At 38.8% G+C, this 72,089-nt stretch overlaps 2 protein-coding genes, 2 long non-coding RNA genes and 2 other non-coding genes across 7 annotated transcripts; 3 read left to right on the top strand and 3 right to left on the bottom strand.

Moving 5' to 3' along the window:
- Nucleotides 1–7,251: 7,251 nt before the first annotated feature.
- LOC127796535 (putative multidrug resistance protein) lies at nt 7,252–12,103 on the top strand. Its single transcript, XM_052328710.1, has 6 exons — nt 7,252–7,446; nt 7,685–7,739; nt 8,304–8,488; nt 8,583–9,040; nt 9,146–9,686; nt 9,773–12,103. The coding sequence occupies exons 1-6, from the start codon at nt 7,252–7,254 to the stop codon at nt 12,101–12,103; spliced, it is 3,765 nt and encodes a 1,254-aa protein (XP_052184670.1).
- A 261-nt stretch (nt 12,104–12,364) lies between these two features.
- Nucleotides 12,365–12,436, bottom strand: TRNAT-UGU (transfer RNA threonine (anticodon UGU)). The gene has a single exon. It is a non-coding gene; the product is annotated as a tRNA-Thr (tRNA).
- A 498-nt stretch (nt 12,437–12,934) lies between these two features.
- LOC127798590 (small nucleolar RNA snoR137) lies at nt 12,935–13,091 on the top strand. Its single transcript, XR_008022452.1, has one exon. It is a non-coding gene; the product is annotated as a small nucleolar RNA snoR137 (small nucleolar RNA).
- Nucleotides 13,092–17,175: 4,084 nt separating this feature from the next.
- LOC127798110 (uncharacterized) lies at nt 17,176–18,774 on the bottom strand. Its single transcript, XR_008022329.1, has 2 exons — nt 18,725–18,774; nt 17,176–17,374 (listed from the first exon to the last, which is right to left on the bottom strand). It is a non-coding gene; the product is annotated as an uncharacterized LOC127798110 (long non-coding RNA).
- Nucleotides 18,775–26,396: 7,622 nt separating this feature from the next.
- LOC127798109 (uncharacterized) lies at nt 26,397–26,687 on the bottom strand. The gene is made up of 2 exons (XR_008022328.1): nt 26,574–26,687; nt 26,397–26,451 (listed from the first exon to the last, which is right to left on the bottom strand). It is a non-coding gene; the product is annotated as an uncharacterized LOC127798109 (long non-coding RNA).
- A 10,975-nt stretch (nt 26,688–37,662) lies between these two features.
- LOC127797646 (proteasome subunit beta type-7-A) lies at nt 37,663–68,491 on the top strand. Of its 2 annotated transcripts, XM_052330729.1 has the most exons (10): nt 37,663–37,821; nt 38,073–38,222; nt 63,907–64,048; nt 64,153–64,249; nt 64,350–64,419; nt 64,503–64,607; nt 64,700–64,798; nt 64,919–65,006; nt 65,675–65,779; nt 68,159–68,491. In XM_052330729.1, exons 2-9 carry the CDS (start codon nt 38,079–38,081, stop codon nt 65,752–65,754), a joined length of 825 nt encoding a protein of 274 aa, XP_052186689.1. In that variant the 5' UTR covers nt 37,663–37,821; nt 38,073–38,078; the 3' UTR covers nt 65,755–65,779; nt 68,159–68,491. The 2 variants fall into 2 exon arrangements, with proteins under 2 accessions (XP_052186689.1, XP_052186688.1); XM_052330728.1 differs by lacking the exon at nt 68,159–68,491 and having other exon boundaries at nt 65,675–65,903.
- Nucleotides 68,492–72,089: the final 3,598 nt, after the last annotated feature.

Below are 72,089 nucleotides of genomic sequence, written 5' to 3'. Positions count from 1 at the left end.
CTTTACATATTTTTCTTGACAATTAATTACTACATTTAAAACAGATCAAATTTTTAAGAAAGCAACAAAAAAAATAAAGTTAAAAAATAAAATTATAATATTTAAGTTATATATAAAATTATAACATTTAAAATTATAAGAAAATGAATTTAAATTAATTAATTATATAAATGATAATAATCAAATTTTCAAAATTAATTATACATACATGACTTTACATATTCCTCTTAGCAATTAATTACCACATTTAAGACATGTCACATTTTTAAGAAAATAATAAATAAAAATAAAGTTAAAAAATAAAATTATAACATTTAAGTTATATATAAAATTATAACATTTAAAATTATAAAAAAATAAATTTAAAATAATTAAACTATATATAAAATAAAGATAATTTAAATAATCAATTAATTATATAAATAATAATAATCAAAATTTTAAAATTGATTATTCATATATGACTTTACATATTTCCTTTAGTAATCAATTATCACATTCAAGCATGTCACATTTTTAAGAAAGTAATAAAAAATAAAATTAAAAAATAAAATTATAATATTTAAAATTATAAAAAAATAAATTTAAATTAATTAAACTATATATAAAATAAAAAATTTACTTGGCAATCGGTATTCGACAGTATTACCTGATATCTCAAGATTTCTCCCGATTTAAAAAAGTCTAATTTTTCTGTAATTTATTTTAATTAAAATTTTATGTTAATATTTAAAAATTAATAATATAGATTAGATCTTGTCTCTTCACATACCAGCATACTTACACATTCTCCAAATATTATTCAACCATAAAAAAATCATTTACGTGTTCCAAAAACTACACATTTTTCATAAATCTAGACTTAATTAATAACCTATAAAAATTCTATTTCGGGTAAGCAAAAAAAATTAAAAAATATAATAAAATATCAAAATAGTAACTGGAAATGGACGGAAAAAATTTTGACGACTATTTAAGTTATATATAAAGTTATAACATTTAAAATTATAAAAAAATAAATTTAAAATAATTAAACTATATATAAAATAAAAATAATTTAAATAATCAATTAATTATATAAATAATAATAATCAAAATTTTAAAATTGATTATTCATATATGGCTTTTCATATTCCCTCTACCAATCAATCATCACATTTAAGACATGTCACATTTTTAAGAAAGTAATAAAAAAAATAAAGTTAAAAAATAAAATTATAACATTTAAACTTATAAAAAAAATAAATTTAAATTAATTAAACTATATATAAAATAAAAATAAAATAAAAAATTTATTTGGCAGTCGGTATTCGGCAGTATTACCTGATATCTCAAGATTTCTCCCGATTTAAAAAAGTCTCATTTTTCTGTAATTTATTTCAATTAAAATTTTAAGTTAATATTTAAAAATTAATAATATAGATTAGATCTTGTCTCTTCATATACCAGCATACTTACACATTCTCTAAATATTATTCAACCATAAAAAAATCATTTACGTGTTCCAAGAACTACACGTTTTTCATAAATCTAGACTTAATTAATAACCTATAAAAATTCTATTTCGGGTAAGCAACAAAATTAAAAAATATAATAAAATATCAAAATAGTAATTGGAAATGGGCGGGAAAAATTTTGACGACTATTTTGTTATAATATATATATAGATAATAATAATAATAATAATAATAATAATAATAATAATAATAAAAGTAGGCTAGTCCAATGCTCCCATAATTACAAAAAAATCCACTAATTTCTCAAAATTAAACGGCGCAGATATCAGGAGAAGAAGAAGAGTACTTGAAAGAGAGGAAATGCTGTGGGAAGAGCGGGAGAGGGGAGAGGAAAAAGACAGAGGCCAAAGAAAGATAGACAGATGGTCGGCGAAGGAACTGTGAAGCTGGAGGAACACAAACAAACAAATCCAATCAATTAGTAATTAAAAATGAACACAAGAAGAAAAATAGATGTTTTAGCAAAGAAATGCACATACATGGACTTAATAGGTGGCGAAGGAACTGCAACAATGACGGATCTACAACTCACGGCAATGAACAGTCGATGACAATGGGTCTACGAAGTTGGAGGAAGAGGAAGGAGGTAACGGGTCGGGAAGAGAGAGAGAAAGAGAGAGAACCAAACCTTGTGATAGCGGCAACAACGACAGGCGACAGATCTCGAGGCGATGATGACGATTGGCGGTAGATCTCGAGGCGACGATAACAATAGAAGGTGGAGGCGAAGGCAGATGGGTCGACAACGGGAGTGAGCTCAGAGAGAGAGGGGAGATGGGGTGAGTTAGGGTTTAGGTGGGGGGGGGGGATTGGAGAATTTTAGTGTAAGGATTTAGTTTTGGGTTTATTATTTGTATTTATAAATAAAATAAAAATAAATAAATTATTAAAATTAAAACGATGTAATTTTATAATTTAAGTATAAAATCATAGATACATGGAAATCTACACATATATAACATTTGTAATTATGTGTGAGTAAGTTTATAAATAATTACCAACACATGCATAACATTTATTAATATGTGTGGACAATATAATTCAAAAAAATGTCACATTAACTAAAATTTTATCGGGAAAAATTTCACCAATTTCTAAAAGTAGAGAGAATTTTTCCGTCAAAATAAGTGTAAATATATCAATTTACTCACATAATAAATGTGAATAATTTAACAAGTTTATCTAATTTAATTACCCACACATATTATGATTATGTGTGAATAAATATCCACATATAATATGTGTAGGGTAAATCTCTCAAATCCTTAGTGTCTGGCCATGACCAAGAAAGCCCTTCTTCACTAAGGAATGTCCGATTTGAACCATAACTATTATTAGGAAGGCGATCCCATGACCTTAGCCCCATTGCAATGCACAAAGTTAGGCCCTGCATCAACAACTTATTTTGCCGTCATGGGTCTTGGTTATCTTTCCCTCGGGCAGGGTGGTTTAAGATTTGAACCCCATATCCAAGGAACACGAGAACTCCCAAACTATTGGGTTACCACCACGGTAGCACATGCCAAGCCTGTGTCCCACTTTGTTTGTCTTACTTGGGAAAAAAAAAAAAAAACTAATGTTCTGTACCCATAACCGACATAAACAAATGATCTTTTAACAATAATCTATTTCTCTTACTCTCATTTTCTAACCCAAACAAGAAAACTACTTGATCTGTTCAACAATTAGGACACAATTCCACAATTGAAGCGGCTCAGGCAAGCACTAGCGCTTGATACAGTACCAGAAGTATAGATCACGTGTCCTAACATAGTCTACAAATCATGTCCTAACATAGATCATGTATCAACATATTTTGTTTGTCTTATTCTCATTTTTCTAACCCAAACCAAAAGGCAACTTCAACCTATTCTACAATTAGAACCGCAACTGACCAATTGAACCAGTGTTAAATTGATCAATTCAAGAATCTAGGTGAAATTCTAAACAATTACTTGAAAACAAATTGTGCACACTAAGAAACCAACCACATAGACCAATAAGCGGGGCTCAATCATAATCCATTCATTTTCATGCCATTTCTTTCTTCTTTTTGGGATGATTGTCCTTACGTGGCCTCCGGTCCTTGTGCCCTCGATTATGCCAGGAAAAATAAATCGCAGATGTGAAGTTTTGACTCACTACGTGAGACAAAATTCGAATTCACAGCCCACTAAAATGACACCAACATTTCTTTTTTCCTTCTTTTCTTTTCTCTCTACATATCCTAGTCCCTAACACAACTTACCCAAAAAGCAGCATTCCAATTACAAAAATCACATATGAGTCCTAACATTCGAACCCCAATTTCACCCAATGAGGCAGCTCAAACAAGTCCAAACACAGTGATTGTTGATCCATTCAGAGATTCATATTAGATTCTAATAATCACTTGTCGCGAAATCTAACAGTCACTCTTTAATTTGAAACCAGATCGTGCACAACAAGAGAAGCAACCAGATAAACTCCCCTATAGATCAAAACCAATCGGGTGAGTTCGAAACCCAAATTCGGACATGTATGAATCAACTTATGTGTATACAAGAGCTCATCCATATATAGTGAGGTGCATGGAAGTAAACCTTTTCGTCTTGGCGAAGAGTGACCCGGACATGGATCTTGTCCATGGATTGCCAAAAGAAGGAAGCGCCAAGTGTCATCGCGAAGTATGTTGCCACTTTCACCATTTTTCATCTTCTTCTTGGGTCAACAAAGCCCAAGTTGTTTGCCCTAAAACCCCGATTGCATAACCGGAGCTAACTTGCTGCTTGACGACGCCATTTTGGATCAACCCCTTACCCCCGCCCTTGTCTTCTTCTTTTTCTTTTTCTTTTTCTTTTTCTTTTTCTCGGTGTGATTGGTTCATTTTGCTACATTATTTTCCGAAAATAGTAGGCCGAACGAAGTCCGAGACAGCGAAATGCCCACCCTACCCCTCTTGTTTTTTTTTTTTGGATAAAAAATTATTATTCTTGCAAAATTTGAAATACATAATCACAATTAATTTTATTTTATTTCATCTAATTAAGTTTAAAAGCCTGTCAGATTGATTAAAAAAATAAAAAAATGTTAAGATTTTATAATGAACAGTTTATTATTTCACTTGCAAATTATTTTGAACCAATTCCGTCAATTTTTTAACTGGGTAGGAGTGTGAAAATACTAAACAAATGGATGGAAATAACTCATTTCCATCATAGTTATAAATATTATACCAAATAAAATATTGAATTTGTCATTAATATAGTACGATATTGGAACATAATATTAGTTATCATTTTGGATTTATAATAAATTAATAATATAAATTATAAAATGATATAAACATAATAAAATCTTAATACAAAATATCATAATTTACCTTAAAATTTAGAAAATCGAAACAACATTTATGACCTCATATAAAAAATATGTACACATAACTTGACTAAATAAATATACCTAAATAACCAATGTGACACAATTAAAATGATAAATCGATAATGCTTTGAATCCATATAATCAATATAAATAAATAACATGTCAAAACCAACTAATAAGTGTCCAGTCATACCTATAGAGTATAGGTCGAGCGATCGGATAAACAATATGTTGGTGTCAGTCTAATAGATTGTGAGTTCGATTCTTATCCTGCATAGTGAGGCAAAACCTCACACCTGTAATTTACTTTTCTTAACGTAATTGAGGGTACGAATATCAAAAATCACGCAAGAACGACCATCCAAGTATCCTGTGATGGATAGCTTGGATTAAGGGTGTGCACGGTGCGATTTGGACGGTTTATAAGGGATTTAATATGCCAAACTGCATGTGCAGTTTGGCATTAAACCGAACCGTGCGGTCTGATTTGGTGTGCACAAACCGCATCAGACTGCACCGCATTTGCGGTGCGGCCTGGTGCGATTTTCGCGGTTTGGTGTTTCTTTTTTATTTTATTTGGTGCTTCCTCTACTAGCTTATAAATTTTTAATTAAAACATAAAAATCAATGCATAAAATCATAGTTTTTAAATTTTTATAGTATCTTGGAGTTTAAAATTAAAATAAGTTACAATCTAATAAAAAATACAAATTTAAAAGTTTAAAATCTACAACATAATCACATGTTCATAATATAAAAATAACACAAAAATCCACAATATAATTTATGGTCAAGATTTTAATTTATTTTTTAAAATTTTAAATTATTAGATATTTTAAATTTTTTTTATTAATATACTACTTGGCAGGTTTGGTTTTAACCGAACCAAAAAAATCACAAATCGCAAACCGCACGGTTCGAGAATTTCTCAAACCGTGTCGAACCGCACCCCTAAAAAATCGTGCAATTTAGTGCGGTACGGTTTGGTGTGAGCGATTTTCGCAATTTGACAATTTTTTTGCAAACCCCTATCCTAGATTAATTGTTGAAACTGCCCATCAAATACGCCAAAACCAACTCAGCCGCCGGGGCAAATAAATCCATTTACATGGGGCGGCTTGTTGGGCGTAGTAGGGTCATTAGCTCCACATTGACATAGAAAAAATGTCAAAGAAAAGCATTGGAATCGCAGAAATTGGTAGATATAAATGGATGATGGCACAGTGAGAGTAATTAATTAATAGTAGACTGGAATTATTTAAGGTTGGATGGCTCCTCCATTCTTACTTAAATCACACGGGAAGGGCTTTACAAGTAATCTAAATTCATATTGGAATAGTAATCTAAATAAATTTCTCAATTAGTATCAGATGATGTGTTCACACATTTATGGGCTATGTATTAGTGGATAATTCCTCAATTAGATTGTCGCCTATGAATAGTTCTGTAAGTCCAAGGCTGTTTTCACAACTCAATTTCAAAAGTGGCATCAACTTGAATGGGTATATTATATGTCAACATCATCGCGCATTTGCACAAAAAAGGCCCCAATAATGAATCCACCGGGCAAATAACCATCAACATCATCATCCCCTAAGACCTTGTCATACATACGCATGTGATGTGGCAGCCTCCCAGATGATCCTCTGAGACTAACCAACATATAATAAAATGGAAAATGAAGAAATGTATCCTATGCATGCTTAGGAAATTCTAATGACTTCCTTAATTTAGTACCATACCAAGAGTTTTGATAACCCACCTCGACAAAGTCTCGTGCTGGAGATTCTTTTGTGGACATATACTTCAGTTGAAGCAGGCAACCGTTTCTCACTTTGTCCCATTCTTCAAACGGCTTCTCCATGGTGTCTCTCTGCTGTATATCTTGACATGAAGAAAGATAAAAATGTCAACTCCATATGCAAAAGAAAACAATTCATTGAACTTTCAAATTCACCAGCAGATGACTTTTCTTAATCAATGGAAATGTTTTAACCATTCAAAGAAAACGAAGGTGATTAACACATGAGCCGGCCTTCATGGCGGTCAAGAGGAAAAAGCCAAGCAAGAGAAACAAGCTGGAATTATAGAGACAGCATCAGAACTTCAACATCCCAAAGAAAAATGGAAAAATTGGAAAATGATTCTTGTCCCTATCGGCTCATTTCACATGAAAATGAATAAAAATGGACAACCACAAGAGCTTGGCCTGAACCATCTCTTGATAATCCCAAGTGGGTATCTGAGTCCACTGTAGTTGAAAATGAATAATGCTTTTTTTCCATGAAAATAAAAAAGGAATTAACGAGTTGGTGAAGTATTTATACCACAAAAGGAGCCTTTGAGGTTGTGATCATTTTACGTAGCCATTCTCATGGCAGCCAGAGGGATGTTCCGGTTTGCTGATAGCATCGACAAGTTGCTGGTGTTGTTCGGAGCTCTGGGGAGTATTGGAGATGGGTTACTGACCCCTCTTATCTTGCTTGTTCTTAGTGGTCTGATCGATGATTATGGCAGTGCCAAATCCGAATCTGCCAACAGATCTTTGGCAAACCATATGGTGGATGAGGTATGCATTAATTGTCCTGAAACTTCAGAGTAATTTATCATGATACCGAAATTCCGAGAAAGAACTATGCATTCTAATACTCTTGCAACAATAAGATGAAAGAACACAAGTCATGAAGCTTCAATGTTTACTGTCAAATTATCACATGTTATCCTTTCCACTTAACAAGTCTTGTCAGAACCCATTAGCAGCATGTATTTCCCATATGGTTATTCTAACTGATTCATACTTTTTACAGTATGCTCTCAAGCTGCTTTATGTTGCCATAGTAGTTGGGGCATCTTCCTTTGTTGGTAAGTACCATTCTAATCCCTGCAATGTTATAGGCATATTACTGCAAGCAGATGTGCTCAATTTGAAAAGCTGTAACATAACACCTAGGACTTCTAATTAATCACCAGTTTATCAGATAAAAAGCTAATCCAATGCTGCCTTTGGTTCCTTCTGTTTTTTTGCTTTTGCTGTTCCAAGTTCTTAATCCGAGTTCAATGTTAGCATAGATTAGGTCAAAAATTTTAACATAACCAATATATGGGCGAAGTTGGATTATGTTCAACTTCCAAACTAAAGGCTCTTGAACCAGACTTCAAATTCACCAATATCAACAGAAGAATGCTTCAGTTCAGTTGCATTTTTCATTTTAGAACCTCTAAGCAACTCCACCTCAAGTTTCTCCATCTGTCAAAAGATAGTAATTCCATGAAGAGTCATGGTAAAATAGAGGAGCAAACTAACTGAAAAAGAGCAAGGAATAAGAGAAGCTCTACATATACTTCCAAACTAAATACATATAAATGCGTTAAAAGTGCCTCTCATTGATATGTTTTCACTTCATCTAATATTTATTAATTTTGCAGAAGGAATATGCTGGACAAGGACTTCAGAGCGGCAGACTTCTCGCATGAGAATGGAGTACTTGAAATCAGCCCTCAGGCAAGAAGTTGGTTTCTTTGATAATGGAGAAGCTTCTTCCACAACTTTCCAAGTCATTTCTGGCATCACCTCTGATGCCCATTCAATCCAAGATGTTATAGCAGACAAGGTTCTTTTTATTTTCATCCACAGTAGATGCATACAAGTTCTTTTTCATTTTCCTCATGTTGTTTAAGAATCTTTGCTATGTGAATCCGTTGCAGATACCCAATTTCCTTGCAAACTTGTCAACTTCCATCTTCTGCATTGCAACTTCCTTTGGACTTTCATGGAAACTAGCACTGGCTGCGCTTCCATTGGCAGTTCTATTTATCATACCGGGGATGTTATTTGGGAAGGTAATGATGAAACAGGGGATGAAGATGAAGGATGCTTATGGTGTGGCAGGTGAGATAGCTGAACAGACAATCTCATCAATCCGCACTGTGTATTCATTTGTGGGGGAGCAACAAACTTTGAATAGGTTCAGCCAAGCACTACAAAAATATGTCGAACAGGGTATAAAACAAGGTTTAACAAAGGGCTTGATGATGGGAAGTATGGGAATGATTTTTGTGTCTTGGGCTTGCGAAGCATGGATTGGGAGCCTACTTGTCACTGAGAAAGGAGAACGAGCTGGCCGTGTTTTCATTGCTTCAATGTGCAATGTCCTGGGAGGAGTGTGAGTCAATTTCATTTTCACTTGCTAGGCATCATATTATTGTTTCACTTAATTACTTTGGCCTTATCCATGTCAAAACTCATAGACATGTTACTGGAACTTCAGGTCTGTAATGACCGCCCTACGGAATATCTCCTTCTTCGCAGAAGCAAAAGCTGCAGCCACTAGAACAACTGAAATGATCGATCGAGTTCCTCGTATCAACCCTGAGGATGAGAAGGGAAGAATTCTAGAACAAGTGAGAGGAGAAATTGAGTTTCAAGATGTCTATTTCAGCTATCCGTCACGACCTGATACCTGGATTCTTCAAGGACTTAATCTCAAGCTGCGAGCTGGCAAAACAGTTGGCCTGGTCGGAGGCAGTGGTTCTGGCAAGTCCACCATCATTTCTTTGCTTGAAAGATTTTATGATCCTGTCAAAGGAAGCATTCGCCTTGATGGGCACAAATTGAAGAGACTTCAGCTTAAATGGTTGAGATCACAAATGGGGATGGTTAATCAGGAGCCTATTCTCTTTGCAACATCCATAATGGAGAATATTCTTTTTGGCAAGGAAGGGGCCTCCATGGAACTTATTACAGCTGCAGCTAAGGCTGCAAATGCACACAACTTCATTTCAAAATTACCCGAAGGATATGACACCCAAGTAAGCCTTAACATGAAGTTTCCTCTTATCTGATTGAAATTAATTTTGCTGACTAAGCCAGATATAAAGTAGTTTCATAACCTCAGGTGGGGCAATTTGGAGTTCAATTGTCTGGAGGCCAAAAGCAAAGGATTGCCATAGCAAGGGCTTTACTTAGGGACCCGAGGATTCTTCTGCTTGATGAAGCTACAAGTGCCCTGGATGCAAAATCTGAGAAAGTAGTACAGGAAGCTTTGGACCAGGCTTCAACAGGACGCACGACAATCATCATTGCTCACCGACTAGCAACAATCCGTAAGGCTGACACCATAGTGGTGCTTCAGTCAGGAAAAGTAGTTGAATCAGGATCTCATGATGAGCTGATGCAACTGAATAATGGGGAAGGTGGAGCCTACTTTAGAATGGTGAAACTGCAACAATCAGTGACACAGAATGAAGCAAGTACTGGCACCTATCATACTCAAGGAGCCAGAAGCCACCATAGAACTAAGAGTTCCCCATCTCTCCGGACCCATGCAGCAAGACCTTCCTTGCAAGGTAGCCCGGCTTACTCTTTCAGCCCAACTATATCCATTAGCGAAACACTTTCCACTGAGATGCCACCTCGTGTTGACGGAGATGAAGAAACTTCGAAAATATCTTCTTCCCCTCCCTCTTCTCAATGGCGCTTGCTGAAGATGAATGCACCTGAGTGGAAGACAACACTGCTGGGCTGTTTAGGCGCAGTTGGTTCTGGTGCAATCCAGCCGGTTAATTCATACTGCATGGGAACGCTCATTTCAGTATATATGCTGCAGGACAACTCAGATATAAAATCAGAGACCAAAATCATTTCCTTCGTCTTCTTAGGCCTAGCTGTCATTAACTTAATCTCCAGCCTCCTGCAACACTATGATTTTGCGGTCATGGGAGAATACTTAACCAAAAGGGTGAGGGAGAAAATGCTAGGAAATATGCTTACCTTTGAGGTTGGATGGTTTGACGAAGATGAGAACACAAGTGCATCAATTTGTGCGCGATTAGCTACTGAAGTCAACATGGTCCGGTCCCTTGTTGCAGATCGTATGTCCTTGCTACTTCAGGCCATCACCACTTCTTCCCTGTCTTTTGCAATTGCACTGGTGCTCACATGGAGAGTGGCCATTGTAATGATAGCCATGCAGCCTTTACTCATAGGTTGCTTCTACTCCAGGTCTGTCTTAATGAAAAGCATGTCTGAGAAAGCCCAGAAGGCACAGAAAGAAGGCAGCCAATTAGCAAGTGAAGCGGCCGTCAATCACAGAACTATAACTGCCTTTTCTTCTCAGGAAAGAATGTTGGCTCTCTTTGCAGCCACCATGAAAGGCCCCCGGAAGGAAAACATAAAACAATCATGGTTTTCAGGTGCTGGGCTGTTCAGCTCCCAGTTTCTGACCACAACTTCTGTAGCCATGACTTACTGGTACGGAGGGAGACTAATGAATCAAGGATTGGTAACTTCCAAGCATCTGTTTCAGGCTTTTTTCATATTAATGTCCACAAGTGCGCACATAGCAGACGCAGGAAGCATGACGTCTGATTTAGCCAAAGGAAGCAATGCACTAATATCCATATTTGCAGACCTGGACCGGAAGACTGAAATCGAGCCTGACGATCCACAAGGGATTAAGATTGAAAGGACTATTAAAGGTGATATAGAGCTGAGGAATGTCGTCTTCTCGTATCCTTCCAGGCCTGATCAATTGATCTTCAGGGGCCTAAACCTAAAAATTGACGCCGGGAAAACAATTGCCCTCGTGGGACAGAGTGGTTCGGGCAAATCCACAATCATTGGCTTGATTGAAAGATTCTATGATGCATTGAACGGATCAATACTTATAGATGGAAAGGACATCAAAACCTATAATTTAAGAAACTTGAGATCACACATTGCATTGGTAAGTCAAGAGCCAACACTCTTTGCAGGAACCATCCGCGAGAACATCCTCTACGGAAAAGAAGACGCCACAGAAACTGAATTAAAAGAGGCCGCAATTCTTTCGAATGCTCATGAATTCATCAGCGCCATGAAAGATGGATACGAAACTTACTGTGGGGAAAGAGGAGTGCAGCTGTCGGGCGGCCAGAAGCAGCGGATTGCTCTGGCTCGAGCGGTGCTGAAGAATCCGGCGATCCTGCTTTTGGACGAGGCGACCAGTGCCCTAGACAGCGTATCGGAGAATCTAGTCCAGGAAGCTCTAGAGAAGATGATGGTTGGGAGAACTTGCGTGATTGTGGCTCACAGGCTGTCTACGATTCAGAAGTCGGACTTCATTGCTGTGATAAAGCAAGGGAAGGTTGTAGAGCAAGGATCGCACTCAGAGCTGCTGGCAGTGGGGCGAGGTGGAGCCTATCACTCCCTGATAAAGCTTCAAACCAATCAGTCCCTCGGCCTGTAACTGTGAAGAAGCCATGAACCAGCAAATAACTAAAAGTTTTGTTTCTAGTTTGTCGTTGATGAAGAAAACCAAGCCTTCACTGGAAGGATGATGATTTGTGTGTACCTGCTTGGAAACATTTAGCAATGTTGATATGAATTTCACGTTCAGGTTGCTGATAATGTGATCAAAATTGAATTGAAGCAATTCAAATAGCGATGACCGAAGAGAGAAGATGTTCTGTGACAGACAGGAAAATACAAAAATAAAGCCAAAAAGTTGTGCCCCCATGCAGGATCGAACTACAGACCTTCAGTTTACAAGACTGACGCTCTACCACTGAGCTATAGGGGCATCTGCGTTTAAATCGCGCCAGAAACTAATTCATAAAAGCAAAAAATCAAATGAAAAAAAAAAAAGAAGAGAAAACCATCGGTTTGACCCCATTGGTTTGGGCCAATCACAAGCATCGCCGCTCTATAAAAGCTGAAGTGCGCAAGCTAGAGCTTGGAGCAAAAAAACCCTAGCGCCGCTCTTCCGATGCAAGCATGTTCCTCGGAATCTATGCCCATCTCTGATTTCAAAGGTGTTTGCCTTTCGATTTCCGGTTTCTCTTTATTCAATTTCTTGAATAGTGTTGATTCTGAAACGCTTTCTGAGGCGTTGCGTTCGCTGGCCGCCGATGCCACGGGCGCGTCAATGAAAGCACAAACTCAACGTCAATGCCGACCTTTTCACTTTGTCAACAATCACAGCTATGATTTTCTAGGGTGTCGTAGTTGGTTCCATCGTCGGCTTGGTATATGGTTTGAAAACCGTTTTTGATTTGCCTCGACCATCCCTCGGGGGTGGGTTGCTTCTTACTGGTGAACTCTCTCTGTGTTGAAAGTGAGGGAAGTTCAATGTTTCCGAAGCATAGATCAATGGCTTTTTATTTAAAGCTTTGCCAGTTTTAAACAGCTCGGTGCATTGCCATTTGCCATCGTGCTACCTGTCTTCTGGTATATTTCTTTTCCTCTTTCTCTTCGTGATTCAGTCCACTCATTTTTCTTCTTCTTCTTATCTGATGTGTTACAATTTATAAAATATATTGTGATTTGTAAGAGCACTTACTTGTAGCTTTCGAAAAGATGAACCCTAATATCTTATACTACAAAAAAAATAAGTGTAATAATTTGTGAAAATAAAGAAGTGCATATATATTTTATTTTATTTATTTGGAAACATTATATTTTGATTGAGTCTAAGCTAATATATATAAATGCATATAATTATATCTATACATTAATTCTTTGACCTATATAATATATGTCACGTCCATTCTTTACTATATACCCTTGTCGTGTTTGTTAGTTCATCTATAAAGTTACTAGAATGGTGAGCAATTGACACTCTTTAATTTATATGTTTGTCACGTGACATTCATGTATATATTTATTTTCAAAAGAAATTAGTATTAATTATAGTCGTGAAAACAAAACCTGCACATGACGTATGCTATTAGAATCCACATGAGACCACTTCGATTAAGGAAAGGAATAAAAGGCATGAGTCACTTGTGTTATAGCATAGTTGTTCTAGAAGGCCAGGCCTATATATGCGATTATTGAGTGGAGGTAAAATGACAATTATTTTCATTTGCAAAGTGGGCCACTGCCCCGGTCTCTCGTCTCTCCTCTCATAGTCGTTGCCTTGCCATTGTTTCGTCTCACCGACTGTCACTGTTGTCGCCTCGCTATTGTCACCTTGTCTCACCTCGTTGATCGTCGTTGCATTTTGAAAATGCACTGACGATCGACAATGCGAGACGACGATTATAGGAAGCGGGAGGAGAGAGCAGGGCGAGGAGAGGATGGGACAATTTTGTCTTTTTGCCCATTTTCTATAAGTCTGTCGATAAGGCTGTTTGGCTCTCAAGCATTTTCCGTTGTAGCAACTTTAATTCCTATTTATGTTCCCTTTTTCTTGTTCTTGTTCCTTCTATCTCCTTCTCTATTAATTCTACAAAATTTAATCATTACCCTACAATGAGTTCCATCAATTTGGCGCTTTTGTTGAGAGACAATGTGAAGCAATGGTTGAAGGTACCTATGCGAAGACGACAGGGCAAAACAAGCAATTGGAAGGGATCATGGAGAAGCTAAATTCTGAATATACTGAAATGTGCGATTCAATTCATAATTGAAGTTCAAGTTAGGCATAAGCATATGAGCACATGATTAACACAACTCCATATGCAAATGTGAGTTTGTTTGGCTCGCTCAAATGCTGTCATGATCAAACCCCACCTCAAGCAGACGAACCTAATTCATACCATACTCCAACTGGGGCAAACAACACAACTCCGGATGGATCGAGCTTAACACCAATTTAGGTCCAACTGTTGAATCCAGGCAAAACTAGATAGATTGTCGTCCTTAGAGAGCCTTGAATATATCATTATTCATAGATTGTAATTTTGTGATCGGTAAGAGTGGAGTGTTTTGATGGGCATGAACCATCTAATTGGGTGTTTAAAAGTCAGAAGTATTTTGAGTTCTATGGCATATTGGAGGGACTTAAGCTCATTCTTGTCTCCTTTCACATGGGCGGACTGTTGCGAGCTAGTACCAATGTATGCAGCTTAGCAATCGAGTTTGAAGAGACAATTCTGATAAGATTTGGGCCCTCTTAAGTATGAAGAAGATCTACAAGGTACATTGGCTAAATTGATTCAAACTAATGTTGTAATAGAATATCAAGATAAATTTCATGCTATATCTACCAAGGTAATTAGACTTGTTAAAAATTTCTTGGAAAGTTGCTTCATAGCAGGTTTAAAACTTGAGATACAAATAGTAGATGATCAACCTATCACTCTAACTCAAGCCTTTGGCTTAGCAAAATTGCATGAAGACAAACTAAGATTCTCCAAGAAATATGTGGAGATATTGGGGAAACAACATTTAGAACTCATTAAGGGTATTATGAATTCTTTGTGAGGCAACTGCTATGTAGGCAACATAGCAATGCCCTTCCTAGTGATGTTCTTTAGGCTCACTGATGTCCCTTTCTACTTTGTCAAGCATTAGTGAATGAAATTTTCATGCCTTTCTTAAGGAAGTATGTGGTAGTTTTTTTTTATGATATTTTGATCTATACTAAAATTCAAGAGCACTTCCAACATTAAACACAACTCTTGAAAATCTTGTGACAACATTAGTTTTATGTCAAGATTAGTAAGTGTTCTTTTTCTCCGTAAAGCCATTAAATACTTAAACCAAGTAGTCTCATAGGAAGGCTAGGGTTGATTCAAAGAATTGAAACCATGGTTCTATTGCCTACACCATCCAATTAGATACAATGAAGGAACTTTTTAAAGCTCACTGGATATTATAAAAGGTTCATCGAGAATTATATTATGGTAATAATCCCTCTCACTAACTTATTTAAGAAAGGAATTTAGAATCAGGGAATATAAATAGAGCAAGCATTTCAGAACTTCATGACTTACATGGTGCATGTTCTAACCCTTCCAAACTTCAACAAGCCCTTAGCACTTGAGACTAATATCGGGATAAGAGTTATGCTAATGCAAGAAAGGCACAGTTTGGCCTATTTTAGCAAAAAGTAGCCACTCAAAACTACACCAACCTTCAAATTATGTAATGGAGTGTGAGTGGCACCCATCCTCCATTATACAAGTAATGTAAAAATGGAGGCAATACCTACTTGGGAGTTCATTCACCATTTCCACAAACCATAGGAATTCTGAAGAATTTATGACACAAGTGATTCTTGATCAATGCTATACTAATAAACTATATGGATTTGACTATACCATACGCATAAACTTGTAAAACTAACTTAACTACTAATGCTCTATTTAGGCAAGAGGTACAAACCCCAAACAAGGAGGGAATCACTACTTTTGAAGCCCTATTGATGGCCCTTTCTCAACCTACCAGTGGCCTTCTACAAAAACTACAAGATGAGAACAAGACTAATGAAAAGCTATTAGGGCTACATGACAAATGGTAGAAAGAAGAGTTGTCAATAGGTCTGTAAAGTCATTAATGGCTTACTATGTTGTAAAGTGAGGATAGTGTTGATCTTCGATTCCTAACTAAAACAGGGCCTAATATAGGAGTTTCATGACTCACGAAGTAGAGGACATGCTAGGATCACCAAGACCTTCAAAAATGTAGCAACTAGCTTTTATTAGCAACATACGAAATAGGATGTCCAAGATTATGTGAGAAGATGCTTGGTTTTCCAGCAAATGAAGTATTTAACTGAGAAAATAGGTGGGCTCCTTGAGCCACTACATGTGCCCCAACAAGTCTTTGAAGAGCTTTCCCTGGATTTTATTATAGGATTTCCAAGGGTTCAAGGTGTTGTGCTATCCTAGTGGTGGTAAATAAATTAACGCTCATTTTAACCCTCTTTCCTAACGTCACAATACTCAAAAGGTGGACCAACCATTTGTTTAGACGATGGTGAAGATTCATGTGTCTCCAAAAAGTATAGTGAGTGATAGAGACCACCCATTCTTCTTCGATAACTTTTGGCAAGCGCTATTCAAAGCAAGTGGAACTACCTTATAATCCAGCTTTTTCTATTAGCCCGATTAAATGGGTAAACTAATAAAGTCTTGGACTTACCCGAGTTATTATGTACATGTAGTTTTGAGTGAATGGGTGCACCTACTATCCTGAGCAGAGTTGTGGTAGAACACTTCCTACCACTTGACTATTAAAATGACCCATACCAAGCTCTATTTGGTGAAAACCTCCCAACATCCCTAACTATGTAATAGATGGTACTCTTCTTGAGGTTGTTGAGCAAACACTAATGCAAAGGTCTAAATTACTGAAGGTATTAAAGGTTAATTGTGGCACCCTCAATCCCACATCCGGGAGTGCTACTGGAACTCACGATAACAATTATTGTCATTAGACAAATTTGAAGGTCAGCTATACTCTACAGGTTAGGATGTCTTAGATAGGATCTAGGTTTTACAGCCTTCGTTTATCCAAAAACTATGGTCCCATAAACAATATAGGCAGCAAAGGGCACCTGCGTCTTGGCCGAGCTATACGCTTTACAAGGCGTTGGGATGGAAGCTCTATTTCTCCAATGAAATACTATAAGTTTATCATATCGTCTGTCTCACACAAATATATTACAAACCAAGAATATAAAATATTCATAAGTCCGCATTACAACAAAGATCTTATCATGGTTGGTCAATCACGTTCATCGGTAAATCGTCCACTACCACTGCTTTCACTCTACTAAGGCCTGAATCATCTGTGGTTATTTATAAATGGTGAGTCCGAGAATTCAGTAAAAACAATATGTAAACATAGCAAATTATAAATCATGATAAATATAGATAAACATGAAATGAATCATGCATGCAGGCCCGTCCACCTCACATCTTTCGGACTCTTGGTGGCTGCTTATGATTTTCTATGGACCCTAACACAAACTTTGTCTCGTCCAAATAAAAATCCATAACCTCATGTCTAGGCACTTTCCTATTATCATATGCAAGTCTAGACAAAAATAATTTGCATATTAAACCCTTACAGATTTTGTTGTCTAACGTAGAGATATCTCATCGAGAAAGATTTATCTACATGTTAAAATCACATATATTATTTCTCAAGATTTCTCTAACAAAAATTAAACATAATTAAATAGAAGAAAATATTATTAAAATAAACATCCATCAAACTTCAAATATTTTGCTCTTACCTCAAAACTCACATAGCCTTTTCCAATCTCTCATTACCTTCTTTCTACTTATATAGATAAATTTTTAAAACGCCTAATTACAACCTATTCCTCAATTTACGAAAATCTTAGCTTGAGTCTATTCCCTTAATTTAAAGAATTCAACTCATTTGTAATTGATATATTAATAAAGAAACAAAGTATGGCTTGCTAGCAGAGGCATAATGTGCGTGAGTCCCTTCAATTGCAATTGGAAAGAAAAACAAGGATGGAGATTAAAATTAGAAGTCTTATATGAATATAATATATATAAAAGTAATTGATGTAACTTTTTGTCATAACACTTTTCTTCAATTCTTGAAACTTCTCTTTTATAAAGATTTCTTTAAAAAAAATTAAAAATTACAAGAAGTGACAGCAACAATAACGTGGAACAAAGCTGTTGCCTCTCCTGAAGTCTTAAATTTGTACTTACCCTCATAATTTATTATTTTAATTCTTATTTTACATCAATTTTTAATTTGCAGGTTCTATACATTCCTTAATTCTTGCAACATTCTTTTATAAAACATTCCTTATGCACAATTAACTACTAGGTTATAAGACTCTCTTGTTAACATTCTTGCAACCATTGATTTTTTTTTTTGTACTTATAATTACAATAAATTTCAAAATTCCAAACTTATACTTAAATTCTCGAAAAAAAAAATTAGAACCTTTCAATCACTTTCCTACTAAAAAATAAATAAATTTAATTTCCTCCATAAAATTTCACAAAATCACAAATTTTTAATCAATTATCTCAAATATAAAAATTAATTATTTTTATTTTCTAAAATACTACATTAATCTCCACAAAGCTCACAACAAATGAAAGCATAATATGATAAGCACAAAAGAGAAGTTGAGTTTGCTACGTACAAGTGATTGGGTTTAGGTGAAGTTGCATCCTTGTCAACAATATCCCCTGGCCCATGGAGGACATTACAAATTGAGTTTTAGTATTATGGATTATATCATATTGTTAAAAGAATTAACAAGGCTGCTTATAAGTTGGCATTTTCCCTCAGTTCAAAAATCCATCCGGTCTTTTATTTATTCCTATTGAAATCATTCAAGAGATCATAATTGTAATATCCAAAAAAACTTTTAGGTAAGAAATAAGGAGTCTCAAAGAAAATCGGTACCAGAATAACTCAAAAAAATGATCAAATCGACTAGAGGGAATGCTCGAGACATCAGATACCTAAGGAAATGGGCATATACCTATTGAGCATCTCCAGAAATAATTTTTAGCATCGAGAGAAATCGGATTAAAGACAATTTTTGGTATAGTTTCGGATCAGGCTGAAAAATCGAATTGTCCTAAGAGACTTCCAAAATGTCAACAAAACCCTTAAAAGAGTAAAATTCAGCTTATTAAGCAACTCTTCAGTAGTCTCAGGATGAGGTTTCGCAAGCAAAGTATAGGTTCGAGCTAAAGTGTAATTTTTGAATTCCCGAGAGAGGTTGAAACGACAGTATTTCTGAAACTTCGGGGGGTCAAATGAGAAGTGTTGAATGTGAGGGTTTGAACAGAGGTATTGGAAAACTCAGGGGCTTTATGGAAAGAGCCAAAATTACATTTTAGAAGTTAAGGAGGTGGAAACGCAATTTCAAAAAAAGCTCCCAAGTAGCCATGGCCGACCAGCCCATCCCGTCACCAAATTCGGCCATGGGAGGCGCAAGAAAGTGGCAAGGAATTTCGAGGCAAGGCCCTAGGATTGATCTTGGCCGACAAACGGCCTTGGCTTGGACGGAAACGGCCAAACTTTCGGCCGAAAGAAACCAAAATTTACCTACTATAAATTGATTTTTAAGGCAATTTTCGGTGTGTTTTGGACCGATCTAGAACACAAGAGAACTCTAATGGCCTTGGGTTGCTCGAATTTAGTCATTTTATGGCTTAAAATCGGGTATAAATGGAGGTTTAAAGATGGTCGATTTTCTTCAAAAATTACACCTCAAATTACACACGTTTGAGAACAAATCAAAGGTTATAGATAAGGGGCTTTTACTCTTGAAGGTGTGAGGATTGTTTTTGGAGAGTTTGGGAGATTTTCGAAGTGATTTGAGGGGGTTTGAGTGTTGGCCGAAAAATCTAGCGGGCGACAGAGGTGGATTGAAACTCTGCTAAATCGGCCATTTTCGGCTGGTGGTTCGGCCATCGGAGGGTACCCCCATGATCGACTCAACAATGGCTTCAAAGGGGTGGAGTCTGATTGACCATCGGAGGTGGAACCTGGCGGCGGCGACGGCGGCAGTGGAGCAGTTCATCGGGGAAGACGAACTAGAAGGCGATGCGTGAGCACACGCGCCAGGTGAATGGCTACAGACTCGTGATCGCGTGTGAGAGGTAAGAAAAATAGAGAAAAAAAAAAGAAAAATAAGAAAACAGAAAGAAAATAGAAGAAAAATCGGATAAAAATTTCAAAAATTTCCAAAAAATCAAGGGTTTCATTTTATGAATTATTGTGGGAAAAATTTCTAGGAAATGCTAAAGGAAATATTCTTTTTTGAGGAAAAATGAATTGTGGAAATTAGAAAAAAATAAAAATAAATTAAGAAAAAATAAGGTTTAATATTTATTTGATTGAATATGATGAATAGGGCATTTTGTGGCTAAAAGTGAGAGATTTTGTGACTTTCGAGGCTTAGCATGTAAGTGAAGCAATACACGTTTTTCGAGAAAGTTTGAATCCTAAGTTAACGGTGAGTGATTTTTTTCCGAAAAGTTATACATGTTATGTATTGTCTATATTGAGCATGATAGCCACGATAGTGGCTAAGTTATATGTATTACAAGAGCATCCTGTCATATTTATACATGTATTGTTGCACCAATGAATTACGATTTTTGCATGACACGATATTATTGACATATAGATACTCGTGCATGGGATTGTGATGTTGCCTTGATAATGTAGCCGTAATTCCCTAAGGGCAAATGATAGAATAACGTTAGAATTATCTTGAAAGCAGGTCGAGATTCTGCCTAGGGTTTCGTGTCAGGCCGGTGGGCCAGGGAAGTTATACTAGGATATGAGCTCATTTACATTACTGCATCATGCATTCATACAACTGTCATTTTTAACCCTTACTTAGAAGATTTATCTTCTAATGTTGGATGTATATTCTTGGAATATTCCATATTCCAAGCTAGTCGAGCAGCCGAAAGGGCAATGGTGTGGTTGAAGCGTGATCGTGATGAAAGTTATTGTGGGCCTTATGCAAGGCTAAGTTCCAGTCGTTTCGTTTAATTATGTTATATGGTTTTAAATGGTCATTGTAATAATGTGATTGGCAGATAATATGTATGTAATCATGTGTGTTATGTTTTGTTTAGGTTTCGATCTTATTCTGGTGGTAATTATGAATTTTATTTCTTTAGTATTAATTTTGGGAATTGTTATTATCATGTGAATATGTTGAAGATTTTAGTTTGATTCATGTATAAAAAAAAAATAAAAAATCTTAGCATATGATATAACACCCTGAAGAGGCTGGGATGTTACAATAATCTCCTAATCAAGTTACTCCATTATCTAAAACAACTTTAATAATTGTTGTTGCCAAAATACAACAATCTATTTTTAATTGAGGAGAGACACAAGAGTCTTGGGAGTCATGCCTTTACTGATGAGAATCTTGACGAGTAACTGGATCTGGTAGAGGTCTAGATCTGGTGATCTTACAGAGTTGAGAGTTTGATAGATCTGATGGTCTGATGGATCTGGTAAATCTGGTGGGCTGATGATCAGATGGCCCAAGATGAACGAGTGACCTGAGGATGACGAGTGGTCTCGGATGAACGGGTGACCTGAGGATGACGAGTGGTCTCGGATGAACGAGTGACCTGAGGGTGACGAGTGGCCGTGACCAAGTGACTTGAGGGTGACGAGTGACCTTGATGACCGAGTGACCTGAGGATGACGAGTGGTCTTGGATGAACGGGTGGCCTGAGGAGACCGAGTGACCTGAGGGCAACGAGTGGCCGTGACCGAGTGACCTGAGGGCGGCGAGTGGTCGTGACCGAGTGACCTGAGGGCAACGAGTGGCCGTGACCGAGTGACCTGAGGGCGACGAATGACCTTGGTGACCGAGTAGCCTACAAAACGAGAGCACCGTTAGGACACGGGTGGGGGTCCCCGCGCAAACCCTCCGATGCTTAAGTCAGAATCTCGAGAGAAAATGAGAAGAGTATACTTTGATTACTCAAAATTGCGTACCTTGGAATGAAGGTGGGTTTCGTATTTATAGTGGAGGAGAGAGAGAGGCCTCGCGGTTTTCTCGGCGGAAATCTCGCGGCCAATTACGGAAATTTCGCAATGCTGATCGTCTGGCGCGAGGGGGGGTTCGGCTGGATCGACAATCTTGAAGGTCACTCGGTCATGTCGAGTGACCACCACTCGGTTAAGTCGAGTTTGGGGAGGGATCACTCGGTATGACCGAGTGACCCTCCCCACTCGGTTGGGCCGAGTGTTGGGGAAAACCACTCGGCAACTGAGTGGTCATGGCCACTCCACTCGGCAACCGAGTGGTCATGGCCACTCGGTTCTGCTGAGTGGCCTCAGTCACTCGGCCCGACCGAGTGGCCTCAGCCACTCGGTTGTGCCGAGTGGGATCCCACCCGGCTCGGCCGAGCGGGTCTTCCTTGGCCCTTGACTTTGATTTGTCTTCTATTTGGGGCCCACATTCGATCATAGATCCATTTTTGTTCTCCCGAGTATATCAATTGCTCCCTGCTTTTTTAGCCGAGGAGTCGGGTAAAAGAGCATACGATCCTAGGAAAAATGGGCGCCGTTTTTGTCGCATTTTGTTTATCTCTCGGGAGATCAATTTTGCGCATTTGCTCTTCATTTTCTATATTTGCTCCACAGCTTTCGACTTTTTTGCCTTTTGAGCCTCTATAAATAGGGCTTCAAGTCTTCATTTAATTCTCACAAGGATCAGCCAAGGTGCTTCAAAACTCAAATTCTCTCAGGTCTCGGCGCATTTCTGGGTCACGTCTTCTTTTTCCGCATTTGGGGGAGCTTCCATTGGGCCACTCGGTTATGACCGAGTGGCCATGATGTGCGACTGAGGGCTACTCAGTCATGACCGAGTGGCCATGTTTTTGGCCGAGGCCACTCGGTCATGACCAAGTGGCCTCCCACTCGGTCATGGCCGTGAGGTCCTGGAGCCGCAATGCCCTTAAACGGCTTGAAATGTTTATCTCGGCCTTCGGTTGCTTCCTTTTTTGCCCTGTACTGATTCTCGTTGCGTTTATGTGCAGGTACTTTGTCGTTGTGATCGTTCACTTTTTCTAACGTATCAAGGTAATGGCTTTGAACCTTTTAATATGTCGAGGAGAAGACCGGCATCACCCCCCGGCCCCGCGCACATTCCTACCATTTCGAGCTCCCGGCTTCGATACGGGGATTTTGAGCAAGTTTATGATGCCACGCCTTCTGGATTTATGGTTAGGTACCCTCGCCTCGATGAGCTGGACCCCTCTCCGGTAGATGAGGGCTCCATTGGTCTTCATTTTGCTTCATTTGAGGTGGGACTCCGCTTTTCCCTTCTGCTCTTTGCAATGGCGTGGTTGCATCACTACAAGATCGTTCCCGCTCAACTTCATCCTAACGGTTGGGCTCAGATGGTCGGCTTCTCTATACTTTGTCGTCTCAGGGATGTCGTCCCCTCCTTGAGACTCTTCAGTTGTTTCTATCGATTGCGAAAAGCCAACAAGGATCGGGCCCTTTACACGCTCCAGAAGGTGTCGGGTTTGGAACTGTTCCTTGCTCTTCCAAACAAGATTAATCGGTTTGAAGAATGGTGGGTAGTGATAGAACCTCCACCTACTTGGGATGCTCCTTTATATTGGAATCATCAAGACGCCAGCCAAGGGTTTCCTCCCTGCAAGGAAGTTTGGGGCGTGTATCGTTATCTAGTAGAAATGTTAACGGCGCAGGGCCCCGTCAAGTTGAGGAGCCTTTTGACTTTGGAGAATCTCAGAATTGCGGGTTGGGGGGTCGTGACACCAACTGTTCCTCCTCGCTCTTCCACGCTATCCAATGAAGAAAAATGGAAGGAGTCGAGGAGGAAGAGATGGAAATGTCTGGATCATCTTCCCTTCCTCCTTTTCATCCTCAGGAGGAAAACACTCCTGGGGGTAGAATATCTTTCGCCATTATCTTTCTTTTTCCATTGTCGCATTATTTCTCCATGCTAAATGCTTTGTATTGATTTTTGTAGAAATGGCTGGATTGGGTAGACTGATGGAGTTGCGTAGACGCCACCACGAGGAGGAGGCGCGTGCTGCGACAGCGGCCAGGGTTTCTACACATGGAGCTGAGGGATCTACGAGCTCCCGCCCTCCTCGGTCGCGTATACCTGCCGGCGTTTCTCCCACTGGGGTGGAAAGGCGACGGCGTCCAAGAAGCGATCACTCTAGTGCTGAAGCTCCTACTCATACGGAAAGTCCATCAATTCCTCTTTCTCATGAAGAGGCTGTAGACATCCCCTCTCCTGCTCCCAATTCTCAAGGGAGGCGAAGCTCGTCTTCTCGATTTGTTGGTGACATGGCACGGGTGGAAGAAGAATGCCGCCATCCTGTAGTCCCAAATAGGAAAGATCATCGCCGTCTTGAAGGCGAGAAAGCATTGAGGCCCCCTCCTATACTTCCCATTCCAGGTAATGTGAGACATACCATGATTCTTGGAGACGGTATGAAACTTAGTGGTCGAGACTTTGAAGTTTCCCCAGGGGTATTAGAGACAGACTCTGTAACGGCCCGCCTCCCGGAGCCCCTACCGCGGATAGAGGATCCGTGAGAGGGTCATTATAAAAATGATATCGAACAATGACGCACCTACAACACACACATAACCCTTTTTGAAATCATAATTTTTCTTTATTATAACATCTCGTCATAATCTTTACAAACCATTCGTCACTTGGGCCCCACCTAGGCTTACATAACATGCGACAAACTCTGAAAACATAAACATTAACCTTATTAAGACACGATGACACCCAGGATCTAGTTTTGGGAGAGCTCTGCACTTGCTAACACGACTTGACGGTCTGGACCCAAACCCCGATGAACGCATCTGCGATCTCAGGATATTCTGACCTGGAATAATGTAAAACAAATATGAGTCGCGAGACTCAGCAAGCTCTAGAAAGAAAGGCTGAGGGTTTAGGGTAGGACTCTTCCCATAACACTCCATGCAATTCATGCCAATGCAATCACGCCATTTCATGATCCATACGTATCTTATTTCTACATGCATAGCATAAAATTTAACTGCACATAAGGAACCAGGGGCCCACATAAGTCACACATTGGCACCCGGGTCCCACATACAAACCTGTTGTAGCCTAACATAGGCTACCATATCATCATTCTCTTAGACCAGCCTTTTCCTGACATGGTCGGCTTTTCCTGACATTCAACTTTTGTCTTTTCCTGATACTTGTTACATACTTTTCCTGATTCTTATCATATTCTCATGTGTTCATCATGTCAAACATCACATAATCATATACTTCCGCGATCTTGGTCTTCCCTCAGGCCAACCCCGAGCTAATATCTAAGCCGAGCCGAAGCTCACATGAGTCGGTACTCCCGACACCTGGCACGGTACTCCCATCCAGAATAACAGTAACATTAGAACCATGCAATGCAACACATAAGAAATGCAAGGGCTTCTGTAGCATAAACGTGATGACAAGGCCCCCATAAACCAAGCATCAGGCCCTGCTATGCCCACACATAAGAATTCACACATACGACATGCTCTAAATGCATATGCTCATCTAGGATACCCAAATTGGCTCTTGGACTAACCGGTCCATGCAAATGCTCATACATCCCATCACACACAAAGCATGTCCCCACGTGAATGCAACTCAGCCCCTTGTAGCACACACATCATGAAATGCACAAACCAAGGCGGGAATCTAGAGTACCAGCTCTTCTGGCCGTCTAGCGCTTATCGTAACAATCGATGACTGGTGCCCATACATCCAGCCATCAACTGCCACGACCCACGGTCAACAGTCAGTGGCTTTGTACCCATACCCTTAGACAAACTTACTGACATTATTGACTTTATATCTTCCCAGCTTAACTTTACATAACATTTCTCCATAACTCATAACTCTTCATGTACATAACCACATAACATCGTAATACCATTCTCATTACTTTTCATTCACATAAAACCATCTCAATATACATAATAGACTCTTTAACACATTCTCCTAATTCTAACCATAACCAATTTCTCTAAGAACCTAACCCCAACGGGTTCGGCATCATTCCCAAGGAAAACGGAGCGATACGAAGCTCCGTGACGGTCGAAATAAAAGACGCCATGACATTCTTACTTAGCTTATCACATTAACAATAAACTCATTAATAAAATAAAAGTCATAAAATGGTTACTACGCGGATTATTATTATTTGTGCGTAGAACCGAGTCATGGTGAGGGAGAATTTAGAGTACAAGAAACCTCAAAGACTTTCACGGGAAATAAATAACGTGAGAAGAGGGTTAAGAGCTTGCCTGTAAATAGCCGATCCTAGTTTCTCTCGCACTCCCGCTGCGAAGTAAAACGTTCTATATGAAATAATAACATGGTAGCTCAATTTAATTAAATCTAATCACATAAAATTCATAATTTAACCATATAAAAGCTGTAGTTTGAACATATAATACTAATATTAATTTTACCCACTTACCTGAAAATTTTAAACACCAAATAACTTCAAAAACCCTTTAATTCCCTCACTTTCCTTCCATTTTCTCGCTGCCGAGCACCTCCTTTCTTCCTCCTCATAGCATCTTCCAATTAAGCCTTTAATGGCCGCTGCTTGCTGCCCAAGACAACCAATTTATAACCCAATTAAGTGGCATTAAGGCCACAAAAAAAGTAGGGCCGAGAAGCGGCCACGTTGCAGCCAAGGCTGCCATCTCTCTTGCGTGAAACGACGCCCCAAGTGGCGCCTCCTTACTGGAAAATTCCAGCAGCCTCTTGTTATATATATATATATATATCTATATAATATATACACACACGCACATTTGCAATTCGGCAGCTTCTCATTTTAATTTTGTTCCCTTTTAACTTCTACTTGCTAATATACTCATTTATATGGACCACATATACTATTAATATATTCTCATGCATGCTTATCCTCGGCTACCACCTCCAATTTCCCAATTGCTATGTTATTATTTTATTTAGTTTTAACATATAATACATACTTCACATAGTAAAGTTTAATAATTATTAATTATAATTATTAATTATTAATTAATTACCCTTAATTTCCTATTTCCTCAAACAATATTATTATTATTATTTTAAATCTCCAAATGCCCCATAATCATTTATCTCCAAAATTCGGAATATAATGACAACCATGCGTACACAAGCATTTTTACGTGGTTCGGCTAAATATGCCTACGTCCACGGTCCCATTTAGGACTTATGTTATTGCAGATATTTTCTCAGATACATTGTTCGTATACAACTTTAGATAGTTCAAATTCCATGTTTTCCCCATAGTGTCTCCTGAAAGAGTCTGTAAAATGCAAGTGTTTGGGCCAATCAGTTTTAGAATGCGGTACGGCCCTTCCCAATTTGCTCGTAACTTTCCATCATCCCTTAGCGCATTGGTTACAACAGATCTTCGAAATATTAAATCTCCTTCTTTCATGGGTCTGTTCTTCACCCGAGAGTTGAAATAACTGGCTACTCTTCTTTGATATGCAGCTATCTTCATGGCAGTGTTATCCCTCTGCTCTTCAATCAGATCCAAATTTTCTCGCAACGCTTCAGAATTCCTTGCGCTGTCCTCTTCCTCATATGCCATCAGTCTTGGGGACTTAGCCGAAATTTCAATAGGAATTAAAGCTTATGTTCCATATACTAGATTGAACGGAGTTTCTCCTGTAGCGACCCGACTAGTTGTTCGATAAGCCCACAAAATGGTAGGTAGCTCGTCGGCCCATGTGCCTCTGGCTCCTTCAAGTCGGGTTTTTAGACCATGTAATATGGTTCGGTTATTGACCTCAGCTTGTCCATTAGCTTGGGGATATGCCACTGAAGCGAATCTTAGTTGAATTCCTAGGTCATCACAGAATTTCCTAAAGGAGTCACAGTCAAATTGCTTCCCATGATCAGTGACGATAATTCTTGGTATCCCAAACCGGCACACAATGTCTTTCCATACCATTGCCTCCACTTTTCGTGCCGTAATAGTAGCCAATGCCTCAGCTTCAATCCATTTGGTGAAATAGTCAGTGGCCACTATTAAAAATTTTCTTTGCCCGGACGCTTGAGGAAAAGGTCCCAGAATATCCAAACCCCACTGAGCAAATGGTATAGGCTGGAACGCAGGTTGCAACTGAGATATCGGGGCAGATTGGACTAGAGCGTGTCGTTGACATTTGTCACATGATTTGACTTTCTTTAACGCGTCTGACCTTAATGTTGGCTAAAAGAAACCGGCGCTCAAGATTTTGGTTGCTAGGGCTCTTGCTCCCAAGTGCTCTCCACATACTCCACTATGAGCTTCTGCCAAAACATATTCGGCCTCTTGAGGGCCTAAACATTTGAGAAGAGGTGTAGTGTAAGCTCTCTTATATAATATCCCGTCTATGATGATAAACCTTGAAGCTCGCATCTTAAGTCTTCTCGCCTCTTGTGGATCATCTGGTAATTCATTGTTAGTGAGATAACGATAGAAGGACGATCTCCAATCCACCCCTGTCTCCACACACGATACCTCTTTTTCTTCGATGCTCAACTGATGAAGCATTTCAACAAATACTGCTTTTCCGGTTGTTTCTTTAGTGGACGCTAGTTTAGATAAAGCATCAGCATGTCCATTGAGTGATCTGTTTATTTGTGTTAAATGGAAGCTCTGAAATGTCTGTGCTAGGTCTTTTACTTTGCGCAAGTATTGGGCCATTATCTGCTCTCTAGTTTCATATTGTCCTTGAAACTGCTACACAATTAACTGAGAATCACTATGAGCAATCAATCGTGCTACTTCCATTTTTCTTGCTATCCTCATTCCGGCGACTAATACTTCATATTCAGCTACGTTGTTGGTACTCGAAAAAGCAAATAGTAGTGAATACTCAAACGTTTCTCCCTCAGGGGACACGAGTACTATCCCAGCGCCACTCCCCTGTGAACCCGATGCTCCATCAACAAACAACAACCATTCTGCCTGCCTATTTTCTGTTGCCTTCCCGGAGTGTGTACATTCCACAATAAAGTCAGCTAGCGCTTGTCCTTTTATAGCTTGTCGAGGTTGATATTGGATATCATATTCACTTAACTCGATGGACCATTTGGTAAGGCGATCGGAACATTCGGGCTTTTGTAGAATACTTCGCAAGGGCTGATTTGTAAGTACGATGATCGAATGAGCTTGGAAGTATGGCCTCAACTTTCTGGATGCGTTTACCAATGCTAATGCCATTTTTTCTGCCACTGGATAACGTGTCTTGGGGCCCTATAATACCTTACTGACATAATATATTGGTCGATCCACCTGTCCTTCTTTTCTGATTAATACTGCACTTATGGCTTCATCACTTATCCCCAAATATAAGTACAATGTCTCTCTAGTTTCTGGTCGTGTTAATAGGGGAACTTCTTTCAAATACTCATTTAACGCTTCAAATCACTTTTGGTATTGCTTTGTCCACTCAAACTTTTTTCCCGCTCTTAATGTTCGTAAGAAAGGTAACTCTCTTTCGGCTGACTTGGAGAGAAAACGTCCAAGAGCTGCCATTCGCCATGTCAATCGCTGGACTTCCTTTGTTGATGCTGGTGGTTCCATGTCCAATATTGCCTGTATTTTCTCAGGGTTTGCCTCGATTCCTCTTTGCGTGATCATGTATCCCAAGAATTTTCCGGACTGTACGCCAAAGGCACACTTTGTTGGATTTAACCGCATCTTGTATTGTCTAAAGACTCCCAGCACTTGCGCTAGTTTTTCTACATGGGATTCGTCCTTTCGACTTTTCACAATCATGTCGTCAACATATGCTTCCATCGTGTCACCCAGTAGTTTTTTAAAGACTTTGTTCACCATGCGTTGATAAGTGGCTCCGGCGTTCTTGAGTCCAAAAGGCATGACTTGGTAGCAATATGTGCCCTTTTTAGTGATGAATGACGTCTTCTCTTGGTCCGGGGGGTACATCATTATTTGGTGGTACCTTGAGAAGGCATCCAGAAAGCTCAGAAACTGGTATCCAGACGTTTCGTCCACAAGACGGTCGATCCGTGGTAGCGGGTATGAGTCTTTGGGGAATGCCTTATTGAGATTGGTGAAATCCACACAAACACGCCATTTTCCATTAGGTTTCGGGACCATAACAACATTGGCCAACTAGTCTGGATATAATACCTCTCGAATGAAGCCCGCTTTTAACAATTTGTCAACTTCTTCTTCTAATGCGTGTAGTCTATCAGGGGCAATGTTTCGCTTCTTTTGTTGGACCGGCTTGAATTGGGGGTCCACATTCAAGTGGTGACATATTACTTTTGGACTGATTCCTGGCATATCTTCCGGTTTCCAAGCAAATACGTCTGAATTTTCCCGCAGGCATCTTGCAATTTCTTCTTTCGTATGCTTCGGAAGCTGGGATCCCACATACGCTATTTTCTCTTAATCTGATTCACTTAGATGTACTGTTTCCAATTCCTCAACAGGTTGAGGTTTACGTGCGGCTCCTTCCTCCAAGGATTTATGTATGGCTTTCTCAGCTATGGATAAGGTTTCTTCAGCTTTTTTCCCTTTTGTGGACGACACATAGCAAGTTCGGGCTTTCTTTTGATCTCCTCGAACTTGTCCTACTCTGGCGGGTGTGGGGAATTTCATCAATAAATAGCAGGAGGACACCACAGCCCTTAGATCATTGAGTAACGGGCGTCCTAAGATCATATTATATGCTGCCGATGAGGTTTTAACCACCATGAAATTTGCTTGTCGAGTTACGAGTTGGGGGTCCACACCTAATGTGATAGGCAGCTGAATTGATCCTGCAACTGGAACTGCTTCTCCAGTGAAACTATATAGAGGTGAGGATACTTTCTTCAGCCGGTCGTGAGATAAATGCATTTGTTCAAAACAGTTCCAATAGATCAGGTTGACAGAACTGCCACTATCTACCAGAATTCTACTGATAGGGTGCTTGGCTACGACTGCTGAAATAACCATGGGATCATCATGTGGGAGTATTACATCACCCCGATCGGTTGGGGCGAAGGTGATTGGCTCTTCATCATCTCTTACTTCCATTACTGAGTTAACTTGGTAGGCTTGACGGGCGTATGCTTTTCGGGAGGCTGATGTGTCCCCACCTAGGGTTTCCCCACCTGAAATAACGTGAATGGCCTGCTGAGTCGGTTCATTGTCTACATGAGTATCTTGTCGACGATCTCCTCTTCTCTCTTATTGTCTCGGATTTGGCCTTTCATGCCTATCACGCCTATCTCCCCTTTGCTAGGGTTCCCTGTTTTCTTCTTCTTCGCATCTCACATATCTTTGCAAGTGTCCCTCACAAATGAGCATCTCAATCTGATTCTTCAATTCTCTACAGTGGTCAGTGGAATGCCCTCTGGTTCAATGGTATCTGTAATACTCTCCTTGATTTTTTCCCATGGGGCGGTCAACTCTGTGGGGTAGTTTAAGAAGTCCTTCTCCCTCTACTGCAGCTAATATAGTTGATCGGGGTTGTAAGAGCCGAGTAAAATGATTAAAATGAGGTTTTGGTACATCCGGTCTTCTATTTCTTTCCTGTCGTCGAATAAACTCTTCTTCCCCTTCACGTTCTTTTCTTTTCCTTTCTTTATCCTCTTTCCTCGCCACGTTCCTCATAATCTCAGTGTGAAGGATATATCGGTTTGCTCTGACAAATAGATCGGCCAAGGATGCTGGAGGATCTAAAGAAAGTGATTCTTGAAGAGAGACGAGACATGTCCTTTGGAGCATAGCGGATACCGCCACTTGAGCCGGCAAGTCTGGAACTTCAAGAGTAGCATTACGAAATCTGTCCACAAATTGACGTAAGGATTCCTTATTTCTTAGTCGTATGCTGAGCAAATATGTGGCATCCTTCTTTCTTCGACTGTTTATCACAAAAGCTTTGGTAAATTTTGTTCTAAGCTGCCCAAATGATGAAATAGAGGCTTCTGGAAGGCTGTTGAACCATGTTCGTGCATGTCCTGATAATGTTAAGGAAAATGCTCGGCACATCACGTCGTCATCCCATCCGTGCAATATCATCAGCGACTCGTAATTCTGAACATGATCATATGGGTCATCCTTGCCGGAATAGGGGGTGATTTGAGGCATCTTGAATTTTCGAGGCAGAGGTCTTTCTAATATATCTGCAGTAAAAGGACATTTTCTATGCTGGTGCTCTTCTGTTGCCGGGATTAGTTTTTTCTTCTCAAGCACCTCTTCTACTACTCTTTTCATGTCATCACGCACACTAGCTGTCGTCTGGTTGTCATGTCTTGTTGGTGTACTGGCCACTGTTTCGTGATACCTCCGTCTTTGAGGGCTTCTGGTCCTATTTTCCATTCTTGGGTTTTCATTTTTCCGAGGCACGGAATGAGGGATCCTTCTTGGTGGTGGAGATTTGGGTCTACCCTCGCGTGGGGGCGTAGATCGTGAATGTGAATCGGGAGTAGCCTCTTGATAGGAATCAGCTCCTGCCTCGGGTTGAGGTTCAACAGGTGGCATAAACTTTTTTAGAGTATCCGGCAGCGTCCCTCCGGGTATCATATTTTGGAGTACACCAGCCATGTCTCGTAGTGCTTGCATGCCTTCAACGTGTTGTTGTCTCAATACTTCATACTCTTCCCATGGGACCGTACGTGGTGGCTGTCGTGAGGTCCCAGCTTGATCAGTAGGGAGTGATCCTGAGCCCATGTTAAGTGGAGGTGGGATTGATTGACCCCCTATCTGTCGGTTTGGAGAAATGGAACGATCACCTCCTTGTGTTTGAGCGTTATGAGGGGGAGGATGTTGCTGAGAATTGTGAATAGTGGGAGGCGCTCCCTGTTGCTGAGAGTTTCGTGGTGGCAGGCGTGTCTCTACGCCTCAAGAGAGAGTTCGTCAGTGTCCCCGAGTGTTTGCCATTCTTAATTGAACTTTTTGTCTTGCGTTTCCCACAGACGACGCCAATTGTTGTTGCCAAAATACAACAATCTATTTTTAATTGAGGAGAGACACAAGAGTCTTGGGAGTCGTGCCTTCACTGATGAGAATCTTGACGAGTAACTGGATCTGGTAGAGGTCCAGATCTGGTGATCTTACAGAGTTGAGAGTCTGATAGATCTAATGGTCTGATGGATCTGGTAAATCTGGTGGGCTGATGATCAGATGGCCCAAGATGAACGAGTGACCTGAGGATGACGAGTGGTCTCGGATGAACGGGTGACCTGAGGATGATGAGTGGTCTCGGATGAACGAGTGACCTGAGGGTGACGAGTGGCCGTGACCGAGTGACCTGAGGGTGACGAGTGACCTTGAGGACCGAGTGACTTGAGGATGACGAGTGGTCTCAGATGAACGGGTGGCCTGAGGAGACCGAGTGACTTGAGGGCGACGAGTAGCCGTGACCGAGTGACTTGAGGGCGGCGAGTGGCTGTGACCGAGTGACTTGAGGGCAACGAGTGGCCGTGACTGAGTGACCTGAGGGCGACGAATGACCTTGGTAACCGAGTGGCCTACAAAACGAGAGCACCGTTAGGACGCGGGTGAGGGTCCCCGCGCAAACCCTCCGATGCTTAAGTCAGAATCTCGAGAGAAAATGAGAAGAGTATACTTTGATTACTCAAAATTGCGTACCTTGGAATGAATGTGGGTTTCGTATTTATAGTGGAGGAGAGAGAGAGAGGCCTCGCGGTTTTCTCGGCGGAAATCTCGTGGCCAATTACGGAAATTTCGCAATGCTGATCGTCTGGCGCGAGGGGGGGTTCGGCTGGATCGACAATCTTGAAGGGTCACTCGGTCATGTCGAGTGACCACCACTCGGTTAAGCCGAGTTCGGGGAGGGATCACTCGGTATGACCGAGTGACCCTCCCCACTCGGTTGGGCCGAGTGGTGGGGAAAACCACTCGGCAACCGAGTGGTCATGGCCACTCGGTTCTGCCGAGTGGCCTCAGTCACTTGGCCCCACTCGGTTGTGCCGAGTGGGATCCCACCCGACCCGGCCGAGCGGGTCTTCCTTGGCCCTTGACTTTGATTTATCTTCTATTTGGGGCCCATATTCGATCATAGATCCATTTTTGTTCTCCCGAATTTTAAAGCAAATGAGGGTAAATGAGGGTTTGCTTAGCACAATATATGAAATAAAGAGTAAAAGTAATAAAGGAACAAACAATTTATAGTGGTTCAACCAAATAGCCTAATCCACTCCCTTATCTCCTCACTAAGGTTTTTAAATACTTCACTATAGCCTGCTACTCGATCACAACTAGACCCTCTAATTCACAAGACTAGGAAATACAATCATTCTACTATCAATGTAGGCCTTCTAGTATACTTGATAAGAAATTATAATAAGATAACAGAATAAGAGGATTTAAGAGATAAACCCTTTAGTTAGAAGTTCTCTCAAAATGATACAAAGCTTGGAAATAAATAGATACAATGAAGCAACAAAGCCTTAAAAGAGAAAATTTAAAGAACAATTGAGCACTTGAAAATTTTGAACACTTTGTAATAAATTCTCTAACCTCATAAATGCACTATCAAGTCTGAACTTATAGAGGAAGATAAGTGCTTCAAAAAATATGGCCGTTGGTAGTAGTTGGGGCTTATTAAATGAATTGGCGAACTAGTAATTGAAAGCTTCTGCAACAAAAATGGTTGACAGTTTTAAAGAATCAGTTGACAAGTTAGTTTAAGAATTTGAAAATCGATCAACATTAAGAACAAAAACGATCGACCAATTTACTTATAATGGCTGTCAACGGTTCACGACTGAGAGCCTAAAAATGATCGGTTGATAAGCTTTTTGAAGCCAATCGACAGCAAGGAGCAAAGCGGTTGACAGTCCCTTAGAACTAATTGATAGCTTGTTCTTTGTTTTTTAAAACATTTTGCTTCATATTCTCCAACATTTTAAAATTGATTTTGAAATACATGTTTGGAGATTCTTTTGAGATATAAGACTTTGTTTTTCTAATTTTCATCAAGATATATTGAGCGAAATGATTTACATTTTAGCAAAGTGTTTGAAATTGATTTTCATTTAAAATCAAAAGACATTTTAGAATTGAATTAGGGCATAGATGCAAAACCAATGCTTTTTATCATTAAAACTAAAAATAAGAGTAAAATATCATGATAACTAACCATTGGTTTTACAATTGTTAGTGCTTAATTATCAGTTAGTGATGCATAATGACTAAGAAATAGACAAATCCTATTGCAATGGGTGGGGCTACCCTTGGAAAAAGCCACCAGGGAGGATTACCAACACCTTATGGACTTATGCCCTAACTTGAAACTTGAGGGCAAGTTTGGTCTTGCAAGGGAAAGCAAAGATAACAACTCAATTAAGCAACCATGCATGAGTTACAATGGAGCAAGGAAGAAACCAACAAAGTTACTAGAATAAAGGCCCTTGTAGAAATGTAGGGGAAAGTACAACAATTTACACAAACTAGTTTAGTGAAAAAATTGAAAATAGGTGCATTAACACATGACATACGATGTTAGAATGTATTTGAGACTAATTTAGTTAGATGAGACAAAAAAAATGCTTAAATCACTTGTATTGCAACAACTTGATATTAAACTCTCTCTTTCTCTCTATTTTCTTCGTCTCCCTTCTTTGTTGGTTTTAGAAAGGGTGATCATTGCCCTATAATGAGTTCTTTGTTAGTTTTAGAAAGGGTAATCATTGCCCTGTAATGAGTTCTATCACCACGTTGAACATGGGTAGAGTGATAATTTCACCGATTAAACTTTTGATTTTAACTCAAGATTTTGGAAAAAAATATTAGGCTTTCATAAGAGTTAGGTAATAATTGTTTTTGTACAAAATTTCAACCTTACCTATATTTAGCAAATATAATTAATACACATCTAAAGTCACTTAACTTTTTAGTTATAAATGAACAACCTTATCATTATTGTTAAAATCTCCTTCCCCCAATTTTACATAATAGTAGTCTGGTGGAAAAATATTACTTATGCATGTTTGGTATATGTAATTAATGAATAATGACAAGGTAAAGTTACGAATGAAATAAAATAGTCATGAGACTAAATAGTATTGACCCATATTTGGGAATGGAGACATAACCTAGAGTTATAGTACCAGTCTCACATCTGGTATGTTAAAGTATGAATGAGGTATTACTGTGAATTAATTGTTAAAAGAACAATTTGTCTGTTTATATATTTAAATATATTACAATTATAAAAATATATGCTCAAATATATTTTTATTGGAAATAATATATAAAAATTTTAAATTTAAAAATAAAACAAATCATGTGATGAACCCAACGGTAATTGGGTTCAACATCAGATGAACCTAGTATCTATTTATTTATTTATTAATGGATTAATTTGATTGGTGAACAATGCAAATTTAAAAAAAAAAAAATCAAAGGAAAAAGCTAAAGAAAAATAAGAGGAATATGAGAGATGGTGGCAGTATCCAGAGGTAGAAGAATAAAAATAAGAAGAGAAAAAGGAATGAAGGTGGTGGCAAGTGTATGTGGTGACTCCAACCAAATACGAGAGGTAAAGAGGTTTTAAGAAATGATAATTTTATCAAAACATATATAAGAGGTAAGAACCTTTAAAAATATAATTATATATAAGATGGGTAATTTGGTCATTTATCATTTAGTATCATGTAATACCTTTCCATATATTCACATACTGAACATGTAATAGTTGTAATTTTAGATAGTACTTTATTTATCAAATGTAGGATAATTTTATTTAGTCTTATTATTATTATTTCATTCTACCACTATTTAATTATGATATAAAGGGGGATAAGGATATCAATGATAAAAAAAGTAAAAGGGTTAATTATCAAATACATACTCACATTTTATTGATTTTTTAATTTTAAAATAATATTTTATTTCTATCAAAATCCATCACCACATTTATAAGTTGACTTAAATCTATAACACCATTAGTGTTTGTTGCTTTGGATCGTTTAATATTAATCTATATAATCTCATGCAGAGTCAGCTCAAGGAATTGTGGGTCTTAAGTCATTATTAATTTAAGTGTCTTTTAAAATATAATATTTTTTTATTTTTAATTTTTTTATATCGAACATGACTGACTTTTGAAAATATTTTGACTCCCTAAATATAAGCCTTAGTGGTCTTGCCCTTCAACTGACCTTAATCTCATGTGTATGGATAAAAATTGTGTCGACTAGTTGATTTGAGCTAGTAAACTAAAGTTAGTTAGAAACTAAGTTAAGATTGATTAAAACTATGAGTTAAAGATGAACTTAATTTATAACTTACTTTAATCAATTAATTTAGATTAATTAATCAATTACAATTGTTATCTATACATATAAGATTTATAAATCAATATTTAACGACTCAGGGTGACAGATACATAGTTTTATAGATTTGAAGCAACTTACAAAGATGGAAGTGAATTTTGATAAAAATAAAAGGTTATTCTAAAATTAAAAGAAAAACAATTAAAAGTGAATATTTAAGTAAAATAAGGCATTGTTATGGTAATAGTTTTTGAGAAGTGCGCGGTTATGCAAATACTTATATTTATGGGGGCAAATGGGTAACAACCCAACGCCTGCAACTTCAAAACAGTTCTTTTCTTAAGCCCCAAGCCTTTTTCTATTTTCCTATTTTTGAGCTCCAGAAGACCCATCACTTTGTCGCTTTTGCCGCCGGTTATCGCCTCCTCTTCACATCGATCTTTCATCACTCTCTTGTAAGTTTCAGTACGTTTCAATTTTTTATATATATGTATGTATAATCTTAATGTCAAAATGAAGTTTCAATTTGATAGATCGTAACGGATCTAAGATTCAAAAAACCCTAAATCGGCATTTCAGCATCTAGTTTTGCTGCGAATTGCTATTCGGGCCGAGTTAATTTAAGAACGTACAGATTTTATATCTTGTGATCATGAGTGTTAAGAGTTCTGATCGGATGATTAATGTACATGTGTTGTATGAGTAGGTTCAAATGTCTAAGGCAGGGGTGGATGTTCCACGTAAGGGTGGGTTCAGCTTTGACCTGTGTAGAAGGAATGATATGCTATCGAAGAAAGGCGTTCAGGCTCCGTCTTTCCTCAAGACTGGTACTACTATTGTTGGCTTAATTTTCCAGGTTCGTGTGTCTGTAGGTTTAATTGTTCATTTAACTTTATTCAATATGACGGCATGGCATATAGTCTGAGAGCTGAAGATTGTTGGTGTTGATCGTTTAGATCAATTGCAAGCTTGTGTAGGTTACTTGACTGGTTGTTCATTTCCTATCATGGTAATCTAATAATTCTCTGTTTGACTGCTTGATGGATGATATTATCATTGCTTGTTTGTAATGAACTATACATTTGTTGAAGCACTGGGAAAATGCCATCTTTAGTAATTGTACCTAGAAAAAGTATCTGCACAACAAATTTGATAGTCAACAACAACATAATACCAAGCCTTTATCCCACCATGTGGGGAGTTACATTTATTCTAGATTTTTATTCATATCACTCTGACTGTGAAAGTGGTATTAGAGTCAACAAACCAATTGTCAATTCTTTGGCTAACCCTTTTGAACAAGTTATAATATTTATTATTATGGTATTAGTCATTCTGTCTATGAGTTCCCACAATGTGCTCATCTAGCTTTAGCATACTTGTCTGAAGAAACATCTCCAGTTGCTATTGTTAGGATTAGGAGCGCTTTAGACAACTCAATCAATGCTTACAAAATGCCATCTCTCACACTCCTCACCTGAAATCAAACCAACCAACAGAAATATGAAAACTGAAATGTAAGAACAGAATTAAAAGGAATGAAAACCAGAGAACAAACAAGAGGCGCGCGATATATCCTGGTTCGGATTGCATGAAAAGCATCTCTACATCCAGCCTTAGTCCAAGAGCAACTCCACTAGAAATCCAAATGTTGAACAGTACCCAAATTTCCTCACTCTTATCCCACCCGAGTACAATCTTTCTTGGAAATTACAAAGAGCTTTCTTGACACAAGGTTTTCCTCTCAACACACTGCACTTGCACAATATCAGAATGAATGATTGGTTCTGCCTCAAATGACTGCCTTAGCCCTATATTTATAGACAAATTAGGGCAAACACTTCTAGGGATAAAACAGATATTGCAATACCCAAAACACCCCTAGGTTACATATTACTGTTAGAATAAAACAATCTAACTAACTGTCGCTTGAAACCGATCAGGACTTTACTGCTCACTTCTAGATCTTCTACTCGATGCAAAACAACTCAACAAATCTCCACCATTTTGCACGAGAGACTTCTAGAATCCGGCTCCACCAATGGCTCTCCTTTAGGACTGCTACACAAACCTGATCACTCGAACACAACACTCATTAAGAATATTTAAAACAATGCTGCAAATTTTATCAATGAAACAACCTTGGATAACATTTCAGCTGCATTGTCCATACCTGCAACCTTTTATTTAGGATTAATTCCTCCTTCTCAAGGATTTCCCTAATGAATAAATTCCTAACATCAATATAATTGATTCTTTCCATGGTGGGATTGAATCTTAGTCAAGTGGACTGCACTTTGGCTATTCCATCTCAACTCAACCTTAGCATTCCTCCTAGGAGTTCTGCTGTATAATCAGCAGCCAATAGACCCTAAATGCATGATTCTTCTTCCAGACTTGCTCCATCATAAACCAAATCCATATCAATGTTAATTTTTCATACCAGAGTCCAATTTCATAGCATCCCAGTGGACCTTACCCGGATTGACCATAAATTTGCTAGCCACTTGTTGAAATATATTCACTGGCAATTAACAGTCGCAGCAACAAGTTAACTCCCTTCTATTCCCGAGTACAACACAACCCTCGTTCTCAAGATTACAAAGCTACCTTTTCTCTAGCCTTTCTCTCTGAACGCTCACAGCACTCGATACAATAGAATTGAGAACTCATAACATGTCAATTCCGGCCTTTAGGCTTTACCACTGCATTTGAGTAAGAACCTTACTCATTTCTCTTATGTTTGCTTCATTATTAGGGATTGCTCTTTTAAACTTCTTTACCATCTTACAAAAGCATGAGTATTTTTTTTTTGGGGATAAACTAGGCTGCCTAAGCTGTTCATTTCTCTTTTACTTCTATGCCTAATATTTTCCCAGCTTCTCCTAGATCCTACACTTCAACTGCTGACCTAAATCTCAGCTTTTAACTTGAGGATCTTTATGGTTGATTATCAGAGATGATACATTTACATCTCATTAGGCATATCTTTGAAATAATTCACAGCTACCAACTGCACTCATTTTAAAACCTTGGACTATCATAAGAGAATCACATTTCTTATACCAATGCTTTGGGGATTGACTTAATTCATAGGGAGACCTTCTAAGCAACCATACTTGCTTACCTTTCTCTCTAAACTCAAATCCCTTGGGCTATTCTATAAGATCATTTCCTCTTAAAACTTCATGAAAAGGCTGTTAGTGACACCATTTAAACAAGAATTAAGTCTTAATGTTCTGTCATAGCTTAATAGTCACTAGCCTAGTCTTTTACCTGGGCTTTTCTCATTTCCAGCACCTACCTTTGTTGTAATCACTTGTATTAGATAATTTAGATTAGCTTTGGGTTTTCTCGGGAGGATGTTTTTTGCTGTTAGCATTTGTATATCACTTGTGTTATTCTAGAAGGTTTGTTTCTAGAAGGGTTAGTTAGCGTTTTAAGTCTGGTTAGTTGGTTGTAACTATTGGTTTAGTTAGCTTTCTACTTACTGCCTCTATGGTATATAAATAGAGGTCAGGTGAGAGGCATTCGATTATGCTGTCTTGTAGCGAGAGGGTGAGAGGAGTATGCGCAATGTTACTGTTTTGCCCAAAGTAATAGAATGCTGGAATTATAGGAGGAATCAGAAAGAAATAAGAGTTGATTTGGCGGCAGTTAGTTAATAGGATTTAAATGTAACTAATTGTAATTTGTAAGGGTAGTTTTGACTTTTATAAGTTAGTTATTTTTCCCTTAGGTATTTCCGCCCCTCTAGTCTATAAATAGAAGGGTGCAGAGGTCAGTCCTATCATTCAATCAATTGTATCTTTCATTCCTTGTGTTCGGATACAGTGAGAGGCGAGAGAAAGATCTGTAAGATAGTAGTTCTTGTTGTCTTCAGTTAGAGTATTGTATTCGAGAGGCAAGGTGAGGTGAAAGAGGGGTATTCTTGTACTGGTTTCTCATCCGTTTCTAGTGGATTGGTTGCTTCTTGGATTGCTGGATGTAGTGCCATGTAAATGGCATGAACTGGGGTATCTCATGTGTGCTGCAATCTGGTTTGGTTTTCTTTACTTTTCAATTCTGTTTGTATTGTTTACTTTCTGTCTTGAATGTTGTTTGAATTCGGCGAGATTTTGAGTAATTCTTGAGAGATTAGAGTTCTCAGTTTAACACGCAAGGTTTTACTTGAGATCAGAGAGGGTATATCTTTGTATTCTTGGGTAGGGAAACTCTTAACAGTTCTGGGTATAAAACTGTTGAAGAGATATAGTGCATGTAATCCTTGATTTGTTCATTCAAGATAGTGGAGATAATGTGCCTAAGGCAGTTTGGATGTAGGTCTTCTTTAGAAGACTGGGATAAATTGGTGTTGTTCTTTGTTAAACCGAGAGCTCAAATAATCCAAGAATCACTCAATAACCTCACCGAATTCAATCACCATTCAAAACAGAAAGTAAACAATAAGAACAGAATTGAAATGGAGAAGAAAACCAAACCAGATTGCAGCACACACGATATACCCTAGTTCATGCCATTTACATGGCACTACATCCAACAATCCAAGAAGCGACCAATCCACTAAGAATCGTATGAAAAACCAGTACAAGAATATCCCTCTCTCGCCTCCACTTGCCTCTCGAATACAATACTCTAATCGAAGACAACAAGAACTATAATCTCATAGCTCTTTTTCTTGCCTCTCACTGTATCCGAACACAAGGGAATGAAAGATACAAATGATTGATGATGGGACTGACCTCCACACCCTTCTATTTATAAACTAGAGGGGTGGAACTTCCTAAGGGAAAAATAACTAACTTATAAAAGTCAAAACTACCTTTAGAAATTACAATTAGTTACATTTAAGACCTGCTAACTAACTGCTGCCAATCATCTCTAATTTCTTCCTGATTTCTCCTAGAAATTCCAGGATTCTATTACTTTGAGTAAAACAATAACATTCTTGTTTTGGTTTTCATGTTCTTTATTTCTGTGTTCCATTAATTCTTGTTGCTGAAAGGGTTTGAGAGATTCTGTGGGTAGGTCTATTGTAAGTGCGAGTGTCTTAAGAGGGAGCTGTGTGATTATTCTATAACAACCTTAATCTCAAATAGTCACTCACAGCTCACCACCGCTTTATCCTAAGGGTTCATCCACTAAAGTCCAAAGCAACTCCACTTCTCATTTCATGGCACCCTACCATTTGATGGAGTCTTTGAGTGCATTTCCTCTTCATAGAAAAAGAGGTTCCTTACCAGCCTCTTCTATAGCACTTAACAGTGCATTGGAGTCTAAAACCGAAAATTCCATACCTCATTGGTGGTCTTATGTTCCTTCTTTTACCTATCCTAGGCAACATTATAACTTCCATTCCCTTGCTCACTGCCTATACTAGATGATCCTCCTTTCCTTTCCCGTTTCTAACCTGGATTTTGATCAATGGAGCTGTCTACATTATTTTCCAGATTATCCACTTCTAAGTCCTGGTTCATGGGGCTATTTAAGACACTTTCAAGGAGTTCTACTTGCTGTTTATATTACACAGCCTTCTAGATTACCTTCCTTGACATTAGTTTTATCTAATTTTAGGTATTTCATGGTGGAATTTCTATCATAGGTAAGTTCCTTGGCTGTAAAAGACCTAGGCGCACCTAACTCCAAACTCCACTACTCATAACCTTTCAGCAAGCTCATGTTTTCTTGGGATTTCTTAGGGAAACTTCATCTCTAATAGGCACGAATAACCTAGCTCCACCATGAGACAAGGTTTTTATAGGGCCCCATAGATCCTAATGAATGAACTCTAACGGGGCTATAGACGAATTCAAGGCCTTTTTGGAGAATTTAACTTTGGTAGCTTTACCAAATCTGCATGATTCACTCTTTTCCACATCTGCAACTTTTCCCTCTCTTAATATCCCTTTCTTAGATACCTCCTTTTGTCCTTGCTCACTATTGTGAGCCATCCTCAAATGCCATGGCCTGCACTCATCATAGGCTTTTTCTTTAGTGGCTGCAGCTTCTCCACAGAGTGCAAGCTTGCATCACATAAATACCATTGTTGAGGACTGCTTTCATCACTATTAGTGATCATTTAGCAACTTGTAAGGATTAGGAGCTCTTAGAAACTCAATCAATACTTTTAGTTTGCCAATTCTCTTAACACTCCTCACCCGAAATCAACCCACAACATAAAATATAAACTGGAAATGAAAGAACAGAATTCAACAAAGAAAGAATGAAAGAGATACAACCAAACCAAACAATAGGCGCAAGATATATCCTAGTTCGAACTGATCAAAGATCAGTCCTACATCTAGCCGCAAATTCCAAGAGCAATCCACTAGAAACCAGAGAAAATAGTTTACAAGATCCCTCCACTCTCTATCACACAAGTACACTGCTCTCTCATAGAGATTACAAAGACTCTCCCACTCTCAAAGCCTTTTCTCTCTTCTCAACAATTTCACTCGTATACTGACGCAGCGTGTAGCGCGAGTGTGAAGAAAACACACCAAAATAAACACTTGAAAGAGCAAATTTCAATGGCCGAAACTTGGCTTTCAAGAAGACGCAAAAACAAGACTGTTTTGCTAAGAAAATCTAAATAGGTTGCTGAAATTTGATTGATTAAAACTTGATTACAAACTCTAGATCCTAGGTATATTTATAGTGTTTGGCTAATCCAAATCCATCTAATATTTGGAAAACAAAATTCAATTAGAATTCTAATAGAAATAAATCCTAAATAAAATTCAACTAGAATCCTAATAGAAATAAAACTCTAATCAAACATGAAGTAGAATCCTAAATCAAGTAGAAACATGAAATAGATTCCTAAATCAAGTAGAAATATAAAGTAGAATCCTAAATCAAGTAGAATTCTAAAACTTAAGAAGTATTAAAATAACATTATGGTACTACTATTTTGGTGATACTGTTCTGGTTTAGTTGGGTCGGCCTTGGGCCGAGTCTTGATTGGTGACCGCATCATTCACCTTCACTTGGGAAAAAATTCGACCTCGAATTTTGATCATGTTTGGACAAATCCACATCCGATAAGTACGAAGAGAGATTAGTCACTTTGAATGTTTAGAAATACCCATATGATTAGGCAAATCCACAACATAAGCATTGTCATTGGTCTTTTTTGGAATCTTGTAAGGACCATACTTCTTTGGCTTGAACTTGTTCTGGTTTCCTGCTGGAATTTGTTCCTTCTTCAAAAAGATCATAACTTCATCTCCAATCTCAAATACCTTGTGCTTCCTATGCTTGTCAGTTGTCGCCTTATATTTTTTATTTGTGCAACTTTTGCTTGACATCTTCCTAAACCGCTTGAACTTTTCTGCTAAGGGAACATGAGCAAAGACATTCCTCCCCTTCTTAGCCATATCAGCATTGGCATGGGTCCAATCATCGCCATGTTTGTTGCCTTCTGCCTCCATTGCATTATTATTGTTAGATTGAGGACGTTGAACCTTCCATCTTGAGCGCTTCTCTAATCTAGTAGATCTTATTGCCTTCGATTCAACCATGCCAGATCTTGAATAAATTGTAGAAGGATTTGCTACCATGACCTCCATCTCCTTTACAGTCGCAAGTCGATCAGAGGAAACACCACCATCCTTGGGTTGCGAAGCAATGCTTGAGCCATCGGGACTGGAAAATACCCCAGTATGAGTCAATAACCTTGGAGTTTCTGTCATGTTAGCAGCATAAATCAGACCTGAGTTTGCAAACGTTGAGGTTGCTGGGACAACATAACCTTCGAAATCAAGCTCCACTTTAGAAACTTTGGTTTGATTCTTTTCCACCATGGGTAATAAAGTATAACGCACACCTTCTTTCTCAAGCTGATATGTGTTCTTCCTACCCGAGTGCTTAGCATCCACATCAAATTGCCAAGGCCTCCCAAATAAAATATGGCAAGCATCCATATCAACAATATCACAATAGACTTCGTCGGAGTACTTACCAATAGAGAAAGACACCCTGCAACGTTCATCCACATGTATGCCACCAACTTCTTTGATCCATCCAATCATGTTAGGGTTTGGATGTTTTTCAGGAGTTAACTGCATCTTTGCCACCACGTCTCTTCCTATGATGTTCTCCTGACTTCCACTATCAATAATTAACTCAAAGATTTTTCCTTTCACTGTACACTTCGTGCGAAAAAGCTTATGCCGTTGAGTAGTATCTTCATTCTTTTGAGATAGCATTAACTTCCTCACTACACAGGTATATTGCCCGTGTCCATAATCTTCTTTGTCATCCTCCCCATCAGGCCCGCAATATACTTCCTCTTCAGCAACATCTTCCTCTTCGTTTTCTACAATGTTAACTATTTTCCTCCTTGGACAATCACTTGATCGATGCCTAACCTCATTGCACTTGAAACATTTTAAAAGAATAGGCTTTGCATAAGGATTAGGGGATTTTGGAAGATTAGAAGTAGTACCTCGAATGTTTCCCCCCGTTGTAGCCTTATTAGGGTTGACTGTATGGGGTGGATTGGAGGGTTGCGCGCTCCTTGAACTGACTTGCCTTCATCAAAAGTTGGTTGTTTATTTTCATTCCCACTATACTGACGATAGTTGTCATTACGAGATCTCTCACTCAACATTAACTCAGCCTTTAAAGCTAAGTTCTTTACTTCTTGCACACTCAGAACCATCTGAACCCCAATTTTATCACGAATAGCAGGCTTCAATCTATTCAAGTAACAAGCTGCATGTTGATTGTCACTTTCTAACAATTGGTTTCTCTCCGCCAATCGCAGAAAGTCAGAGGTATATTCATTCACACTCTTCATTCCCTGTGCACATCTTTGATAAGCTTCAAACATATATTGTTCATAGTCAGGGGGCAAAAACCTACCTCTTAACAGTTACTTCATTCGTCTCCATGTCTGAACCGACTGTCGACCTTCCCTCAATCTCGTTTCTCTTAATCGTTCCCACCAAAGAGATGCACCGCCCTTCAACCTGTAAGCCACTAACTTTACTTGTCGTTCATCTGGGATCTCATGTATTCGAAAAAACGGTCAACCTCAGTGATCCAATCCAGGAACCCCTCAATATCAAGATCTCCACTAAAGGTAGGAATATCAACTTTTAGTTTATACTCATCGTTGCCCCAGTGGTTGTGCTGATGCGCATTCCTCCTAACCTCTCTACCACCAGGGTTAGCTATTGCTCGACCAAAATCATCCTCTTCATCGGTATCTTCAATCACTGGTCTTCTAAGATTAACAAGGACATGATTAATAGGTGGTTTTCCCGCTCCGGCTTGATTCACCCCATTATTCAGGTTCCTGTCATCATCAACTCGTAGTAAGGTGCCCAATTGGTTGCTATGTTGCTCCAATTGCTGCTGGATAGTACGAGTTACTTCCCGCTGTTCTTCGATTGCTCTCCAAACTGCGGACAACCCCTGATCACCGTCACGAGGTTGGTTGCTATCGTTACCTTCAAGATTGGCCATCTGATTGGTTGATTAACCACTCTGATACCACCTGACGCAGCGTGTAGCGCGAGTGTGAAGAAAACACACCAAAATAAACACTTGAAAGAGCAAACTTCAATGGCCGAAGCTTGGCTTTCAAGAAAACACAAAAACAAGACTGTTTTGCTAAGAAAACCCAAATAAGTTGCTGAAATTTGATTGATTAAAACTTGATTACAAACTCTAGATCCTAGGTATATTTATAGTGTTTGGCTAATCCAAATCCATCTAATATTTGGAAAACAAAATCCAACTAGAATTCTAATAGAAATAAATTCTAAATAAAATTCAACTAGAATCCTAATAGAAATAAAACTCTAATCAAACATGAAGTAGAATCCTAAATCAAGTAAAAACATAAAATAGAATCCTAAATCAAGTAGAAATATAAAGTAGAATCCTAAATCAAGTAGAATTCTAAAACTTAAGAAGTATTAAAATAACATTATGGCACTACTATTTTGGTGATACTGTTCTGGTTTAGTTGGGTCGGCCTTGGGCCGAGTCTTGATTGGTGACCGCATCATATACAGAGACAAAAATGAATGAATGATTTGTTTCTCATCTGATTGACTAGCAATCAGCATGTCATCCATATAAAGGAAGAGATAGATAGAGATTTTAGATGAAATATGCTTAACATAGACACAACAATCAAATGCACTTCTCTTGAAGCCTTGGTTGATTATAAATGTATCAAATTTTCGATACCGCTATCTAGAGGATTGCTTAAGTCCATATAAGGACTTCTTTAGCAAGCATACTTGCTCCTTCTTACCCCTAACCTCAAATCCCTTAGGTTGATCCATTAGAATATCCTCTTCTAACTCACCATGAAGGAATGTAGTGGTCACATCTATTTGTTCTAGACTTAAGTCCAAATGGGCAGTCATAGCAAGCAAGATTCTAATTGAGGTATGCCTTACTACCAGTGAGAAAACCTCATTAAAATCCACCCCAACAACTTGGGTGAATCCCCTTGCTATCAACCTAGCTTTATACCTAGGTTTTTGCTCCTTACTTGCCCCCTCTTTAATTTTAAAGAGCCATTTGCAGCCTACCACCCTTTTACCTAAGGGTCTATCAACCAAAACCCAAGTCTTATTCTTATTTAGTGATTCCATTTCTGATTTCATGGCATCCAACCATAACTTGGAATCCTTTGATCTCATAGCCTCTTCATATGAAATAGGTTCATCTCCAGCTGTCTCCTCTGCACTTAACAGTGCATATGAGACTAAATCAGAATACCCATACCTTATAGGAGGTCTAACCTCCCTCCTTTGCCTATCCCTTGCCACATCGTACCTACCTACACTAGGGGAACTATCCGAACCTGAAGGTCCAGCACTACCAGAAGGCTGGAACCTCTCAGAACTTAGGGATCATCACTGCCACTTTGCTGAAAGCTCTCTAAGGTAGGGGAATTAGGATCAGCATCATGCTGGTCCACTGACATAGGATAATCAGCACTGTCTGTGTGCTGATCTGCTGCCAAATCCATGGGATTATCCATGGCAGCATCCTGGACCTGCTGTTCCATCTCAACAACCTTCTTTTTTTCTTTCATATCCTTTTGAAAACCTACCTTATCATTCTTTAAGAAAGAATCCTCACCGAATGTTAACCTAGATCTCACCCTTAGCTATGATCTCTCAATCACTCAAGCACACCCAACGATCTTTCTAATCCGTAACATAGCAGTAAACCAGAATCAATCAAGAATCAATCAGCATCGTGCTGGTCCACAAGAAGATTATCTTGGTTCGGTTTCAATTAAGACCTACATCCAGATTGGCTTTGCCTTTAGCTTTCTCCACTGTCTTGAATACCAATACACGATTACTTGTGCCACAAAACCCAACTCTCACCTATCCCATAAACCTGAAAGCTATATAGAGTTGTAAAGCAGAAAGATATACCCTCCTTCTCAATTCACATACTCGCATGAGATAGTTTGTAAATCCACAATTGAAAAGCTCTCTTAAAGCCTACCTCTCGGCCCCTATTTATAAGCTATAGGGGCAGGAGATAACCTCTTGACCGACTGCCCAAATGGCAATTAAAACAATCTCGGTCAGCCTTCTAAAAACATCCATTTCTAGAAGAACAAATACAGAAAATACAACATGACACTTCCCTTACATTACAAGCCCTAATCTAGTACAAATGTATTTCAACAAATTCTCCACCCATTCGACTTGATTAGGCTTCTCCCAATTCCTGCAATCTTCAGATATTTGCTTGTCCCAACTGTAAAATCTTCAAACAATGTTGAAGCTTTGCTGATGGAACTGCTTTTGTAAATATGTCTGCTACATTATTTTCACCTACCACTTTAGATAAGAAAATAGATTTATTTTCAATCATTTCCCTTATAAAATGAAATCTTACATCTATGTGTTTTGTCCTCTCATGGTGTGCCTGATTTTTTTGATAAATGTATGGCACTTTGACTATCACATAACAAGGTTGCCTTAACTTCTAAACCTAGGAGTTCACTTACTAATCCCTTAAGTCACATAGTCTCTTTAAGAGCTTCTGAAAGAGCTATGTATTCTGTCTCGGTTGTGTTTAATGCTACTACATGTTGGAGGCTTGATTTCCAACTAATTGTAGAGTTCCATAATCTGAATACCCAACTAGATGTGGACCTCATTTTGTCTATATCAGCAGCATAGTCTGCGTCCGAATACCCTAGAATATTAGGTTGAACTCCTATCTTGGCACCACCATATGTTAGGACATGACTTAGGGTTCCAGCTAAATATTTGAACATCCATTTAATTGCATTTCAGTGATCTTTCCCTAAATTGGCCATAAAATGGCTTACAACACTCAAGATGAGCTAGATTTGGCCGAGTGCATACCATACTATACATTAGGCTTCCTACCGCACTAGAGTATGGGATATGACTCATTTCCTTTCTTTCTTCTTCATTCTTAGGGGATTGGACATAAGACAACTTAAAGTGTGGTGCAAAAGGCACACCAACTGCCTTTGCATTTTGCATTCTAAACTTAGATAGAACCTTGGCTAAGTAGGACCTTTGGGATAGGTATATCTTCCTATGTTGAGTGTCTCTAGAAATTTCTATTCCTAGAATTTTCCTAGCTTCACCTAACTCTTTCATTTCAAATTCAGCTTTCAACCTTTGTTTGAGAAGCTGGATTTCTTGATAGGATTGACTTGCAATGAGCATGTCATCCATATATAATAGGAAATACACTGAATGCTAGGTGTAACATGCTTATAGTACACACAACTATCATAGGAACTTCTAGAATACCCTTGGCTTACCAGTACCCTATCAAATTTACGATACCATTGCCTTGGGGACTGATTAAGTCCATATAGGGACTTTGGTTGGTCCATTAACTTCAAAACCCTTTGGTTGGTCCATTAGAATTTTCTCCTCTAAGTCCCCATGGAGGAAAGTAGTGGTAACATCCATATGCTCTAATTTGAGATCTAAGTGGGCAGTTATGGCTAAAAGAAGCCTTATAGATGTATGTCTCACTATTGGGGAGAATATTTCATTAAAATCAATGCCTTGAATTTGGGTAAACCCCCTAGCAACCAGCGTAGCCTTATACCTAGACTTAGGGTTAATTCCTACCCCTTCCTTGATCTTAAATAGCCATTTGCAGCCTACTATGCACTGCCCCTTTGGCCTTTCAACCAATTCCCAAGTCTGATTCTTCTTTAAAGAATCTATTTTAGACTTCATGGCTTCTTGTCATTTTCCAGCATCCTTAAAAGACATTGCCTCTTCATAGGTAAGAGGTTCTTCCCCTCCTATTTCAATTGCACTGGTAAACGCATAGGCTACCAGATCAGAATACCTGAATCTCTTAGGAGGTTTTCGGACCCTAGGTTGTCTATCCCTTGCAACACTATATCTGTCCGGATTTGGTTTGTCACCTAGACTGGAGTCTACATCACTATATACCTCATCTTCTTCATGATGAGAAGATTCTTGGGCTTGGTCAAGGGCCTGATCATTTTCATGATTACTATCTTGAAACTCATATGTAGTTTCAGATTGGTCTGGGGTATTAGATGGGTCAAATCTTGAGATTTCTACTTGGACAACGTCTTTTTCCTCTCCTAGACTATGTTGGGTTTGAAGGTTGTCTAATTTTATGGTAGATGACTCATCAAATGTCACATCTCTTGTGACTATAGTCCTATGACCATCTAATTCCAAGTTCCAAAGTTTATAACCTTTAACACCTGAGGGGTGGCCTATAAATAGGCATTTCTTGGCTCTAGGTTCTAGTTTTCCTTGCTTCACATGGGCATAGGCTAGACATCCAAATATTCTAAGGTGTGATAGGCTCGGTTTGTGCCCTGTCCATCTTTCATATGGAGTCTGGAAATTAATTGCTACAGAGGGTGATCTATTTAAAATATGAGCTGCCGTGGACACAACCTCTCCCCAAAAGGATTTGGGCAAATTTGCATGAAAGAGCTACTCTCTCTAACAGAGTGCGGTTCATCTTCTCAGCTAGCCTGTTTTGCTTAGGGTTTTCGGAGGCTGTTAAGTGTTTAATTATGCCTCCCTCCTTGCACATTTGATTAAAATTCCTATTGCAAAACTCTAATCCACTATCAATCCTAATAACCTTCACTGTTCTACCTATTTGATTTTCTACCATTTTCTTCCAAGTTCTAAAAGTTTCAAAGGTGTTATCCTTAGACTTTAGAACATATACCCAAAGCATTCTTGAGAAATCATCTATTATGGATAGAAAGTACCGAGAGCTCCCATGAGTCATGGATTGAGTTGGGCCCCACAAATCTGAATTGATGTAGTCTAGGGGTGCTTTTGTTGAATGGATAGTTGTTTTGTTAAATTTAATCTTAGCTGCCTTCCCATAAATGCAAGATTCACACTTGCTTTTTTTCTAAGGACCGACCTAACTCCAATATCCCTTGTTTAGCAAGTTTCACGAGCCCTTGCTCACTAATGTGTGACATTCTTAGATGCCACAATCTTGCCTTATCATGAGAATTCGAGCTTACGCTTGTAGCTTCTCCACAAAAGGTGGTTGCTTGCAGGAAATAGATTCCATTTCTTAACACAACTTTCATGCATACTAGGGATCCTTTATTTATCTTTATCACTCCACCCTCACATTTGAATTTATATCTGCACCTATCTAATTCCCCAAGAGAAACCAAGTTTCTCTTAAGCTTAGGGACATATCTCATGGCTGTGAGGGTCCTAAAGGTTCCATCATGCATTTTTAATCTGACATTTCCCACCCCTTGGACCTTACATTCATAATCGTTTCCTAATAGGACCTTTCCCCTGTTTATTTCCTTAAAGTTTTGGATCCATTGCTTCCTAGGAGTCATGTGGAAAGAGCAGCCTAAGTCCATGACCCATTCTTGGCTGTCAGATTTGTCACTTACAGTTAGTGCATCTGCACTATCATACCCGGTATCATATACATTAACCCCCCCCCCCCCCCCCCAAAAAAAAAATCAGATTTCTCTTTATCAGCATAGTCCTTCTTTCTCTTAGGACAGTGCCGCTTAATGTGACCCTCTTGTTGACAATAATAGCATTTAATTGGCCCTTTTCCATTCCTAGATTTAGATCTTGATTTACCTTTGTTCTTAAAATCTTTCTTAGGATTTCTAGACCTTGCTATTAATGCATCTGCTGGTGAGGATTTACTATCCATTTTAATTCTCAAATCTTTAGAGTTTAATGCTCCTATTACATCTTCTAAAGAGAGTTTATCCCTACCATGCTAGAGAATATCTAAAAAATTCTCATAGGTCTTAGGTAATGAATATAGGAGAACTAGGGCTTTGTCTTCTTCTTCATATTTAACGTCTATGTTTTCTAGGTCTAAACAGAGTTTGTTAAAATCATCTAAATGATCCTGGAGCTTCTGATCATGCATCTTAAAATTAAAAAACCTGGCCTTGAGAAATAATCGACTGGAGAGAGTCTTCTTGAGATACAAATCTTCCAACTTCTTCTAGATTTCTGCCACAGAGTTCAGCCTTGACACCTCCCTGAGCACTTTGTCTCCAAGGCTCAGAATAAGAAGGCTATAAGCCTTCTTCTTGATCTGTACCCGTGCCTCATTATGTTCTGCGGTTAGAACTTGAAGTTTTTTCCCAGTTGATTCTCTCTTGGTTGTTTCTTCTTGTTCCAGCGCCTCTTCTAGACCAAGATTGCAGAGGAGTGCTTCCATCTTGATCCTCCATAGGTCGAAATCGTTGCTCCCATCGAACTTGTCGATAACTGATTGAGAAGCAATTGGCGCCATTCTTGATTCCCTGAGATCGCCTTCTTCTTCTTGAGATTCTTGAGTCTTTGATCAATTCCATAGGTGGCCGGCTCTGATACCAAGTTGTTAACCTAGATCTCACCCTTAGCTATGATCTCTCAATCACTCAAGCACACCCAATGATCTCTCTAATCCGTAACATAGCAGTAAACCATAATCAATCAAGAAAACAAGCAAGAACGATAAACAACACAAGAAGATTATCCTGGTTCGGTCTCAATTAAGACCTACATCCAGATTGGCTTTACCCTTAGCTTTCTCCACTATCTTGAATACCAATACACAATTACATATGCCACAAAACCCAACTCTCACCTAGCCCATGAACCTGAAAGCTATATAGAGTTTTGAAGCAAAAAGATATACCCTCCTTCTCACTGCACATACTCGCACAAGACAGTTTGTAAATTCACAACTGAAAAGCTCTCTCAAAGCCTACCTCTCTGCCCCTGTTTATGAGCTGTAGGGGTGGGAGATAACCTCCTGACCGACTGCCCAAATGGCAATTAAAACAATCTAGGTCAACTTTCTAAAAACATCCCTTTCTAGAAGAACAAATACAGAAAATACAATATGATACTTCCCTTACATTACAAGCCCTAATCTAGTACAAATGTATTTCAACACTGAAAGTCACATCCCTACTCACCAAAGTCCTTGGCCATCCTTCTTCTAGGGCCCATAACTTATATCCCTTAACCCCATTTGGATAACCTATAAATAGACACCTCTTGGCTCTAGGCTCCAATTTTCCTTTCTTTTAACATGTGTATAAGCAATGCAACCAAATATCCTTAGATGCTCTAAGCTGGGCTTATGGCCATTCCATATTTCATAGGGTGTTTTAAATCCTATTGCAGTCGAAAGTGACCTATTAATTACATAGGCAGTTGTTGTAACAGCTTCTCCCCAAAATAATTTGGATAACCGAGTATGGATTAACATGCATTTCACCCTTTCTAAAAGGGTCCTATTCATTCTCTCAGCTAGGCTTAGGGTTTCGTGGGACCGTTAAATGCCTAAGGATGCCACTTTCTTTACACATTTGGGCAAATTCTTTGTTGCAAAAGTCAAGTCCATTATCTGTTCTAATAATCTTGATCTTCATACCTTTTTAATTCTCTATTAAAGTTTTCTAGGCTTTAAATACTTCAAAAGTTCCATCTTTTGATCTTAGTACATATACCCAAACCATACTAGAGAAGTCATCTATGATTGATAAAAAATGCCTTGCCCCACCATGTGTTAAAGCTTGACTAGGGCCCCATAAATCTGAATGAATATATTTAAGAGGGGCTTTAGATATGTGGTTTTCTTACTTACGGAATTTTACCTTTAAAGACTTACCAAAAAATACATGTTTCACTTAGTCCAAATCTGTTAAATTTCCAGTCCCTAGGATACCTTGTTTGGATAGTTCTCTAAGACCTTGCTCACTTATGTGAGCGATCCTATAGTGCCACAACTTTGTTTGATCATAGGTTTTATTTTCACCTATAGCTGCCTCACCACTTAAAGTGGTTGCTTGCAGCACGTATATTCCATTTTGGAGGGCAGCTTTCGTGCATATAAGGGCTCCCTTAGATACCCTTAAAACTCCACCATGCCCCTTATAGGAATGACCACTCTTATCCAACTCTCCTAGGGATATTAAGTTCCTTTTTAAATCTGGAACATACCTAACAGATTTTAAAGTCTTTACCAATCCATCATGCATTCTCAATTTTATGTCTCCTATCCCTTTTATAATACACTCATGGTTGTCCCCTAACATCACCTTTCCATCACCTATATCTTTATAGTTTAAAAATCATTCTCTATGGGATGTCATGTGAAAAGAACAACCTGAGTCTAAAACCCACAAATCCTTATCTTGTAGGCAAGATGCAACCAATGCATCTGCACTATCATAATCATACTCACATAGGGAGGATGAAATTTCAGAATTTGATTTTTCTTTAAGTTCTTTCTTTCTCTTAGGGCAGAATTTCTTAATATGTCCCTCTTCATGGCTGTGATAACATTTAAACTGTTTCTTACCATTCTTAGACTTGGACCTAGACTTCCCCCTAGATTTTAAACTCTCTCTTTTCAGTCCTACTTCTTGCAGTTAGGACATCTCCAGGAGTCTTTCCTTCTACTTTCTGTTGCAACTCCTTAGAATTCAATGCTCCTATTACATCTTCTAAGGTTAATGTATCCTTACCATGTTTAAGGATATCCACAAAAGTTTCATATGACTTAGGTAAGGAATGTAATGACACAAGGGCTTTATCTTCGTCATCATAGTTTACTTCAATGTTTTCGAAGTCAAGACACAACTTATTAAAATCATCTATGTGACTTTGCAATTTCTGCCCTTGCATCTTAAAGGTAAAAAATTTTGCCTTCAAGAACAGCCTACTAGATAGGGATTTTGTCATATACTAACTCTCTAACCTAAGCCATAATTCTGCAGAAGCTTCCATCTTTAAAACTTCTCCAAGTACTTTGCCTCCTAAACTTAGGATTAGGGTATTGTATGCCTTCTTAATAATTTCTTTCTTCTTTTCTTTAGAATAGACTTCCGGCATCTTTGACTCTCCATCGAGAGCCTCTTCTAATCCTAGATTACCCAACAAAGCTCTCATTTTCATTCTCCAAAGTCTGAAATCATTAGACGACCCATTGAACTTCTCTATGTCATACCGGGTAGCAGAGGCCGCAAAAGCTATGGCAGGGAAGAATCTGTCACGAACCTAGGGTTCGTGATAGGATAGAAGAGGAATTGGGGAAGAAACTGAGAAGAAATGAAGGGGGAGATTGCAAAGAATTTGGGAGAGAAGGAATGGATTAGAGCTGAACGAGAGAGAGAGAGGGGAAAGAGAGAGAAAATAGAGATTCAATATCAATATCAATTTCAGCATATCAATCTTCTCTTACAATGGCCTTTTTATAGGCATAGGTAGCCCTTTAACTAATTTCTAACAGCACCCATGTGCTCTTAACAAACAACCAAATATTTCCTAACAAACTAATATGAGCCTATTACAATATTACCCCTTTTATTATATCTCTATCCAATATTATCCTTCTAATCCTCCTAGGGACATGACAATTTCCCCGCCTTGAAACATGTCTTGGGTCCCCAAGACATGCCAAACCTTCACAGCTTCCAATATGCTCCCTTTTTCCTTTTCTTCCACAGCTTTACTGGAGAAATTTTAAAGATATCTTTCACTGCCAATGGAAGGATCTTAGGTGACTTTTGCTCTCCATGCATGGTATGAGTCTTCCCACTGCTAGTAACACCATAGCAAACATTGTACCATTAATTCCTTGCATGGCACCACTTACAACCTGCTGGGCTGTAACATCAATTCCGGTCTTCAATCCTCCCTTCAACAAGGGTGACAAAAATTCTAATCAGCCAGTTGTAGTAACAATGAACATAATGGAATGAGACTTGTTCTTTCCAGCCAAACTCTCGACATTTTTCTCCTCCCAATCAGCAACATCTTTTCCCTTTTGTTGGCTGCAATTCCCCTCTATTTGGACTTCTTTTTCAGCAATATCAAATGATCCCTCTGCATTGGCTGCCCTATCAATTTGTTCATTACAAGTTCCCTTCAAAGGATGTAATCCATCACCAATATCATCTCTGATGCTGCCAACATCCTTCTTGATATTGCTGCCTAATTCAAAATACCCAAGCGCATACTCGGAAGTCAATGATGAATCAGTTTCCCACCTTCTTGTCTTCTCCTTCAGCTTCTCCATTTTAAGGAACTCCTCCTTATTAAAACTTCCATGATAGTCATCAAAGTATTCGGCGGAAAAACTGTAATAATACTCCTTAGATAGTATCATTGCAAACTCTTGCAACTTCTCGCGAAACATTCGACCCAATTCCTTGCATTCTTCATCAAACCCACTGCTGGTTCCTTTGTCCCTTCGGCTAGCCTCATTCTCAAACTCCTTTCCCCATGTTTGATGCTGCTGGTCAACTGAAAATGCAGCCTTCTTTGGTTGCCATTGAGGCTCCATTCCAGCTGAAAAGGAGGCTTTCTTCTGCTGCAATTGAAGGCTCATCTGCACCATGTATGCATTGCCTCCCCTAGTTTCATGAGTAGGACACCCCATTGAAAATACAGCCTTCTTTGGCTGCCATTGATGCTTCATTCCTACTGAAAAGGAAGAATTCTCCTGCTGCAACTGAGACTTCAATGGTCTCAGATATGCACTGCTACCCATGGCCGATTTTTCAGCTACAACATACTTCGACGGCCAAGGAATGGGAGTTATATACATGCTTCTGTTTTGCATGTTGTAGCAGTTCCTAGTCTCACCTCAATTGCAACTCAAGAGTTGGGCACCCACTCCTCTTTGCCTTTCCACTTTGACCCAAAAATTTACGGCCAAAATCTACCTTAATGGAGTCGGATCGTAATTACCGCAAAGGAGAGCCGCAGGTCACAGCCCAGATTCCAGAGTCACCCATCCAAATTCGCCTTCAAAAATCCACTCCCAGCAGCTCCGAACTTTGCTCAGCTTCTCCACTTGCAGCTAATTCTTAATCAACAACCTTCCTTGCTCACCGAAGGCACTGTCGGAAAAAATTAGCCTAGTCGCCCCTACAGAAATTAATGGCGGTTCTTCTCAACCCAATCACCCTCCAAGGCTCCCAGCCCAATTGCGATCGCCTCCTAGAGTCTCCTAAAGCATCTGGCTCTCAGCAGAAAATCACAATAGGAATCACAGCAATTGAGGATCGCCAGATCTGTTGGGTAATCAACTGCCTCAAGGCCAATTAGCCAAGAATTCCCCCGTCGGAATCAAGGAGGTTTAATGCGCTTGCAAGTTCCGATCAACTGAAACTGCTCTAGGGTCTCCGAAAGCACCGTCAAACACCACCGTCTCTAACTCTCTGCTGCCGCTGCTCGCAATTGCTACAGATTCAACAATCGCTTGGCCTCGAATTCGCTTCAGCTTATGGCCAATGATGCATCCAGCTTACTTCCCTTGGTTATGCTCTGAGTTGGTTTTCTAGAATGGTCGGAATCTCCTTCCGATCAAGGAGGAAAGCACGGTTCACCAACATGATTCAAAAGGCAACCCCAAACCGAGCACACACAGTGCCTTCCGATCAAAGCGGCAACACCCGCAAAACTCCAGTCGGAATTCCAATTAAAACCGCAACACCCAGCCGCGCCTACAAGAAGCTTATCGGTTTGGTCGGACTGGACTTCCGGTTTGGTCGCAACTCTCTGGGCCGTCTGCTTCACCTGTGACGGACTTCGCTCGCTTTGGACAGTCGTAACCCTCACTGACCACAAGCTCCAATTGCGAATCCTCATGGCTTGCTCCCCTTCAATTCTGGACAAGATTGGAGTCTTAGCTGCGAGCCGTCGCCTCTTGTAGTGATCGCTCTCCACACAAGATTACAATGGATTCAAGATTACCCAAGCTCTGTGTGCGTTTGCTGAGATTTAACGACTACCCCCACTTGCTTCCACTTCGCGCCTTCCTTTCTTGCCAGAATTAGCGCCTTTGTCTCACCCAACCGTCTTCGATGAACTTTCTCACCAACAGCGAGCGTTGTCTGTTCACGACGCTTAAAGTATGCTCGCCTATCAACCCACTCCAATCGCAAACGCTCTTCTGTACTGATCGATGATGGGCTCCGCTATGAATCGACGACGGAAATTACAGCCGACCAAATCGACCAACTCTCTTACAAGAGCGATTAAATTTACAACCGAAGAACGATTGGCTTTGATCGGAATCACCTTCCGATCCAAATGAGCAGCACACTCCCGAGCCCCAATTGGATTCGCCTTCAAATCAGGGCTGCAACAGAATCACAGCCGAGGATGGTAAGGCTCTGCTCGTCTGGGCGTTTCAATCAACTGGAATCAAATTCACAGCCAAGGATTGACTGCTTTGATACCATTTGTCACGAACCTAGGGTTCGTGATAGGATAGAAGAGGAATTGGGGAAGAAACTGAGAAGAAATGAAGGGGGAGATTGCAGAGAATTTGGGAGAGAAGGAATGGATTAGTGCTGAGAGAGAGAGAGAGAGAGAGAGAGAGAGAGAATAGAGATTCAATATCAATATCAATTTTAGCATATCAATCTTCTCTTACATTGGCCTTTTTATAGGCATAGGTAACCCCTTAGCTAATTTCTAACAGCACCCATGTGCTCCTAACAAATAACCAAATATCTCCTAACAAACTAATATGAGCCTATTACAATATTACCCTTTTTATTATATCTCTATCCAATATTATCCTTCTAATTCTCCTAGGGACATGATAGAATCCCATCGATTTCTAGGGTTCTAGGCAATTCCTGAAAGAGTTCTTAGCTTTGATACCAATCTGTAAGGATTAGGAGCTCTTAGAAACTCAATCAATACTTTTAGTTTGCCAATACTCTCAACACTCCTCACCTGAAATCAACCCACAACAGAAAATATAAACTGGAAATGAAAGAGTAGAATTCAACAAAGAAAAAATGAAAGAGAGACAACCAAACAAAACAATAGGCGCAAGATATATCCTGGTTCGAACTGATCAAAGATCAGCCCTACATTCAGCCGCAAATCCTAAGAGCAATCCACTAGAAACCGGAGAAAACAGTTTACAAGAACCCTCAACTCTCTATCACACAAGTACACTGCCCTCTCACAGAGATTACACTCCCACTCTCAAAGCCTTTTCTCTCTTCTTGGCAATTTTACTCATATACAGAGACATAAATGAATGAATGATTTGTTCAATCCGACTGCCTAGCCAACGTCTTCTATTTATAGACCATAGGAGGCTTTAGTTACAAAGCTTGTTATTTTACCTACACAAAGACTAAAATAACCCTTATAATATAACATCTAAGTTATCTCCTTTCTAACTTAGAATTCTAGTCACATTCACTCGCCAAATGAGTTCTACTGTCTTCTTCATCTTCTAGACAGAATCCTCAATGCAAAAACCCAACACAACTTTTAGGACTCCATTATCTCCTTTATAGGAGAAACCAATTCTATCTAACTCACCTAGGAAAATTAGATTTCTTTTCAAACTTGGAACATATCTTACATATTTTAAGATTTTAACCGATCCATCATGCAACTTTAATCTTACATCTCCAATATCCTTGATCCTATACTCTTGGTTGTTGCCTAACAACACCTTACCACCTACCAAATCTCTATAGTTCACAAACCATTTCCTATGTGGGGACATATGGAAAGAACACCCCAAATCTAGTATCCATGCCTCTCCATCAGCATTTTCAGATACTACTAGAACATCGGCATTGTCATAGTTGTACTCGCATAGAGATGAGGTGATTTTAGAATTATTTTTCTCTAGGTACCCTTTCATTCTCTTAGGGAAATTCTTCTTGATATGCCCTTCCTCATGGTAGTAATAGCACTTTGTTATTCTCTTGCCATTTCTTGATTTTGACCTAGACCTACCCCTTTGCCTAGGATCATTCCTATCCAGTCTAGTTCCAACCGAAAGTACATCACCAGCAGCACTCTTTCCCTCTACCTTATGCTGCAACTCTTTTGAGTTCAATGCACCTATTACATCCTCTAAAGTCAATGTTATCCCTACCATGTTTAAGAATATCCACAAAGGTTTCATATGACTTAGGCAAGGAATGCAATAATACAAGAGCCTTATCTTCATCATCATATTTTATATCTATGTTTTCCAAATCAAGACATAGTTTATTAAAATCATCAATATGACACTGAAGTTTCTGCCCTTCTTGCATTTTGAATGTAAAAACTTAGCTTTCAAGTACAGCCTACTTGAAAGTGATTTTGTCATATAAAGATTTTCTAATTTTGACCATAATGCCTCTGCTGATTCTATTTTAGACACTTCCCTTAGGACTTTGTTCTCCTAAACTCAAGATTAGGGTATTATAAGCTTTATTGTTGATTTCTTTCCTACGATCATTGATTTCCTTTTTCTGTTCATCAGTGATGGTTTCGGGCAACTTCTTTTCAGTTTCTAAGGCTTCATCTAACCCTAAATTACCCAACAAAGCTTTCATTTTAATTCTCCAAAGCCCAAAGTCATTAGTTCCATCGAACTTCTCAGTGTCGTATCTAGCGGCAGAAGGCGTGGAAGCCATGGCAGGAGTAAAACCTATTGATTTCTGGGGTTCTTGGAAGTTCTTGAATGAATTATTGGCTCTGATACTAATCTGTTAGGATTAGGAGTGCTTTGGACAACTCAATCAATGCTTACAAAATGCCAATCTCTCACACTCCTCACCCGAAATCAAACCAACCAATAGAAATATGAAAACTGAAATATAAGAACAGAATTAGAAGGAATGAAAACTAGAGAAAGAAACAACCAAACCACAAACAAGAGGCACACGATATGTCCTGGTTTGGATTGCGTGAAAAGCAAGCCTACATCCAACCTCACCTCAGTCCAAGAGCAATTCCACTAGAAATCCAAACGTTGAACAGTACAAAAAGTCCCTCACTCTTATCCTACCCAAGTACAATCTTTCTTGGAGATTACAAAGAGCTTTCTTGACACAAGCCTTTCCTCTCACACACTGCACTCGCACAATATCATAATGAATAATTGGTTCTGCTTCAAACGACTGCCTTTGCCCTATATTTATAGACAAATTAGGGCGAACATTTCTAGGGATAAAACAGATATTGCAATACCCAAAACACCCCTAGGTTGCATATTACCATTTGAATAAAACAATCTAACTAACTGTCGCTTGAAACTGATCAGGACTTTACTGCTTACTTCTAGATCTTCTATTCAATGCAAAACAACTCAACAGCTATTGTGCTAACATAAGATGAGTGTAGAAATTGCCTACACGGTCCTGCAGTGCACAATTGATGGCTTTGATACCATAATTGACTGTCACAACATAGCACCCAATACGATCATAGCATGTGTCTTGTTATTTACTAGTTTAAGTAGCTTGGTTGATTGGTCAAGTGATGGTATTCTACATTTTGAATTATGGATGAATATTTAATAAATCTTTCTGACATATTTTTTGTGGATATTACTTAGATAATTAGGATTGATGATGTTAATCACAGAATCAAGTCAAAATTGTTGAAGTAGGAAAGATTTTTCAATATTTTATGCGATTGTAAAATTATTTTAAGGCAAAAGAAGTTTTGTTAGATGGCCATAAAACTAATTTTGTTTTATGGTACAAAATATGTGGATGTTATAGTAAATCTGCAGCTATATATATAAAAAATATATATAATTGCTATTATTGGGGATAAAATGTGTAAGATGTGATTCAGATGATTTGAACATGTGATAAGAAGCAAAATAGCACCTGTTAGTGGGAGGAGTAAACGAAATTTGTAGAAAAGAGGTAGTTGCATTTTGCAAACAGAAAACAATAGTAAAAGCCTCCCAGACATGACTTGGGATGTAGGTAGTGTCTTTACAGAAGATATGGTCATGAAATGAATCAAAATAACTGGAGAGTTAGCATTTATATAGTTGACTCCATCTAGGAATTAAAGTTTGCGATGGTAATGATAATGATCATAGCAAGTGAGTGAAGACTGTAAAGGTAAGAAGTGAGAATATAAGGGATTGCACTTCCTCAAGCTTAAAGGGTGTGGAATTAAAGAGGGCCTTTATAGGAGTTGTTTTATTGCATTGAAGTAGTTTTCTTCTTCTTCTTTTGTTCTTTTTTCTAATTTAGTTCTAAATTAGTGGAGTAAATTAAAGGATCACAAAGCAAAAATGGAGCTCAAGGTTCAAAGTCCAACACGGTTGAATATTTTAATGATTCCCTATAGCTATTTTTTGTTCACTAATTGCCTCAGGCTTGGATAGTGGGAGGAAGAAGTATGCATGAATAATCATAAAGCCCTCTCATGATCTTCCATCTCAAGGTTTCTTGCTTGTGTCTTTTTTGCAATATTGAGATAACAACAATCCCAAGCCTTAATCCCATTAGGTGGGGTTGGATACGTTTCTAGACCTGACTATCTCTATCCATAGCATATCCTTTGCGACCACTATATCCTTTGTCATGTATAAGGTTTTATTTTATTTTATTTTTTGCCTCTGTCTTCGTTTGTTACTAAGGTAGCGTTTGTTAAAATGAGTAAGATAATGTTGTATTAAGATAACTTATATATAATGTCCAATATAGCTTATCCGAAAGGGGGGGAGAGAAATTTATCTGGGAAGTCCGAGATAAGAAGTCACATGACTTATTTTCAGATAAATTTAACAAACATAATGGAAAACACTTTTGTCTGGAATGCTTTTCATATTCCACTTTTTTTGATTTATATCTTGGTTAACAAATACTATCCAATTAAATTTCTAACTTCTCTCACTAAAATAAGCTCTTTATGAAAATGCTTTAGCAACTTATTACCGAATAAGCTTTGGACATTTCCTTTGTTCTTATAAATAGGCATTAAAGTACTTTCTGTCCATCTGTCATCCTTTTTGATTTAAGGATCACATTAAATAATTTTTGCTACATAGTGGTAAGTGGTGAAATTTTGAGGTGCTTTCAAATGATAATTTATATAATATATGCTAAGATATTGTATATAGGAATTGAAAGGTTAATTGAAGTAGATGTGCTTGGTGGAAAAATAGATGGTTTGTCCTATCTCTTTATCAATTGTTCATAATGGATTAATTGATAAGATACTCCTCAAAACTCATTGACTACAATATGCTCAAATTTATTTCAGGATGGGGTCATCCTTGGAGCGGATACAAGAGCTACTGAAGGGCCCATTGTTGCTGATAAGAATTGTGAGAAAATCCATTTTATGGCACCCAATATTTATTGCTGTGGAGCAGGGACAGCTGCAGATACAGAGGCAGTGACTGGTATTTTCAAGTTTAATATTTTATTTTAGAACATCAATACTTGTTATTAAGCTACAGCGACACTGCATCCATTCTTCTAATTTTCAAGAATATTGTCTTTCTAGACATGGTCAGTTCCCAGTTGCAGCTACACAGATACCGAACTGGACGAGAATCTAGGGTTGTGACAGCTCTTAGCCTTCTGAAGTCTCATCTTTTTAGGTAAAATTACATACTCAAAAGTTTTGCTATTTTCAGCGACATCAGTACCCTTTCAAAGCTAGGTCTTATCTCCCCCTCTCTTTTTCTCTTTCTCAACCAGCTACCAAGGTCATGTCCAAGCTGCTTTGGTGCTTGGTGGGGTTGATGTCACTGGACCACATTTGCACACGGTGAGTGATGTATACCTGTGGTCATCTGAAAGGCTCTATCTATGGCCTACAAAGGACTTAACTATTATCCTTAAATCTTGCAGATATACCCTCATGGATCAACAGACACTCTGCCATTCGCTACAATGGGTTCTGGTTCACTTGCAGCAATGGCTATTTTTGAATCAAAATACCATGAAGGGCTAACTGTAAGTTGGTGGATTTGCATTTGTAAAGTTTTTGGTGCTGGATGACTGTTACCTTCCATGGTCCATCATAAAAAATCTGGGTTTCTTTGTAGAGGGATGAAGGAGTAAACCTGGTGTGCGAGGCTATTTGCTCTGGGATATTTAACGATTTGGGAAGTGGGAGCAATGTAGATGTTTGCGTGATAACCAAGGTTTGTTCATTTCTGTTGACATTCCTTGAAATGGGAAATCTTGAACTTTGCATTTAATTTTGAGTCTTTCTAGGAGTCAGTATCTTTCAAATTTCCTTTCTACAATCTGTGCTTGTGCAGGGGCAAACTGAGTACTTGAGAAACCATCAGCTGCCAAATCCTCGGACTTATGTAAATGCAAAAGGTTATTCGTTCCCCAAGAAAACAGGTTTGTTTTTCTGCCTAATCATGGCCTAAGTCTACCGATTATATCCTCTATAAACTATTGTAACTGGGTATTTTTTTTCCCCCACCTTCCTGTTTAGGGCTTTTGTCTAATTATTTTATCACGCTTGGTGGACAAATGTATTCGCCTTTTATCTTTTGATATGTTGGGGTATCTTGTGGTTTGGGTTGTATTATACAACATTTTGCATATATTGTGGGTTGTTACTTATCATCAGCACACACTTGTTTTGGCAGTAACCTACCACACTAATGTTGTACTGTACTGGCAGTGCTTTTATGTGATTGCAGCCATATAATTATGAGTCCTCTAACCAGTCTGATACGGATCACTAATAATACATCATGGCTTGGCTTTAAAATGAGAACACTTTGCATATACTGCAAGTTGTCACTTATCATCAGCAAACTCTGATTTTGGCATTTAACCTGCCACACTAATGTTGTACTATCAATGTAAGACAGCTAAATAATTATTAGGCATTCTATTCAGTCTGATATGAGTGATCAAAACGTAATGGAAAGATTTGGTATATGTGGCTTTATGTTGATGTCAGTTGGCAGTGTTCCCATATGAAATTCATACGGGGCTCTGGCCAAGTGCATATGTTGCTCACCCTGATGCGGTTGGTTTTTGGGTTGTGATTACAGAGGTTCTGTCAACAAAGATTGTGCCCTTGAGAGAGATGGTGGAAGTTACCGAAAGAGGAGATGCAATGGAAGAAGAATGAGCTATTGTGCGAACCCCGTTTAGTGGTCTGTTCTGAATTCTTCTATTATCGACATCTCTGTTTAGTTTCATTGTGTATCAGGTGTGACATTGAGATTCCTCCTTGTTTCCTTTTTGGAATAATATTCAAAAGTAGTATCGCTTTGTTTATGTCGTAGATTACTTTTGCTCCTGAAGTTATTTTGTAGGTTCACTAAAGTTAGAGGCTCCTTGCTCATAGAGTTTTTTTTTACAAAAGTAATATTTCTTTTATAATAATTATGGAAATAGCATATGTTTCTAAATAATTTTCAAACTAGCGCTCTTTCTGCAACCTTACTAAGTCACGCTGGAAAAGCTTTCAACTTGGCTAGGGGATTCTGTGCTTCTTACCCATTGGAGAAAGAACTGCTGGTTCATTGCTAGAAATATAGAATTTTCCACGTCTGTGGCATGAAGGGGATTAATTCTTTTTGAGTTTAACAAAATTTGACGTTGAACCAGCATTTTTTATGCTGAATTGTCACTGTAACCAGCAATTTTATGCCTAGTTCAGCTATGTTGGCACAAATTGTGTTGAAGGAATCTCATTTTCAGCTATGTTGGCACAAATAGTCCTTAAAATTTTTAAAATTAATCAGATCATCCTTGAATTAGCAAAAGTGTTGTACCCTCCTCCTCCCCCGAAGGAGTCTTTCTGAGGGTCTTTGGGGGAGTTGCTTGGAGAAGCCAGCTGCAAGCATGCTGAAGCTTGGGAGGCTAGTCCACTCGAAGACCTAAGCAGTCCACCTGAGGAATTTTTGGGGATGCCTACACTGAAGAATTGGCCCAGTTCTCCTCCCCGAAGCTTCTTTGAGAGACACATCTCCCGTAGCTTAACCCATGTTCTTCCACAGAACATGACCTACTCTTCCTCGAGCCTCTTTCCCTCGAAAAACCTGAGGAGGGGGGGGGGGGGGGGGGGGGGGGGTGTCTTGCCTAGGTCCTTTGGAAAGTCTAACCTAGGGGCATCTACGCACTCTCTTGAAGGGTTGTGCCATGTGCCTTCGTGTATGTGTGCTACATGTCTCAGCATGCTAAGTGTCCCAGTCTTTCAAGGGATATAAATACCCCTTGACCTCTCGTCTTTCAAGATCTTTTTCCCGAGTCTTCAAATTACTTCTTGACTCTTTGACAACCACATACACAATCATCTCAAGACATCCAACTTTTTGAAGAACACCATTCGCACATTTATCTACATCACTTGCATTCTTTGGCATCATGGCAATATTTAAGTTAGTGGTCGTTCTTTTCGTGTTTCAATTTTGAATTTTGAGATTTGAATTCATTTTCAATTTTATATTTTGAATGTCTGTTTTGAAATTGTTGAAAACACGTTCTTTTAGGCCGTAGCATTTTTCATGTTTTAAAAAATTTGAGTATGTTTGTGATGAAAACAATTAAAATGACTTTTTGTTATTTTGAGTTTTTTTTTTTTTTTATAAAATTTTTCATTATTTTTGCAAATATAAAAGTAAATATGTTTTTATTATTTTTAAAAATTAAAAATTGAAAACGACTTGAAAATAACAAAAAAAAAAAAAAAAGGCCTTAGGCATTAGAGGGCTCGTGCCTAAGAGATCCTTATGTGCCTTTTAACTATTTATTGCCTTGCAAATTCGAAGCTCTTTCGAGTCATGTCAACTCTCTCGGATAGTTGAGACTTCCTCGGAGCCTCCATACTACCCAAGGCCTCATTGCTAAAGACCTTCTCTTGGTGCCAAAGACCCATCCGCGAACCTTGTCCACTATTTCTTGGAAGATCCTTTGGGTAACCTTATCGGGATGACCCTCATGGGGCATCTATATGTCATAAATGTTAAAGGTGCGCCTAGGGGCAAGGTGTCTTAAGATGCTAGTTTAGCAGCTCAACTAGGTCGAGGCGAGGCATTTTTTGGGAGGTGCTCGCCTTGCCCGACGAGGCACTGGGGCGTGAGGCATGCCTCATGAAACTTGGGTTTTATAGACATATTACTCTCATTGCTACAATTTTCAGTGAATTTTTTTGTTTAACTATCCATTATATTAGGATTAAAGTCCTAATCCTAAATAACAGAAGAGAGAAAAAAAATCGAAACAAAATTAGGGCAATGAAAATACATGTGAAAAACCCAAAATGCCCTTATTGTAAAATTGCATATAAAATTTTGCCAAGGGGCTTTGCCCCTACAACCCTCGGGTAAGGGGCTTCGCCCTCTACAACCCCTAGGGGTGGGGTTTATTGACTTCGTGTACTGACTCTGCATAGGGTTAATATGCGTTAAGGTGGTAATTAGGCTATATACACTAACTCTACACCTGCTCTCATGAGTTCTTTACTTGTTTTATTTGATTATTTCTTGTCTGTTCTGTTTTTTTTTGTTTCATTATCTTCGGTTCCAAAGACCGAAGATGATGAAGACTTGGAAAAGGGAGAAGAATTGGGAGAGGAAGAAGAATATGAAGAGGTGATTGAAGGGGATGATGAAGAAATTGAGCTTGATGTTGATGATCTTCTTGATGATGATTGATTAAAACTTTTTTATTGATTGTAAACTTGTAGTGTTTGTCGGTGTGAGTTGTCCTTTGTAATTATAGGATTTAGTTTCCTAGTTTGTTTCTTGTAATTGGGGTAGATTAGTTATCAATTAAGGAATCAGTGTACTGTATATATGGCCTCTAAGAGAGAAGAATAAACAACTCTGAATGTATTTTTTACCCTAATACATATTTTAGCATGGTATCAAATCAGAGATCCTAAGATTTTTGCTCTACTCTGCCAACACACAAAACCTTAAACTACCATGGATCTCATGCTATAGTACCAGGATGAGAGCACCGAGAGAGAGTCCATGGCAAACCCTGTTTTGTCTTCCTCTGCAAACCTTAGTTCTACTCCTAATCCAAATACTACTATTTTGCCTAATAATAATACTAATAATATAATCCCTACACCGATTCCTCAGATGATGACACAAATTGTTCACCATCATTCTTCCGCTGCACAAATTGGTATCAAACTCAATGGCGCTAACTGTGGAGTTTGGTCCCAAATCATTGAGATGTTCGTTGCAGGCAAGGATAAATTGGGATATTTATTTGGAAGTTGCCATCAACCCCCAACAACTGATCCCACCTACACGCGATGGCAAACGGAGAATGCTATAGTCAAAGGTTGGTTAATTAATTCCATGGAACCCAATCTAATTGGGTATTTTATTTGATTGCCAACTGCTAAAGAGGTTTGGAATGCCGTGGCTCACACCTACTATTGTGAGACCCCATTTCGGCATAAGTTTACCACGTAATTTAAGTGATTTTAGAATACTGAAAATTGGCCGAATAGCAAAATAAATTATCGAATCGACCGGAGGGAATGTCTCGGAGTGTAATTGTCTAAAAAAAATAGCATGGTCCTGATGAGTGTTTCAAAATAGGATTTATAGAAGTAAAAGAAATTAGAATTGAGACGATTTTCGGTATAGTTAAAAATGCAGCTGTAATTGAGGTTAAAATATCGAATTGTTATAGGGAATTTCCGAGAAATCATCGGAACCTTGGGGGGCTCCGGTTTTTCATATCAAACAATCATGAGGTGGTTTCGGGATAAATCAATAGCTCGCTGAGGACCCGAGGACAAAATCAGCCTTTATCGAGTAATCGCTGGTTATTAATTTTGGAGATTGGGTTGCTCGATGATATTAAATAAAAGTGTTGGAGGGCCTAAGTGCTATTATCAAAACCCTAAGTGCAATTGAGGAGAATTGTGGTATTTAATTGTGTGTAATATACATATTAAATACATAGTATATATATATAATATGCACGCGTAGAAGGGCCCCAGATTGTTGTCTGTGCGCGTGAGGGGCAAAGGAAGCTTCAAGATTTTTGTCTCTACGCATGGGGAGCAAGCTTGCAGATGTTGGAATTGGGCTAAGAGTTTTGTAAGGATTTGAGAGGTTTGTCGAGAGGGAGTGGTGGCCGATCGAGTGGCGCCCAAGCTACCTCGCTTATATATATAGAGAGAGAGAGAAAGAGAGATTGAAGGGAGAAGGAGGGAGAGTTTCGGCCATGGCAGTGAGTTATGAGAGCTTCGACCGAGAGATCATGAGGCTGAGGGCAAGCTTGAGAGAGATTGAGATCGAGAGAGAAGCCGAGAGACAGAAAGAGATCGAGTGAGTGATAGAGGAAGGGAGAAGACCGAATTAGCCATGGCAGCAAGCGGCCTTAACCGCAAGCTCCAAGCGGCCATGGCCACAAGCTGGAGAAGCAGCAGCGCGCGGGCTGCTCGAAGGAGTTGCAAGTGCTGGCGCGAAGCAGGGGCAGGGCTCGGTGGAGGCCGAAGGCGATCGAAGATGGCTGCACAACCGTGGCAACCATGGCTGTCCGTGAGGAAAACGACGCGAGCAGCCAGCAGGGCTGCTCTGATGGCGACTTGCGACGACAGGCGTGGTGAGGTCAGCAAGGGCTGGTGGCGGCCAGGGAAGATGGCCGGCGACGAGCGGAGCATCGCGAAGGCGGCTTGGGCATGGAGTTGCAGGCACAAGTCACGCACGAAGGAAGAAGAAGAACACGAGGAAGAAAAAAAGAAAGGAAAAGAAAGAAAATAAAAGAAAAGAAAAATAGGAAAGGAAATATAGGAAGATATCCCAAAAAATGGGAAATAGTGATTTATTAATATTTTGGAGTCTTTGGTGAGGAAGATGATTCGGGCACGCGTTTCGAGATGGTGCACGAAAATCAAGACAGTGCACAAAAATTGATGTGGTGTAAAAAAATTGAGGAAAATGCACGTGAAACGAGGTAGTGTACGAGAATCGAGGATTTGCGCTACATTCAAGGTCAGTCACGCATTTCGAGGTTAGGGCACGCACGAGAAAGCCTAAGAGGTTAAGTTAAGGTAAATAAACTTTTCTAGAAAATTCCAGCAAATTAGGAATAATATTTTATGAATGGTTATAGAGAAATATTCGAGAAATAATTAGTTTGGATTTATTGAGAAAAAATAGGAAGAAATAGAGAGAAATTATGAGAAAATTAGGAAAGGAATATAATATTGATTTATTGAATAAATATCATGGCCAGGATATATTGATGTTTCGAAGTGAGTACGTTAGAAGCCTGGTACAAGAATTGAGATGTTATGAGATGAGTATGAGGTAAGTGGTACTTATCAAACTGAATTTAGTTTTATGAAAAATGCTTGATTTGAAAGTGATTTTTTCAAAACCCAAATTGATATAAATGATTTTGTCATGTTGTCATGTCTTAATGTGAATATGTCATGTAGATTGCATTTACATGTATTAATGATGAAATGTGCATATGTTCACGACGATAATATTGATCATGCATTTGCATAAGGGTTTGAGAGTACGGGCCGGGATCGCTACTCTTTCAAGGGTGCACCCATACACCTCGGCCTGAGAAGGAGGCTGTAAAAATGGAGAGTAGCATTAAGGTACGGTCGGCTCAAATCGAAATGAAATGGAAAAGGACATTTTGCATCCATGCACGAAAATGATTTTTGTACCCTTATTTAAATGATTCATCATCTAACTTGGGCTTTACCCATGGAATATTCAAACGTTTCAAATGGAGATTGTAACAGATACAAGGATAAATGAGGCATGAAATAGCACTTAGCAAAGTGCATGATGAATTGAATGATAAATGAAATGTATGTAATGTAGTCCATATATTTAAGTTCTGCTACTTTGAAATCTGAACGTTTTGAGGAATGATAATGTATAATCTTATGGTTAATGACGATGTATAACCCTAGTTAGGGTTAATGTTAGTTGAGGACGTATGTTATGTATCAATGTTAGTTAAGAACTTATGTTATGTTTTAAGTCATTGATGAATAGCCTTGTATTGGGAATTAAGTTCGAGAAACAGTGATGTAAAAAATTGATTTATGATTAATATTAAGATGTCAGGTTCGATTCTAGCTTCCGCATTTGATGTATGATGATTCTCTTTCAAGATAAAATGATTAAAAATTCTGGGATGAATGCGATGAATGATGTGATCTAGTATTAGTTTGAAAGGAAAAAAAAAAATTATCCCAAGAATTAACGCGCCTGAAAAAACGGGGTGTTACAACTATGATGGATCCGATATTTCTCTCGTCTACGATCTAACTTGCAAGGTGTTTAAGATGAAGCAAGATGGATGTTCTATTGAGACTTACTATAATGATCTTCAAGCACTATGGCTTGAAATTGATTACCGAAGACCTAATCCTATGAAGTGCACTCATGATATTGAAATATATAATAAACTTGTTCAAACTGATAGGGTTTATGTCCTACTTGCGAGATTGGATGGCGT

Source organism: Diospyros lotus, chromosome 3, assembly GCF_014633365.1.
Source record: "Diospyros lotus cultivar Yz01 chromosome 3, ASM1463336v1, whole genome shotgun sequence".
NCBI lineage: Eukaryota > Viridiplantae > Streptophyta > Magnoliopsida > Ericales > Ebenaceae > Diospyros > Diospyros lotus.
The sequence above is the reverse complement of the archived record's forward strand: the minus strand, read 5'-3'. Positions and strand labels throughout refer to the sequence as shown.

Coding starts and splice junctions, on each gene's coding strand:
- LOC127796535 (XM_052328710.1), top strand. CDS start 7,252: ATGGCAGCCAGAGGGATGTTCCGGTTTGCTGATAGCATCGACAAGTTG. Junction 7,447..7,684: donor CAAACCATATGGTGGATGAG/GTATGCATTAAT, acceptor TACTTTTTACAG/TATGCTCTCAAGCTGCTTTA. Junction 9,687..9,772: donor CCGAAGGATATGACACCCAA/GTAAGCCTTAAC, acceptor TCATAACCTCAG/GTGGGGCAATTTGGAGTTCA.
- LOC127797646 (XM_052330729.1), top strand. CDS start 38,079: ATGTCTAAGGCAGGGGTGGATGTTCCACGTAAGGGTGGGTTCAGCTTT. Junction 64,049..64,152: donor AGATACAGAGGCAGTGACTG/GTATTTTCAAGT, acceptor TTGTCTTTCTAG/ACATGGTCAGTTCCCAGTTG. Junction 64,799..64,918: donor ATGTTTGCGTGATAACCAAG/GTTTGTTCATTT, acceptor GTGCTTGTGCAG/GGGCAAACTGAGTACTTGAG.